This window comes from Entelurus aequoreus, linkage group LG02, assembly GCF_033978785.1.
Source record: "Entelurus aequoreus isolate RoL-2023_Sb linkage group LG02, RoL_Eaeq_v1.1, whole genome shotgun sequence".
NCBI classification, from domain to species: Eukaryota; Metazoa; Chordata; class Actinopteri; order Syngnathiformes; family Syngnathidae; genus Entelurus; species Entelurus aequoreus.
Window position 1 is genome coordinate 12,391,833 of NC_084732.1, and position 55,000 is coordinate 12,446,832.

The 55,000-nt window shown below is 37.5% G+C and overlaps 2 protein-coding genes across 3 annotated transcripts; one reads left to right on the forward strand and one right to left on the reverse strand.

The window, feature by feature from the left end:
* Positions 1–11,161: 11,161 nt before the first annotated feature.
* Positions 11,162–14,886, forward strand: LOC133630449 (golgin subfamily A member 6-like protein 4). 2 transcript variants are annotated; one of them, XM_062022045.1, is made up of 2 exons: positions 11,162–11,224; positions 13,678–14,886. In XM_062022045.1, the coding sequence occupies exon 2, from the start codon at positions 13,693–13,695 to the stop codon at positions 14,341–14,343; it is 651 nt and encodes a 216-aa protein (XP_061878029.1). In that variant the 5' UTR covers positions 11,162–11,224; positions 13,678–13,692; the 3' UTR covers positions 14,344–14,886. The 2 variants fall into 2 exon arrangements, with proteins under 2 accessions (XP_061878029.1, XP_061878034.1); XM_062022050.1 differs by lacking the exon at positions 11,162–11,224 and adding an exon at positions 12,988–13,023.
* A 2,610-nt stretch (positions 14,887–17,496) lies between these two features.
* On the reverse strand, positions 17,497–43,642 carry LOC133630233 (7-dehydrocholesterol reductase-like). Its single transcript, XM_062021701.1, has 8 exons — positions 43,511–43,642; positions 42,128–42,239; positions 40,051–40,273; positions 33,853–33,943; positions 33,580–33,793; positions 29,921–30,125; positions 20,897–21,028; positions 17,497–18,809 (listed from the first exon to the last, which is right to left on the reverse strand). The coding sequence occupies exons 2-8, from the start codon at positions 42,235–42,237 to the stop codon at positions 18,345–18,347; spliced, it is 1,440 nt and encodes a 479-aa protein (XP_061877685.1). The 5' UTR covers positions 42,238–42,239; positions 43,511–43,642; the 3' UTR covers positions 17,497–18,344.
* Between the last annotated feature and the right edge of the window lie 11,358 nt (positions 43,643–55,000).

Consider the following 55,000-nt stretch of genomic DNA (forward strand, 5'->3'; position numbering starts at 1 on the left):
TTTAAAATAGTTGAGCATGTTTTTAAAATACTTTTGTGTTTTTAAAATCGTTGAGTGGGTTTTAAAATAGTTGAGTGTGTTTTTAAAATAGTTGAGTGTGTTTTTAAAATAGTTTAGTTTTTTTAAAAATAGTTGAGCATGTTTTTAAAATACTTTTGTGTTTTTAAAATCGTTGAGTGGGTTTTAAAATAGTTTAGTGTGTTTTTAAAATAGTTTAGTATGTTTTTAAAATAGTTGTGTGTATTTTTAAAATAGTTCAGTGTGTTTTCAAAATAGTTTAGTGATTTTAAAATAGTAGAGTGTGTTTTAAATAAGTTGAGTGGGTTTTTAAAATAGTTTAGTATGTTTTTAAAATAGTTGCGTGTATTTTTTAAATAGTTGAGTGTGTTTTTAAAATAATTTAGTGTTTTTAAAATAGTAGAGTGTGTTTTAAATAAGTTGAGTGTGTTTTTAAAATCGTTGAGTGGGTTTTAAAATAGCGTAGTCTTTTTATAATAGTTGCGTGTATTTCTAAGATAGTTGAGTGTTTTTAAAATAGGAGAGTGTGTTTTAAAAACGTTGAGTGTGTTTTAAAAAAAAGTTGAGTGTTTTTAAAACATATTTAAGTGGGGTTTTTTTTATATTTTAGTGTTTTTAAAATAGTTTTGTGTGTTTTAAAAATAGTTGAGTGTGTTTTTGTGAAGTGTGTGTGTTGTGCTGACTGGTGTGTACTTCTGGTGTGTGCTGACTGGTGTGTACTTCTGGTGTGTGCTGACTGGTGTGTGCTGACTGGTGTGTACTTCTGGTGTGTGCTGACTGGTGTGTACTTTCCCTGCTGGCACAAACTCTCTCAGTCTCAGAAAAACATAAAAACATAAAAACTCCTTCAGCCCGCAGGGAAATCTCTCCCACGTTCACAAGTGTTGACGACACCAATAAACACACCCCACCTCACCTCACTCCCCCCACCCCCCTCCCACACACACACACACACCCATACACACACACACACACACACACACACACACACACACACACACACACACACACCCATACACACACACACACACACCCATACACACACACACACACACACACACACACACACACACACACACACACACACACACACACACACACACACACACACACACACACACACACACACACACACACACACACCCATACACACACACACACACACACACACCTGCAAACTCAACGATCTCCGTGTGTGTGCCAGTTTTTGTCCTTCCTGGCTGCCAAAATGCTTCATTAGGACGAGAAGAGGATCAATCAAGTCTCTGATCAGGAATCAATGAAGTCCAACAAAGAACTTATTGACACTTTCTTCTGGACTCAACAGGATAGGTCAGTTCCAACTTCAAACTGCGGCCGTCATAAAAAACCCCAAAAACAAAACACTTTTAAGAATCCTGCGGAAAAAAAGTCATTTTAAGGCACAATTTGACACACAATTACAACTTCAGAAGAAGATTGAAAACACATCAAATAAAAATAACAAGATTAAAAACATATCAAATAAATAAAACAAGATTAAAAACATATCAAATAAAAATAACAAGATTAAAAACATATCAAATAAAAATAACAAGATTAAAAACATATCAAATAAATAAAACAAGATTAAAAACATATCAAATAAAAATAACAAGATTAAAAACATATCAAATAAATAAAACAAGATTAAAAACATATCAAATAAAAATAACAAGATTAAAAACATATCAAATAAAGATGGCATGATATTAAAAATATATAAAATAAAAAATACACAATATTAAAAATATATAAAATAAAAAAACACAATATTAAAAACACATAAAAGAAAAATGACATAATATTAAAAATTAATCAAATAAAAAAACATGAGATTAAAAATACATAAAATTAAAATGACATAATATTGAAAATATATCAAATAAAAAAGACATAATATTGAAAATATATCAAATAAAAAAGACATAAGATTAAAAAGACATAAAATAAAAATGATAGAAAATTCAAACTTGATGACAAAATAAAAAAGACAATACAAATACACAATATTAAAAATATATAAAATAAAAAACACAATATTAAAAACACATATAAGAAAAATGACATATTAAAAATTAATCAAATAAAAAATACATGAGATTAAAAATACATAACATTAAAATGACATAATATTGAAAATATATCAAATAAAAAAGACATAAGATTAAAAAGACATAAAATAAAAATGATATAAAATTCAAACTTGATGACAAAATAAAAAAGACATAATAAAAATCAGTATGAAATAAAAGTAAATGAGGAAAGTGCGAGTGACAAATGAGTGTTGTTGTTGTTGTTGTTGTTCACGGACCTCAAATACTTGACACTGTACCTCGTTTTCTAATCAAGTAAATGATAAATGATAAATGGGTTATACTTGTATAGCGTTTTCTACCTTCAAGGTACTCAAAGCACTTTGACAGTAGTACATTTATTCAAAGTACCTTCATTCAAAGTACTTTGATAGTAGTCAACAGCAATATTGACTTAGTTGTTGTTCTGCTGCATACTTTGTGTTTCCTCGGCATTGTTGGACCACCAGCGCCCCCTGCTGGGCTGGCCAAAGCTGTAATACACTTTCCCACCACAGGGGGCAGCAACGACACATAACAGAAGACATTTCTCAAGAGCAAAAATGAGGACAATTATTGACAAAGAGTTCAAAAGTATTTCATATTTGATGTGTGATTTGTTTTAAACATGTGCTATTTGGATTTACACTCTATGAAACAACATTTGAAAAGGAATTTGACCTTTGCAACCTCATTATACTACCGGCTAAGTTTTATATTCATAAATGTAACTTTCTCAATACCCGACCTGTTTTTTGTGCCTTTAAAAAAGAATTAGAACTCTACATTAAAACACTTTCTACCTCTAACAAGCAAAAAGCTGTGAAAATGTGTTCCACATTTAAATTATTTACTGAAATTGAGTGAGCTTTGCACATTGATATATATATATATATATATATATATATATATATATATATATATATATATATATTACCCTGACACATAATCCTGACGCTTACTACCCAAATAAGGATGTATGAATAATTATATTTTACTTAGTGTACAACCTTGTCACGTGACATATATATATATATATATATATATATGTCACGTGACAAGGTTGTATATATATATATATATATATATGACATATATATATATATATATATATATATATATATGTCACGTGACAAGGTTGTACACTAAGTAAAATATAATTATTCATACATCCTTATTTGGGTAGTAAGCATCAGGATTATGTGTCAGGGTAATACATATATATATATATATATATATATATATATATATATATATATATATATATATATATATATATATATATATATATATGACCATGACCATGACCATGACCATGACCCAGACGGCCGTTATTACGACCCAGACGATTGTTTTTGGCAGCGTTTTCAGCATCCGCCTGGCAGAAGTTATGCGGAGGTGGCACGAGAACACCAAAGATCCCACTTTGGGGGCCAACCTTGCCCACGCTCCAACACACGCCACCATGATGGGGACGAACCACATGTGCGCCATTTTTGGAGCAGCGCGCGTCCAGCTCAACACAGCATGGGCTTTGCGCCTCAATTTTGTCATCTTCAGGCATATTTCATGCCTGAAAACTCACCACAAAGTCGTCCCCGCAATCTTCCTGCTTCCAGGAGGATTGACGTTGACAGCCTTTATGCAAATATTGACATGTATGAATACCTTCATCCATCTATTCAGCATGTCAAAAATGTCCTTTACAGGCCCGAAAAGGAGCTCACTGTTGTGTTTGACTAAAGGGAGATGACGGCAACAGACACCAGGTGGTCTGTAACGTTCAAGAATTTATTATATATATATAGTCAATATATATAATAATAATAATAATAATAATAATAAACAATACTAACTAATAAACTAAACTAAGGAAATGGAGTGTGTGCCAAAAACCCAGGAGTGTGTATGTGGGAGGTTATGTGTCAGGTTAACTGAAGTGTGTGTTGTCGAGAGCGAAGGAACAAGACAGTCCGAGAGGCAGGCAGATGATCCGGGGCAAGAGAGAAGAGGCTAAATCCGTGTTCAGGTGAGAGTCAGGAATCGAGGAAGGCAATCCAAAACACAGGGAAAACAACGGGAGATCTCGAAGGGGAAGACTCGGGAAGGCAGGTACACAAAGAGGTAACTAAGTTCCTGCCTGGATCCTTGGGTCCGCTGGTACTTTATCCAGCTCACCCTCATCAGTCCCAGGTGTGCAGATTGGCGATTGTCTGCAGGCTTATCGCTGCGTGGGCGTGCTGCGCTCAGCGTCAGCGGGGGGTGTGTCCGGGCGAGCAGCCAGAGGAGGAACTGCGACACCCAGTTGCAGGAGGGAAGCGGGTTCGAATCCGCGCTGTGACACTCTCGCAGCTCCTCCAAATTAATTTGAGGAGAAATGACCTTGAATTTGATGCTCATTCCTACCTCCAGGTGAAGGACACTGCTAAGGGCAAGATGTTTGGCAACATTTAAATAGCAGAGTGGGAGCAGCTCACACATTCTCCTACTTTGTAACGTATGTCGTACTCATTCAGTGAGCTTTGTGACCAGCGACTCGACTCACTTCAGCCAGTGACTCTAGTAAAGAAGAGCAGGCAGCAGCTCACACATTCTCCTACTTTGTAACGTATGTTGTACTCATTCAGTGAGCTTTGTGACCAGCGACTCGAGTGACTCGACTCACTTCAGCCAGTGACTCTTTGCTGCTGGAGTCAGACAAAAAGAATCAGGTGTACCATCACTCTGACAACTTGGCCAATGCTGCCACCCGCTGTCGTGAAGTGGAAGTGCACCTTGCTTAACACCATTTGATCACTGCAAGCCTTATAGGAAGTGCACATCATCATCATCATCGTCTTCATCAAAAGTCACAATTAGAAGACACCCTGACTACAAAATAGAGCTGATATCAATCAATTAATGATGTGTTGATATAGAAACCTGCCGACAATATTGATAATACAAGTATGACTTGTGCTGATATCAATCAGTCAATGATGTATCGACATAGCTCCGAGTCACAAGTGTCTCCAAGATTGTGCAATAGTCCACATTGATGTCAGTGTCAGACGGCTGATTGATACTGCTGTGATATCATCATCTAAACACTTGTATCGTCACAGTACATATGGAAGTCAATGTGAAGTGTGTGTGTGTGTGTGTGTGTGTGTGTGTGTGTGTGTGTGTAAACATGTACAGTAAATATGAATCCTAGATGATCACTTTGGAACTCATTTTTGGAGTTTTCAAGAAGATATCAAACACAATTCTTGATTGTAAAAACAATAATAATAATAATAAAATGAAATGTGCATCATACTGTTGGATATGTTGTGTATTTGCATTGTAATGCCTCCCTGTTCATGTTATGATCATTACTTGTAAGACAACAATTAGGGGCCAAAATGTGCTAGACATTTTTTGTGTTATTTACAAACCCCGTTTCCATATGAGTTGGTAAATGGTGTTAGATGTAAATATAAACAGAATACAATGATTTGCAAATCCTTTTCAAGCCATATTCAGTTGAATATGCTACAAAGACAACATATTTCATGTTCAAACTCATAAACTTTACTTTTTTGTGCAAATAATCATTAACTTTATAATTTGATGTCAGCAACACGTGACAAAGAAGTTGTGAAAGGTGGCAATAAATACTGATAAAGTTGAGGAATGCTCATCAAACACTTATTTGGAACATCCCACAGGTGTGCAGGCTAATTGGGAACAGGTGGGTGCCATGATTGGCTATAAAAGTAGATTCCATGAAATGCTCAGTCATTCACAAACAAGGATGGGGCGAGGGTCACCACTTTGTCAACAAATGCCTGAGCAAATTGTTGAACAGTTTAAGAACAACCTTTCTCAAGCAGCTATTGCAAGGAATTGAGGGATTTCACCATCTACGCTCCGTAATATCATCAAAGAGAATGTGGAGAAATCACTGCAGGTAAGCAGCTAAGCCCGTGACCTTCCATCCCTCAGGCTGTACTGCATCAACATCAGTGTGTAAAGGATATCACCACATGGAACACTTCAGAAAACCACTGTCAGTAACTACAGTCGGTCGCTACATCTGTAAGTGCAAGTTAAAACTCTCCTATGCAAGGTGAAAACCGTTTATCAACAACACCCAGAAACGCTGTCGGCTTCACTGGGCCTGAGCTCATCTAAGATGGACTGATGCAAAGTGGAAAAGTGTTCTGTGGTCTGACGAGTCCACATTTCTAATTGTTTTTGGAAACTGTGGACGTCGTGTCCTCCGGACCAAAGAGGAAAAGAACCATCCGGATTGTTCTAGGGTGAAAGTGTAAAAGGCAGCATGTGTGATGGTATGGGGGTGTATTAGTGGTCAAGACATGTTCTAGGGTGAAAGTGTAGTAGGCAGCATGTGTGATGGTATGGGGGTGTATTAGTGGTCAAGACATGTTCTAGGGTGAAAGTGTAAAAGGCAGCATGTGTGATGGTATGGGGGTGTATTAGTGGTCAAGACATGTTCTAGGGTGAAAGTGTAGTAGGCAGCATGTGTGATGGTATGGGGGTGTATTAGTGGTCAAGACATGTTCTAGGGTGAAAGTGTAGAAGGCAGCATGTGTGATGGTATGGGGGTGTATTAGTGGTCAAGACATGTTCTAGGGTGAAAGTGTAAGAGGCAGCATGTGTGATGGTATGGGGGTGTATTAGTGGTCAAGACATGTTCTAGGGTGAAAGTGTAAAAGGCAGCATGTGTGATGGTATGGGGGTGTATTAGTGGTCAAGACATGTTCTAGGGTGAAAGTGTAAAAGGCAGCATGTGTGATGGTATGGGGGTGTATTAGTGGTCAAGACATGTTCTAGGGTGAAAGTGTAAAAGGCAGCATGTGTGATGGTATGGGGGTGTATTAGTGGTCAAGACATGTTCTAGGGTGAAAGTGTAAAAGGCAGCATGTGTGATGGTATGGGGGTGTATTAGTGGTCAAGACATGTTCTAGGGTGAAAGTGTAAAAGGCAGCATGTGTGATGGTATGGGGGTGTATTAGTGGTCAAGACATGTTCTAGGGTGAAAGTGTAAAAGGCAGCATGTGTGATGGTATGGGGGTGTATTAGTGGTCAAGACATGTTCTAGGGTGAAAGTGTAGAAGGCAGCATGTGTGATGGTATGGGGGTGTATTAGTGGTCAAGACATGTTCTAGGGTGAAAGTGTAAGAGGCAGCATGTGTGATGGTATGGGGGTGTATTAGTGGTCAAGACATGTTCTAGGGTGAAAGTGTAAAAGGCAGCATGTGTGATGGTATGGGGGTGTATTAGTGCCCAAGACATGTTCTAGGGTGAAAGTGTAAGAGGCAGCATGTGTGATGGTATGGGGGTGTATTAGTGCCCAAGACATGTTCTAGGGTGAAAGTGTAAGAGGCAGCATGTGTGATGGTATGGGGGTGTATTAGTGGTCAAGACATGGGTAACTTACACATCTGTGAAGGCACCATTAATGCTGAAAGGTACATACAGCTTTTGGAGCAACATATGTTGTTACCATGGACGCCCCTGCTTATTTCAGCAAGACAATGCCAAGCCAGGTGTTACATCAACGTGGCTTCATAGTAAAAGAGTGCGGGTACTAGACTGGCCTGCCTGTAGTCCAGACATTGAAAATGTGTGGCACCTGCAATGTGAGAAGGGAGACTGTTGAACAACTTAAGCTGTACATCAAGCAAGAATGGGAAAGAATTCCACTTCAAAAATGTGTCTCCTCACTTACCAAACCAAAACTGAGTGTTGTTAAAAGGAAAGGCCATGTAACACACTGGTGAACATGCCCTTTCCCAACTACTTTGGCACGTGTTGCAGACATGAAATTATAAAGTTAATGATTATTTACAAAAAAAAATAAAGTTTATGAGTTAGAACATGAAATATGTTGTCTTTGTAGCATATTCAACTGAATATGGCTTGAAAAGGATTTGCAAATCATTGTATTCTGTTTATATTTACATCTAACACCATTTACCAACTCATATGGAAACGAGGTTTGTAGATTTCTTACATCCTGCATATATTTACTAAGTTAAATGAATGATTTCTTGTTGGATAAATACTCGGGTCTACTGCACTCCTGCTCTTTGGTGGTGGTCATTTTGGTTGTGGTAGCCATTGTTGTGTTGTGTATACTTCTCTAGTACTTGCATGTATTACTTCTCTAGTACTTGCATGTATTACTTCTCTAGTACTTGCATGTATTACTTCTCTAGTACTTGCATGTATTACTTCTCTAGTACTTGCATGTATTACTTCTCTAGTACTTGCATGTATTACTTCTCTAGTACTTGCATGTATTACTTCTCTAGTACTTGCATGTATTACTTCTCTAGTACTTGCATGTATTACTTCTCTAGTACTTGCATGTATTACTGCTCTAGTACTTGCATGTATTACTGCTCTAGTACTTGCATGTATTACTTCTCTAGTACTTGCATGTATTACTTCTCTAGTACTTGCATGTATTACTTCTCTAGTACTTGCATGTATTACTTCTCTAGTACTTGCATGTATTACTTCTCTAGTACTTGCATGTATTACTTCTCTAGTACTTGCATGTATTACTTCTCTAGTACTTGCATGTATTACTTCTCTAGTACTTGCATGTATTACTTCTCTAGTACTTGCATGTATTACTTCTCTAGTACTTGCATGTATTACTTCTCTAGTACTTGCATGTATTACTGCTCTAGTACTTGCATGTATTAACTTCAATTTGTTGGTTTGTCAATTGTCATGGAAATATGTTGCAAGTTCATTTATGGCATGAGAAAGCATCATTAACATTGTGTGTCATTAACATTGTGTGTCATTGACATTGTGTGTCATTGACATTGTGTGTCATGGACATTGTGTGTCATTGACATTGTGTGTCATGGACATTGTGTGTCATTGACATTGTGTGTCATGGACATTGTGTGTCATGGACATTGTTTTTCATTGATATTGTGTGTCATGGACATTGTGTGTCATGGACATTGTGTGTCATTAACATTGTGTGTCATTGATATTGTGTGTCATGGACATTGTGTGTCATGGACATTGTGTGTCATGGACATTGTGTGTCATTGACATTGTGTGTCATTGACAGTGTGTGTCATTGACATTGTGTGTCATTGACATTGTGTGTCATGGACATTGTGTGTCATGGACATTGTGTGTCATTAACATTGTGTGTCATTGATATTGTGTGTCATGGACATTGTGTGTCATGGACATTGTGTGTCATGGACATTGTGTGTCATTGACATTGTGTGTCATTGACAGTGTGTGTCATTGACATTGTGTGTCATTGATATTGTGTGTCATGGACATTGTGTGTCATGGACATTGTGTGTCATGGACATTGTGTGTCATTGACATTGTGTGTCATGGACATTGTGTGTCATGGACATTGTGTGTCATTGACAGTGTGTGTCATTGACATTGTGTGTCATTAACATTGTGTGTCATTGACATTGTGTGTGATTTCCAGCAGCTAGCACATAGGGCCACACAGGTGGAATTGATTGGACAAATGTGGAGTTGAGAGACTGGCGGGCGGTGAAAACAGTTTTTGAGCACCTCTTACGCAACACTTGATCCTTAGGCATCTCCCAGCAAAGCTTCAGCGTAGACATTCAACAACGAGGGTGCTAAACAACACCCCTGTCAATCAATCCCAGCAGGATCTGTCATACTAGCCTTCAGCCTGACTCTGTTCCTTATAGTGCTGCAATCAACCTTCCATCACACCAATCCACACCAACGCTCTGAAGGATCTCCAGGAAATGAAACCAATCTACTCCGTCAAAGGCGTTCCAGTAATGCACAGATCACACGTGTATGTCCTGCTTGGGGTTGATACATCTCTGCTTAGTAGTCTTTGAAGACTATGATACCAATGAGGGTTGATACATCTCTGCTTAGTAGTCTTTGAAGACTATGATACCAATGAGGGTTGATACATCTCTGCTTAGTAGTCTTTGAAGACTATGATACCAATGAGGGTTGATACATCTCTGCTTAGTAGTCTTTGAAGACTATGATAGCAATGAGGGTTGATACATCTCTGCTTAGTAGTCTTTGAAGACTATGATACCAATGAGGGTTGATACATCTCTGCTTAGTAGTCTTTGAAGACTATGATACCAATGAGGGTTGATACATCTCTGCTTAGTAGTCTTTGAAGACTATGATAGCAATGAGGGTTGATACATCTCTGCTTAGTAGTCTTTGAAGACTATGATAGCAATGAGGGTTGATACATCTCTGCTTAGTAGTCTTTGAAGACTATGATAGCAATGAGGGTTGATACATCTCTGCTTAGTAGTCTTTGAAGACTATGATAGCAATGAGGGTTGATACATCTCTGCTTAGTAGTCTTTGAAGACTATGATACCAATGAGGGTTGATACATCTCTGCTTAGTAGTCTTTGAAGACTATGATAGCAATGAGGGTTGATACATCTCTGCTTAGTAGTCTTTGAAGACTATGATACCAATGAGGGTTGATACATCTCTGCTTAGTAGTCTTTGAAGACTATGATACCAATGAGGGTTGATACATCTCTGCTTAGTAGTCTTTGAAGACTATGATACCAATGAGGGTTGATACATCTCTGCTTAGTAGTCTTTGAAGACTATGATAGCAATGAGGGTTGATACATCTCTGCTTAGTAGTCTTTGAAGACTATGATAGCAATGAGGGTTGATACATCTCTGCTTAGTAGTCTTTGAAGACTATGATAGCAATGAGGGTTGATACATCTCTGCTTAGTAGTCTTTGAAGACTATGATAGCAATGAGGGTTGATACATCTCTGCTTAGTAGTCTTTGAAGACTATGATAGCAATGAGGGTTGATACATCTCTGCTTAGTAGTCTTTGAAGACTATGATACCAATGAGGGTTGATACATCTCTGCTTAGTAGTCTTTGAAGACTATGATAGCAATGATATCATGAACATCTTTCAGCAATCTACGTGACTTGACGTCCTAATGCAAGTAGGACATGTTTGATGTCCTTCATGCTAATATGACGTCACATGACATGCATAAGCTATAAGGAAGGGAGTTGTCCTTCACTCCATGGAACACAACTACAGCAATGAAAGTGTAAAGCGAGAAGGACACAGGTATGTCATTTCTACATCTGAGACACTTCTATGTAAATATGATATGTATATTTGTTGTTGTGTCCTACGCATTAAAGTCTGGTGCAAGTACGATAAGCCATTCTTTGGTTCAATGTTAGCAAGCTATCGTGTAATAGATGTGCTGTGAAATAACAGCAGGACAAGCTACTGGACTTCATTTGATAACGTGTCCTTTACCGCATTCTCAGACATTTCAAGTGCAGGCGCACAAAAGTCCTAAAAGTAGTTGACAGTACAACAAAAGTCCCAAATAAGTGGACTGTAAGACAAAAAGTGGACATTGTGCAGAGTACAGGACACATGGCATAAGAAGAGTGATTGACAATGGTCTACAGTCTCTTAGCCAATCAGGACGCAGAACACAATCATGTGCTGTAAGAAAAATTAAACAAAGCGTAAAAAAACACACAAAAAAGATGGGTGTAACAGCGAGGCCGTGTGAAGTGAAGCGTGTTGTAGCGAGGGAACACTGCATTAATGTCACCTTGTAGCGAGGGAACACTGTATTAGTGTCACCTTGTAGCGAGGGAACACTACATTAGTGTCACCTTGTAGCGAGGGAACACTGCATTAGTGTCACCTTGTAGCAAGGGAACACTGTATTAGTGTCACCTTGTAGCGAGGGAACACTGCATTAGTGTCACCTTGTAGTGAGGGAACACTGCATTAGTGTCACCTTGTAGCGAGGGAACACTGTATTAGTGTCACCTTGTAGCGAGGGAACACTGCATTAGTGTCACCTTGTAGCGAGGGAACACTGCATTAGTGTCACCTTGTAGCGAGGGAACACTGCATTAGTGTCACCTTGTAGCGAGGGAACACTGCATTAGTGTCACCTTGTAGCGAGGGAACACTGTATTAGTGTCACCTTGTAGCGAGGGAACACTGTATTAGTGTCACCTTGTAGCGAGGGAACACTGTATTAGTGTCACCTTGTAGTGAGGGAACACTGTATTAGTGTCACCTTGTAAATATCATTGCTGGAATACAAAAACCTTCATTTATGTCCAGTTATATTCTTCCAAATTGAGAAGATTACAAAATGCTCAAAGTCTGCACATTTGACAATAAATATGAAAAGTAAAGTGTAAAACAATCTAAAGACCAAGTCAGGAATGTTCTCACTATTTGCCTACTCAGCAAATGTTTGACTTCCAGCTGCTGGATCTTTACAACTACACTCCAAATCAACTTGGCTTTTCATTCTAACAACTCCTAATAATAATATCAATCAATCAATATTTATATAGCCCTAAATCACAAGTGTCTCAAAGGGCTGCACAAGCCACAACGACATCCTCGGTTCAGAGCCCACATACGGGCAAGGAAAAACTCACAACCCAGTGGGATGTCAATGTGAATGTCTATGAGAAACCTTGGAGAGGACCGCAGATGTGGGTAACCCCCCCCCCCCCCCTCTAGGGGAGACCAGATGCAATGGACATCGAGTGGGTCTGACATAAAATTGTGAAAGTCCAGTCCATAGTGGATCTAACATAATAGTGAGAGTCCAGTCCATAGTGGATCTAACATAATAGTGAGAGTCCAGTCCATAGTGGATCTAACATGTTATTGTTGAACTACATACGTAGATGTAGTGTTATTGTTGAACTACATACATAGATGTAGTGTTGACGCTCGCTAGTTTAGCTTGTGACAATTCTCCGGAGATAACTTCCTTCCCTGTAGCTTAGCTACGTTTCACGGAGACTAACTTGCAGCTTACATGTTCCAGGTATCGTAACCCATCACTTGGAGTTTGCTGAGCGTCTGAGGAGGTGTGTGTGTGTGTGTGTGTGTGTGTGTGTGTGTGTGTGTGTGTGTGTGTGTGTGTGTGTGTGTGTGTGTGTGTGTGTGCTAGCAATGCTTACTTAATGGGGACATGGTTCTGTTTACACAGTCATCTATAGGGGACCTTTGACAGTATGGGGACAAAACAACAGGTGCCCTAAAGGGAAACCTTTTTAAATGATAAGTCAGATCCATTCTGAAGATGCCTAAGTGATTTTTAAGCTATGGCCCATAAAACATGTAGGGTTAGGGTTAGGGTGAACCTTAACCCTAACCCTAACACGTACACATTTGTGTGAATTATGCAAAATTATTAAAATTTGGTCCCCATGAACCATAAGAACTGTTTTTCCCCAGGGCCCCCAGTAAGAATGATCAGCACATGACTTCATCAATCCAGAGATTTAAAGACGTGAATGAGCTAACTGGCCAGTGGACTTTTGACACACTTTTATTATGCATCCACAACCTGTAGAAAGGCTGCTCCCCACAAGTCTTGAGCAAAAACTTGCTCCCCATTCCAAATGATAACCTGTGTGTGTGTGTGTGTGTGTGTGTGTGTGTGTGTGTGTGTGTGTGTGTGTGTGTGTGTGTGTGTGTGTGTGTGTGTGTGTGTGTGTGTGTGTGTGTGCGTTGAACAGGACGTTCGGCAGGTCATGGAGCAGTTCGATCCACACCAAAGGGAGAAGATGAAGGCCTCAATGAGTACGTTGGAGTACGAGACGAAAGAGGCAGAACTCCTCATTATGAAGGAGACTTACAGCATAAAAGAGGAGACTCAAGACATAAAAGAGGACACTCACGACTTAAAAGAGGACACTCACAACTTAAAAGAGGCCTTAGAGCATAACAAAAAGGCCTTGAAGAAGAAGGAAGAGGCCTTGAAGGAGAAGGAAGAGGCCAGACTCCTCATTATGAAGGAGGCTGACAGCGAAAGAGAGGAGACTCACGACTTAAAAGAGGCCTTGAAGGAGAAGGAAGAGGCCTTGAAGGAGAAGGAAGAGGCCTTGAAGGAGAAGGAAGAGGCCTTGAAGGAGAAGGAAAATGCCTTACACCTCATTATGAAGGAGAAACAAAAGGCCTTACTCCTCTTATTGAAGGAGACTGACAGCATAAGAGAGGAGACTCGCGACATAAAAGAGGAGACTCACGACTTAAAAGAGGTCTTGAAAGAGAAGAAAGTGGCCTTGAAGGAGAAGAAAGTGGCCTTGAAGGAGAAGAAAGTGGCCTTGAAGAAGAAGAAAGAGGCCTTGAAGGAGAAGGAAGAGGCCTTACACCTCATTAAGAAGGAGACTGACACGACATAAAAGAGAATCATGCCATTTATTTTGGCCGTACACGCTCTTTCAGCTCAGTGATCAGATGAATGCTTAGTCAGTAGAAAAATGATGGCTGGCAAATCCACTTCCACAATACACCCCTGAAGAATTGTACATCCAACTGTTATGTGCAAATACTGTAAATGACATGGATTTAAAGAGAAACTTTCCTGGATGACATTCTCAGAATAAAAGTGTATCTGTGTAAGCTAACTTCCATTTTGCAAGAGAGTAATCACCTGTGATTAATCAGATTTGTTTTTAAATCATTTGACAGCTCTACGAAAAACATTGACATGCAAATCCAACTTTCCTCTGCTGACGGTGGGCCCTGAAGGCATCCTTGGTGCAGCCAGCGCCATCCAACATCACACTGATTGTGAAAGACAAAGAATCTTGAGTTTTAAGGAGAATGCATACATGTTTAAGAGTTCTTTCTTTAACAATAGTCATGTTTAAAGCAGCTAGTATTTTTCCATTTATACACTGTATACTTGTCTCTCTTTGTCTGCAGACGTCTGTGTAGTGTCTTGAGGGGTTGGAATGTGGGAGTTGGAGTACCCCCTTTTTGTCTTATCTATTAGAACAATGAGGCTGTATTCCTTTCTGGACAGGGTGGGTGCTGTTTTCCTATTCAATAAGTTGTCTCTTCCTGTTAGAATGTTAGACCATTTCGAGATGCCGGTATGACCGCATTGGTGTGGGCTGGTCTCCTAAAGCTTTAGTAAAACTTGATAATATTCCTATTCTGTCTAGATGGACCTTCTTACTCAGCATATATGTCATCTAAAGAACTTGGGATTGACCAGTGACTTTAATTCCCTGAGAGGGAAGACTGGTCGGACGCAACAGTTTCCATACACCCTACATTGTTGTTGTTGTATTATTTCACTTCATGTCAAGTCAATGAAACAATAATACATCAGGGAAACAACAATACATCAGGGTTCCATTTTAGATGGAAAGAAGCCAATTCCCGTACTAAACACCCAGCCAAAACTAAGCCACTGCTGAGCACCATCACTTTCATGAAAGAGGGTCATAGACCAGTAGTCCAAGGCCAAGCCAAGCAAAACCTCCTGCAGTTGGCCCAGGGATGGGAGATGAAGGTCGGCCTGGGGAGGAAGCTCCTCTTCCCAGAGGCGGTACTGTCCACCACTCTAAGACCAGACATAGTTATGTGGTTACTACATCAGGGAAACACTAATACAGCAGGGTTCCATTTTAGATGGAAAGAAGCCAATTCCCGTACTAAACACCCAGCCAAAACTAAGCCACTGCTGAGCACCATCACCTTTGTGAAAGAGGGTCATAGACCAGTAGTCCAAGGCCAAGCAAAACCACCTGCAGTTGGCCCAGGGATGGGAGATGAAGGTCGAGCTCCTCTTCCCAGAAGCGGTACTGTCCACCACTAAGACCAGACATAGTTATGTGGTCCCCAGAGGGAAAGAAAATCATCCTGGTGGAACTTACTGTCCCGTGGGAGGAGGGATGTGAGGAAGCGGCAGAGAGGAAGAATACAAAGTACCAACAACTTGTCCAGGACTGCCGGGACAAGGGGTGGATGGCATGGCTGATGACAGTGGAAGTTGGATGTCGAGGATTCCCTGCTCAATCTGTGTGGAATTTGATGACAAAGGTCGGATTGAGAGGTCACCTGAGGAAAACAGCCGTTTGTAGGCTGGGAGAAGCGGCAGAGAGCCTCCTGTTGGCTCTGGCATAAGAGAGGACAATAGCTGGAAGTCTGGAGGAGAGGGGCAGTGATCTGGCCAATCACTGCTGACCCACCAACCGCAGAGTGTTGTGGTTAAGGGTCGAAACACTCGGTGAACGTTGGGGACCACCTGATGACCTCTTGTCCAGGCCAAAGCTTTATCCATTAGAAATGGATTATAAAAGCGTCTTTGATGTATTTGCAAACTGATTAGATGGAAAGAAGCCAATTCCCGTACTGTACGAGTCATGCTGGCCACAAAAGTGACATTTGTCTGTCAGGTGATGGATTGCAAATGAAGAAAAGTTGAACTTGATAGTATTTACCAGGACTAACACTTCTACTGGATCTTAGTGAAATAGCCAAATATCTCCTAGCAGTCTCCAGGAGAAGAGTCTGGCCAAATATCTCCTAGCAGTCTCCAGGAGAAGAGTCTAGCCAAATATCTCCTAGCAGTCTCCAGGAGAAGAGTCTGGCCAAATATCTCCTAGCAGTCTCCAGGAGAAGAGTCTAGCCAAATATCTCCTAGCAGTCTCCAGGAGAAGAGTCTAGCCAAATATCTCCTAGCAGTCTCCAGGAGAAGAGTCTAGCCAAATATCTCCTAGCAGTCTCCAGGAGAAGAGTCTAGCCAAATATCTCCTAGCAGTCTCCAGGAGAAGAGTCTCAGCCTCTTGTCTGTTTATCACAGCTTTTGTGTCAGGAAGACAAAACTGAAAAAGACATTTTAACACAAGCGTAAGCTCCGCCTCGTAGTGACGTTACGCAATATTCTCATGTAGCGTTTCTCATCTGATGATTGCAGTGTTGCACAAAAAGTGTCAAGATGGGTAAAAAAATGAGAATATTATGCAAAGATGATGTAGTGTCAATCTGCTACACTACCACATGTCCACTGTTTCGTCTGACCAGTCTTCCCTCTCAGGGAATTAGTCACTGGTCACTGGACTATTAACGTGTTGTAACACTGTCGAGCTTCTGGGAAATGTAGTTCAGCTACGTAGTTTCCATTTTTAAGTTCAGCATTGTTTAATGAAAGCCGTAGTTTTTAACCACTGGATTTGATTGATTGATTTGAGACTTTTATTAGTAGATTGCACAGCACAGTACATATTCCGTACAATTGACCACTAAATGGTAACACCCCAAAAGTTTTTACACTTGTTAAAGTCGGGGTCCACGTAATGAATTGATGGTAAAAACACACCAACGTGGGACTCGTACCCACGACTCTGAGATTAAGAGTCTTTTGCTCTACCGACCGAGCTAGCCGGGCCCAGAGATTAAAGTGTGTACTCGTTAGGGAAAAAGCGGAGTTGTTGGCAGGTATGGCAAACACAGTGGAGCCCTGAGCCCGTCTGTAGTGGAAATGTTGAGGTGAAACAGGTGAAGAAGCCACGATTGAGTCCCAAGAATCCTCAAAACGTGAATAATATTTCATAAAAAGTGACTTTATTGTTGTAGAAATGGTACAAGAGGAACGTATCAAAATGGAAGCCTGTGATGTGATGTCCTGCCCTCTGCTGCCCTCCAGTGTCGACCAGGTGTGTTGCAGCCTCACGCCTGTTAGACTGGACGACTGATTGATTGATTGATGACTGATTGATGACTGATTGATTGATTGATTGATGACTGGAAGACTGATTGATTGATTGATGACTGATTGATTGATGACTGGAAGACACTCTGCTTTGCTGGGAAAATGACGTCTTTATGTACTGCAAGCAGCTGATTGGTGGGGAAGGGGTTCCCCACCAATCTGGAAAAGTACTAAAAGATGTCACATGACCCATCTGGAAAAGTACTAAAAGACATCACATGACCCTTCTGGAAAAGTACTAAAAGATGTCACATGACCCATGAGGACAAGTACTAAAAGATGTCACATGACCCATCTGGAAAAGTACTAAACGACGTCACATGACCCATGAGGACAAGTACTAAAAGATGTCCCATGACCCATCTGGAAAAGTACTAAACGACGTCACATGACCCTTCTGGAAAAGTACTAAAAGATGTCACATGACCCATGTGGAAAAGTACTAAAAGAGGTCACATGATGCATGTGGAAAAGTACTAAAAGAGGTCACATGATGCATGTGGAAAAGTGCTGATGAAGCTTTTCTAGTATTGCAAGCAGCTGATTGGTGTGGAAGTGGTGACAAATGACAAGAGCTGTCTAGAATATTCCGGGCAGCAGGCGGTGGGGCACGGTGCGGGTGTAGCGGTGCCAGTCGGCTCAGTACTTGCTGCTGATTGGTGTGGAAGCGGCCACTCTCTAGAAGATTCCGGGCAGCAGGCGGTGGGGCACGGTGCGGGTGTAGCGGTGCCAGTCGGCTCCGTACTTGCTGCTGCAGCGGTGCTCGTCCCTCAGACAGCGGTGCACCAGCAGCACGCTCATGTAGATCAGGTAGAAGTAGGGCAGAAGGTGCTGGAAGCCACAGGCGGCGCAGTACGCCAGCGAGCCCATCAGGTCACCCGTGTAGTTGAAGTGGCGTGCCACGCCCCAGAAGCCCGAGGTCAGCAGTTTGCTTTGGTGCACGGCGCCGTCGGCCGAGCGGTACGAGCACTGGATGAAGGCGGGCTGCCCCCCCCAGATGGTGCAGGCGCCCTGGGTGCGGCGGAACAGGTCCTTCTGGTGGTTGGTGGCACGGAAGATGTAGTAGCCCACCAGACCCAGGAGCAGGACCAGCAGGAAGTGGGTCTGGGACAGCTGCACCGGGTGGTAGACCAGGTAGAGACCCTGGAACACGTGGAGGACACCAGAGACCTGAGAACACTTCCTGTCTGATGCTTGACTCCGCCCCTCTCCTTGTCCTTAAATATATGTCTATTTCTATTACTTATATTATATTACTCATTATTATTTATTTCTATTACTTATATTACTCATTATTATTTATCTCTATTACTTAATATTATATTACTTATTTCTATTACTTCAGTGTTTCCCACACATTCATTTATTTGTGGCGGCCCGCCACGAAAGAATTCGTCCGCCACAAATAAAATTAAAAAAAAAAAATATATATATATATATTTTTTTTTTGTCCTGTCCAGCTTCTCAGGCAAATCATATAGTTGATGTAGATGCCCATATAGGCTGTTCACATTTACTTCACAAAAGAGAAGTGTAGGATACTTCTCTTGTTGCCTTATTTGTATTTGACCACTACTGTTTTCTGTTTATTTGTTACTGACTGTGGTAGGACACCTCTGCCTCTGTTTCACTTTATGTTGCTGGTAAATAATATGGTTGTAGTAGTAGGCTAAAGTTAAATGATTTAGTATGCACTAATTAAAGGGGCAGAGCTTTAAGAGACATTTTAGCTTTTATATTTTATAAGATATATTTTTTATAAGAACCACAATTAATAAATATATTTCAGTGAATAACTTATTGTTCAAATCTGTATATAAATATGTACATAAAGTGTTGTAATTATATTGTAAAATGGATGGATGGATGGACGTTTAAAACAAAACTGTTATTAATTAGTAAGTATACATTTTTTGAGCCTTTTTAGAGAAAATCATATTGTAGTAAATTATGCAAATTACTCGATGATGTCCTGGTGACCACGCCCATAGCCACGCCCCCACCGCCACAGGTATCTTGGCAGTTTATGGGAAACACTGTACTTATATTACTCATTATTATTTATTTGTATTACTTATATTATAATACACATTATTATTTATCTCTATTACTTACAGTATATTATATTACTCATTATTATTTATCTCTATTACTTATATTATACTACTTATTTCTATTACTTATATTACTCATTATTATTTATTTCTATTACTTATATTACTAGTTATTATTTATCTCTATTACTTATATTATATTAGTCATTATTTATTTCTATTACTTATATTACTCATTATTATTTATTTCTATTACTTATATTGCTCGTTATTATTTATTTCTATTACTTATATTACTAGTTATTATTTATCTCTATTACTTATATTATATAACTAGTTATTATTTAATTATATTACTTATATTATATTACTCATAATTTATTTCTATTACTTATATTACTCATTATTATTTATTTCTATTACTTATATTATATTAGTAGTTATTATTTATCTCTATTAGTTATATTATATTACTAGCTATTATTTATTTATATTACTTATATTATATTAATCATTATTTATCTCTTACTTATATTATATTACTAGTTATTATTTATTTTATTCTTTTAATTAGATATTAATAATTATTATAATCATTATTTATTTCATTCTTTTAATTAGATATTAATAATTATTATTTATCTCTAGTCTTTTATTAGTTATTATAAATTATTGTTTAGCTCTAGTCATTTATTTGATATTACTAATAATTATTTATTTCTAGTATTTTATTAGATATAAATTATTATTTATTTCTAGTCTTTCTACTTTTTGAGAATGTTGATCACATTTATAAATACTGATATAATCATTGTGATCATTGTGATGATGAATGTTGATAGTGTGTACTCACATGTAGTGTGTACATGTTGATAGTATGACAGAGTGTGTACAAGTACTCACATGTAGCGTGTACATGTTGATAGTATGACAGAGTGTGTACAAGTACTCACATGTAGCGTGTACATGTTGATAGTATGACAGAGTGTGTACAAGTACTCACATGTAGTGTGTACATGTTGATAGTATGACAGAGTGTGTACAAGTACTCACATGTAGCGTGTACAAGTACTCACATGTAGCGTGTACATGTTGATAGTATGACAGTGTGTGTACAAGTACTCACCTGTAGCGTGTACATGTTGATAGTATGACAGTGTGTGTACAAGTACTCACCTGTAGCGTGTACAGGTATGGCAGCCACACACAGTCTCCCCAGCCCAGGTACCAACCAAAGTGGTCGTGGCAGATGTCTATGGTCTTCAGGTACCACGCCTCGTTCCAGAAGAAGTCCAGCACATAAATACCCTGACAGAGGATTCAACACAATGGATTAGTCATCTATATTACATCTATATTATATATATATATAAATATATATATATATATAATGTGTGTACATATTAGGGTTGTACAGTGTACTGGTACTAATAAAGACATTTTATGGTCACCACTGATATTTCTACTACATTGGTTAGTTCCCCAACAATACTGTAGTACTGATATTTCTACTTCATTGGTTAGTTCCCCAACAATACTGTAGTACTGATATTTCTACTACATTGGTTAGTTCCCCAACAATACTGTAGTACTGATATTTCTACTACATTGGTTAGTTCCCCAACAATACTGTAGTACTGATATTTCTACTTCATTGGTTAGTTCTGACTCAGAGATAGAAGTAGAAAACTTTTCGGTTATCAGAAAGGACAGGAATAAACACGGTGGGGGTGTTTGTATGTATATTCACCAGGATATCAAATACATAACTCGCACTGATCTCAACCACAATGCCCTTGAATCTGTGTGGGCTGAAATCAAATATAAAAACGCGAAGCCAGTACTGATAGGGACGGTATATAGACCCCCTAATCAGAGTGATTTCTATGAGGCTCTCGAGGAGTGCTTGGCTGGGGTAGACAACGTGGAGAAAATTACAACTGGAGATCTGAACACAGATATTCAACGCAGAGATGCACCTGTCTTCAGATCCTACAGCAAGCTTTGTAATCTACACAGTCTTTCCCAGCTAATAACACTACTTACAAGGGTGTGTGATTCCACCCAATCAACCATAGATCTCATTCTCACTTCGGACTGGCCTTAAATAAAAAATAGTGGGGTCATGATCTGTGGTCTTAGCGACCACTATCTAACCTTCTGCACCCGCAAAATAGCTAAACTCAAAGCCAACGGCCACATAACAGCCCAATTCAGATCCCTTAAAAAATACTCCAGTGATAATTTAAACCTAAAATTAGGTGAGTGGGACTGGTCCCCTGTGCTCGCGAGCAACCTGGTCGATGTCGCTTGGGATCGCTTCAAAACGGCGTTCCTAAAGATACTAAATGACATGGCTCCCGTGAAAACAGTCAGGATCAAAGCCCGCTCTGAACCATGGATGAATCCAGACCTATTAGCTGCCATAAAAGACAGAGACAGAAAATACTCAGAATACCAAAAGTGCAAAACCGAAGTAAATAAACAACCCAATAATAACAACAACCTCAAATCACTCCTTTCAACACTCAAAAAGCAATGCAATAAATTAAGAAATAAGTCAACCAACCTGACTAAATCCTTAAAAAAAAATTACATTACCGACAAAATAGAGGAAAACACAAATAAGCCACGTGAGCTCTGAAAAATCCTCAACAACCAGCTTCCTGGTTGCAGCCAAAAACTTAAAACCAGACTAACAAACATCAACATCAAGGAGGGTGACTCCCTCATTACAGACAAAATGGAGGTAGCAGACTTAATGCCTTTTTCATCAGCATAGCCGCAACTCTTGTCAACAAGCTGTCCCACCACTCTGGTCGCTTTGGTGTAGAACACATTAAAGCCTTCTACAGAAAGCTAGGAGTATCCAACGATGATTTCAAATTAGAAATGGTCACAGCTGATGAGGTGCTTAAAAAATTGGGCTCGCTCCACCCAAACAAGGCCACCGGCCTTGACAATATCCCCTCCAGATTCCTCAGGGACTCTGCCTCCATCATTGCCCCGATCATCACGCACATAATAAACCTCTCAATTACACAAGGCCAAGTACCAAAAGATTTTAAGATAGCAAGAATAACTCCCCTCTTTAAAAAAGGAAGCAAATTGGAACCTGACAACTACCGACCTGTTTCTATTCTCAGTTCCATTTCCAAAGTAATGGAGAAAATAGTTTATGAACAGGTGGATAGTTACCTTGCCACTAATAAACTCATGTACACATTCCAATCCGGCTTCAGAACTAACCACTCCACTGACACATGCCTTCTCTATCTGAGCGACCACATCAAACATGAGGTGGACGCGGGCAAATACTGCGACATGGTCATGCTGGACCTTCAGAAGGCCTTTGACACCGTTAACCACGCTATACTGTTGGATAAGCTCAAGGCAATCGGATTTAACAAAACCTCTTGGAGCTGGATGCAATCTTACTTGGAGGGGAGGGAGCAGGTGGTAGAGGTGAACGGCACCGTGTCCCCCCCCCTCTCGGTGAGCTGTGGAGTCCCCCAAGGCAGTATATTGGGACCTTTACTGTTCCTAATATACATAAACCACATGTCATCGGCATGCGACTGTGAATTGTTTTTGTTTGCGGATGACTCTGCCCTGCTGGTATCAGACAAGGACAAGTCACAGGTGGAGAAAATCCTCAGTGCTGAGCTCTGTAGAACTTGCACCTGGCTCGCTGACAACAAGCTATCCATACACTTGGGTAAAACTGAATCCATCCTGTTTGGGTCCCACATCAACCTTAAGAAAGTCAATGACTTCACTATAAAAGTGGGTGACATTGTTATCACCAGGAAAGATGAGGTCACCTACCTAGGTTCCATTCTAGAGGCTAATCTTTCCTGTGATAAAATGGCAACCAAGGTAATCAAAAAGGTCAACCAACGAACGAGATTTCTCTACAGAATCTCCTCTCTGGTCAACAAAAGCACCTTGAGGATTCTAGCGGGAACTCTCGTTCAACCCTTTTTCGACTACGCATGCACCTCCTGGTACCCTAGCACCTCCAAAACCCTTAAATCTAGACTCCAAACATCCCAGAACAAGCTAGTCAGGTTACTTCTAGACCTCCACCCCAGATCCCACCTCACTCCTACCCACTTCTCCAAAGTGGGCTGGCTCAAGGTGGAGGACAGAGTTAAACAACTTGCACTGAGCCTAGTCTATAAAATCCGCTACACCTCCCTGATACCGAAGTACATGTCAAACTACTTCCTTAACGTAAATGACCGCCATAACCACAACACCAGGGGGAGCTCCACTAACCACGTTAAACCCAGATTCCGATCTAACAAAGGTCTTAACTCATTCTCCTTCTACGCCACATCAATGTGGAATGCACTCCCAACAGGTGTAAAAGAAAGGGCATCTCTATCCTCCTTCAAAACCGCACTAAAAGAACACCTCCAGGCAGCTACAACCCTAAACTAACACCCTCCCTTCCACATAATACCTCTTCGGATTGTAAATAATCAAATGTAGACACTTTTTCTTATAATTTCTGATCTTTCTCTCTATGTCCACTACTTGTTGTACATATCCTACCAAATCAGTCCTACACTGTTTCAATGTCCATTTCTCTGATGATGCAATTGTTGATGTTGATTGTTGATGACTGAAGTGTTGATACCAACCAAACCTAACCCCCCCTCCCCATATCCCACACCTCGGATTGTAAATAATGTAAATAATTAACTGTATATACTCTGATGATTATCTTGTGTGATGACTGTATTATGATGATAGTATATATGATAGTATATATCTGTATCATGAATCAATTTAAGTGGACCCCGACTTAAACAAGTTGAAAAACTTATTGGGGTGTTACCATTTAGTGGTCAATTGTACGGAATATGTACTTCACTGTGCAACCTACTAATAAAAGTCTCAATCAATCAATCAATCAAGTTCCCCAACAATACTGTAGTACTGATATTTCTACTACATTGGTTAGTTCCCCAACAATACTGTAGTACTGATATTTCTACTTCATTGGTTAGTTCCCCAACAATACTGTAGTAGATATTTGTACTTCATTGGTTAGTTCCCCAACAATACTGTAGTACTGATATTTCTACTACATTGGTTAGTTCCCCAACAATACTGTAGTACTGATATTTCTACTTCATTGGTTAGTTCCCCAACAATACTGTAGTAGATATTTGTACTTCATTGGTTAGTTCCCCAACAATACTGTAGTACTGATATTTCTACTACATTGGTTAGTTCCCCAACAATACTGTAGTACTGATATTTCTACTTCATTGGTTAGTTCCCCAACAATACTGTAGTAGATATTTGTACTTCATTGGTTAGTTCCCCAACAATACTGTAGTACTGATATTTCTACTACATTGGTTAGTTCCCCAACAATACTGTAGTACTGATATTTCTACTTCATTGGTTAGTTCCCCAACAATACTGTAGTACTGATATTTCTACTACATTGGTTAGTTCCCCAACAATACTGTAGTACTGATATTTCTACTACATTGGTTAGTTCCCCAACAATACTGTAGTACTGATATTTCTACTACATTGGTTAGTTCCCCAACAATACTGTAGTACTGATATTTCTACTACATTGGTTAGTTCCCCAACAATACTGTAGTAGATATTTGTACTTCATTGGTTAGTTCCCCAACAATACTGTAGTACTGATATTTCTACTACATTGGTTAGTTCCCCAACAATACTGTAGTAGATATTTGTACTTCATTGGTTAGTTCCCCAACAATACTGTAGTATTGATATTTCTACTACATTGGTTAGTTCCCCAACAATACTGTAGTACTGATATTTCTACTACATTGGTTAGTTCCCCAACAATACTGTAGTATTGATATTTCTACTACATTGGTTAGTTCCCCAACAATACTGTAGTATTGATATTTCTACTACATTGGTTAGTTCCCCAACAATACTGTAGTACTGATATTTCTACTACATTGGTTAGTTCCCCAACAATACTGTAGTACTGATATTTCTACTACATTGGTTAGTTCCCCAACAATACTGTAGTACTGATATTTCTACTACATTGGTTAGTTCCCCAACAATACTGTAGTACTGATATTTCTACTACATTGGTTAGTTCCCCAACAATACTGTAGTACTGATATTTCTACTACATTGGTTAGTTCCCCAACAATACTGTAGTACTGATATTTCTACTTCATTGGTTAGTTCCCCAACAATACTGTAGTACTGATATTTCTACTACATTGGTTAGTTCCCCAACAATACTGTAGTACTGATATTTCTACTACATTGGTTAGTTCCCCAACAATACTGTAGTACTGATATTTCTACTACATTGGTTAGTTCCCCAACAATACTGTAGTACTGATATTTCTACTTCATTGGTTAGTTCCCCAACAATACTGTAGTACTGATATTTCTACTACATTGGTTAGTTCCCCAACAATACTGTAGTACTGATATTTCTACTACATTGCTTAGTTCCCCAAAAATACTGTAGTAGATATTTGTACTTCATTGGTTAGTTCCCCAACAATACTGTAGTATTGATATTTCTACTACATTGGTTAGTTCCCCAACAATACTGTAGTACTGATATTTCTACTACATTGGTTAGTTCCCCAACAATACTGTAGTATTGATATTTCTACTACATTGGTTCGTTCCCCAACAATACTGTAGTACTGATATTTCTACTACATTGGTTAGTTCCCCAACAATACTGTAGTATTGATATTTCTACTACATTGGTTAGTTCCCCAACAATACTGTAGTACTGATATTTCTACTTCATTGGTTAGTTCCCCAACAATACTGTAGTACTGATATTTCTACTACATTGGTTAGTTCCCCAACAATACTGTAGTACTGATATTTCTACTTCATTGGTTAGTTCCCCAACAATACTGTAGTAGATATTTGTACTTCATTGGTTAGTTCCCCAACAATACTGTAGTACTGATATTTCTACTACATTGGTTAGTTCCCCAACAATACTGTAGTACTGATATTTCTACTACATTGGTTAGTTCCCCAACAATACTGTAGTACTGATATTTCTACTACATTGGTTAGTTCCCCAACAATACTGTAGTAGATATTTGTACTTCATTGGTTAGTTCCCCAACAATACTGTAGTACTGATATTTCTACTACATTGGTTAGTTCCCCAACAATACTGTAGTACTGATATTTCTACTTCATTGGTTAGTTCCCCAACAATACTGTAGTAGATATTTGTACTTCATTGGTTAGTTCCCCAACAATACTGTAGTACTGATATTTCTACTACATTGGTTAGTTCCCCAACAATACTGTAGTACTGATATTTCTACTTCATTGGTTAGTTCCCCAACAATACTGTAGTACTGATATTTCTACTACATTGGTTAGTTCCCCAACAATACTGTAGTACTGATATTTCTACTACATTGGTTAGTTCCCCAACAATACTGTAGTACTGATATTTCTACTACATTGGTTAGTTCCCCAACAATACTGTAGTAGATATTTGTACTTCATTGGTTAGTTCCCCAACAATACTGTAGTACTGATATTTCTACTACATTGGTTAGTTCCCCAACAATACTGTAGTAGATATTTGTACTTCATTGGTTAGTTCCCCAACAATACTGTAGTATTGATATTTCTACTACATTGGTTAGTTCCCCAACAATACTGTAGTACTGATATTTCTACTACATTGGTTAGTTCCCCAACAATACTGTAGTATTGATATTTCTACTACATTGGTTAGTTCCCCAACAATACTGTAGTATTGATATTTCTACTACATTGGTTAGTTCCCCAACAATACTGTAGTACTGATATTTCTACTACATTGGTTAGTTCCCCAACAATACTGTAGTACTGATATTTCTACTACATTGGTTAGTTCCCCAACAATACTGTAGTACTGATATTTCTACTACATTGGTTAGTTCCCCAACAATACTGTAGTACTGATATTTCTACTACATTGGTTAGTTCCCCAACAATACTGTAGTACTGATATTTCTACTACATTGGTTAGTTCCCCAACAATACTGTAGTACTGATATTTCTACTTCATTGGTTAGTTCCCCAACAATACTGTAGTACTGATATTTCTACTACATTGGTTAGTTCCCCAACAATACTGTAGTACTGATATTTCTACTACATTGGTTAGTTCCCCAACAATACTGTAGTACTGATATTTCTACTACATTGGTTAGTTCCCCAACAATACTGTAGTACTGATATTTCTACTTCATTGGTTAGTTCCCCAACAATACTGTAGTACTGATATTTCTACTACATTGGTTAGTTCCCCAACAATACTGTAGTACTGATATTTCTACTACATTGGTTAGTTCCCCAACAATACTGTAGTACTGATATTTCTACTACATTGGTTAGTTCCCCAACAATACTGTAGTACTGATATTTCTACTACATTGGTTAGTTCCCCAACAATACTGTAGTAGATATTTGTACTTCATTGGTTAGTTCCCCAACAATACTGTAGTACTGATATTTCTACTACATTGGTTAGTTCCCCAACAATACTGTAGTACTGATATTTCTACTACATTGGTTAGTTCCCCAACAATACTGTAGTACTGATATTTCTACTACATTGGTTAGTTCCCCAACAATACTGTAGTACTGATATTTCTACTACATTGGTTAGTTCCCCAACAATACTGTAGTACTGATATTTCTACTACATTGGTTAGTTCCCCAACAATACTGTAGTAGATATTTGTACTTCATTGGTTAGTTCCCCAACAATACTGTAGTACTGATATTTCTACTACATTGGTTAGTTCCCCAACAATACTGTAGTACTGATATTTCTACTACATTGGTTAGTTCCCCAACAATACTGTAGTACTGATATTTCTACTACATTGGTTAGTTCCCCAACAATACTGTAGTACTGATATTTCTACTACATTGGTTAGTTCCCCAACAATACTGTAGTAGATATTTGTACTTCATTGGTTAGTTCCCCAACAATACTGTAGTACTGATATTTCTACTACATTGGTTAGTTCCCCAACAATACTGTAGTACTGATATTTCTACTTCATTGGTTAGTTCCCCAACAATACTGTAGTACTGATATTTCTACTACATTGGTTAGTTCCCCAACAATACTGTAGTACTGATATTTCTACTACATTGGTTAGTTCCCCAACAATACTGTAGTACTGATATTTCTACTACATTGGTTAGTTCCCCAACAATACTGTAGTACTGATATTTCTACTTCATTGGTTAGTTCCCCAACAATACTGTAGTACTGATATTTCTACTACATTGGTTAGTTCCCCAACAATACTGTAGTACTGATATTTCTACTACATTGGTTAGTTCCCCAACAATACTGTAGTACTGATATTTCTACTACATTGGTTAGTTCCCCAACAATACTGTAGTACTGATATTTCTACTACATTGGTTAGTTCCCCAACAATACTGTAGTACTGATATTTCTACTACATTGGTTAGTTCCCCAACAATACTGTAGTACTGATATTTCTACTTCATTGGTTAGTTCCCCAACAATACTGTAGTACTGATATTTCTACTACATTGGTTAGTTCCCCAACAATACTGTAGTACTGATATTTCTACTACATTGGTTAGTTCCCCAACAATACTGTAGTACTGATATTTCTACTTCATTGGTTAGTTCCCCAACAATACTGTAGTACTGATATTTCTACTACATTGGTTAGTTCCCCAACAATACTGTAGTAGATATTTGTACTTCATTGGTTAGTTCCCCAACAATACTGTAGTACTGATATTTCTACTACATTGGTTAGTTCCCCAACAATACTGTAGTACTGATATTTCTACTACATTCGACCATGTTTATGCTGGAAAATGCTTAATTCAGGGCAGCAATATTGTAGGATATATACTTGAAATGTTTACTTTAATCAGCAATGTGGTGACATTGGAAGCAGAATCCAATTGTAAGAAAAGAAATACAAATGATTGAACTTCATTCCACAATCTAGTATTCATTTAGTGTAAACATAAACAGTCTAGTATTCATTTAGTGTGAACATAAACAGTCTGGTATTCATTTAGTGTAAACATAAACAGTCTAGTATTCATTTAGTGTGAACATAAACATTAGAGGAGTGATGTATGTTTATCACAGATGTTGTGGATCAAAGCACACCTGAGTTGTGTGCTCACCTGCAGCAGGTTGACCAGCACCATGGAGTTAGTCACATGACCATAGACTTCCTGCTGCTTGGCCATGTAGGACAGGTTGATGAGGGTCCACGCCACGATGCCAGGGCGCCCGTTGAAGAACAACTTGAAGTCGAACCATCGACCCACACGGGGGTTGAACTCTATTCCCATCATGTAGTTGTACAACATGTTGCCTGTGAACTTGCTGTTACACACACACACACCATGTGTTACACACACATGTTACACACACATCATGTAGTTGTACAACATGTTGCCTGTGAACTTGCTGTTACACACACACATCATGTTACACACACACATGTTACACACACATCATGTAGTTGTACAACATGTTGCCTGTGAACTTGCTGTTACACACACACATCATGTTACACACACACATGTTACACACACATCATGTAGTTGTACAACATGTTGCCTGTGAACTTGCTGTTACACACACACACCATGTGTTACACACACACATGTTACACACACATCATGTAGTTGTACAACATGTTGCCTGTGAACTTGCTGTTACACACACACACATCATGTTACACACACACATGTTACACACACATCATGTAGTTGTACAACATGTTGCCTGTGAACTTGCTGTTACACACACACATCATGTTACACACACACATGTTACACACACATCATGTAGTTGTACAACATGTTGCCTGTGAACTTGCTGTTACACACACACATCATGTTACACACACACATGTTACACACACATCATGTAGTTGTACAACATGTTGCCTGTGAACTTGCTGTTACACACACACACCATGTGTTACACACACATGTTACACACACATGTTACACACACATCATGTAGTTGTACAACATGTTGCCTGTGAACTTGCTGTTACACACACACACCATGTGTTACACACACACATGTTACACACACATCATGTAGTTGTACAACATGTTGCCTGTGAACTTGCTGTTACACACACACACATCATGTTACACACACACATGTTACACACACATCATGTAGTTGTACAACATGTTGCCTGTGAACTTGCTGTTACACACACACATCATGTTACACACACACATGTTACACACACATCATGTAGTTGTACAACATGTTGCCTGTGAACTTGCTGTTACACACACACATCATGTTACACACACACATGTTACACACACATCATGTAGTTGTACAACATGTTGCCTGTGAACTTGCTGTTACACACACACACCATGTGTTACACACACATGTTACACACACATGTTACACACACATCATGTAGTTGTACAACATGTTGCCTGTGAACTTGCTGTTACACACACACACCATGTGTTACACACACACATGTTACACACACATCATGTAGTTGTACAACATGTTGCCTGTGAACTTGCTGTTACACACACACACATCATGTTACACACACACATGTTACACACACATCATGTAGTTGTACAACATGTTGCCTGTGAACTTGCTGTTACACACACACATCATGTTACACACACACATGTTACACACACATCATGTAGTTGTACAACATGTTGCCTGTGAACTTGCTGTTACACACACACGTCATGTTACACACACACATGTTACACACACATCATGTAGTTGTACAACATGTTGCCTGTGAACTTGCTGTTACACACACACATCATGTTACACACACACATGTTACACACACATCATGTAGTTGTACAACATGTTGCCTGTGAACTTGCTGTTACACACACACACCATGTGTTACACACACATGTTACACACACATGTTACACACACATCATGTAGTTGTACAACATGTTGCCTGTGAACTTGCTGTTACACACACACACCATGTGTTACACACACACATGTTACACACACATCATGTAGTTGTACAACATGTTGCCTGTGAACTTGCTGTTACACACACACACATCATGTTACACACACACATGTTACACACACATCATGTAGTTGTACAACATGTTGCCTGTGAACTTGCTGTTACACACACACATCATGTTACACACACACATGTTACACACACATCATGTAGTTGTACAACATGTTGCCTGTGAACTTGCTGTTACACACACACATCATGTTACACACACACATGTTACACACACATCATGTAGTTGTACAACATGTTGCCTGTGAACTTGCTGTTACACACACACACCATGTGTTACACACACATGTTACACACACATGTTACACACACATCATGTAGTTGTACAACATGTTGCCTGTGAACTTGCTGTTACACACACACACCATGTGTTACACACACACATGTTACACACACATCATGTAGTTGTACAACATGTTGCCTGTGAACTTGCTGTTACACACACACATCATGTTACACACACACATGTTACACACACATCATGTAGTTGTACAACATGTTGCCTGTGAACTTGCTGTTACACACACACATCATGTTACACACACACATGTTACACACACATCATGTAGTTGTACAACATGTTGCCTGTGAACTTGCTGTTACACACACACACACCATGTGTTACACACACACATGTTACACACACATCATGTAGTTGTACAACATGTTGCCTGTGAACTTGCTGTTACACACACACACACCATGTGTTACACACACACATGTTACACACACATCATGTAGTTGTACAACATGTTGCCTGTGAACTTGCTGTTACACACACACATCATGTTACACACACAAACACATGTTACACACACATCATGTAGTTGTACAACATGTTGCCTGTGAACTTGCTGTTACACACACACATCATGTTACACACACACACGTTACACACACATCATGTAGTTGTACAACATGTTGCCTGTGAACTTGCTGCCACACACACACACCATGTGTTACACACACCACGTGTTACACACAAAGTGTGTAACAAACAGGAAGTGTTACACACAGGACGCGTAACAAACAGGAAGTGTTATACACAAGACGCGTAACACACAGGAAGTGTTATACACAAGACGCGTAACACACAGGAAGTGTTATACACAAGACGCGTAACACACAGGAAGTGTTATACACAAGACGCGTAACACACAGGAAGTGTTACATTCAGAAAGTACTAGAGACAGGAAGTGTCACATACAGGTATTAATAGAAACATGAAGTGTTAAGAGAGAGGAAGTGTTAAGAGAGAGGAAGTGTTAAGAGACAGGAAGTGTTAAGAGAGAGGAAGTGTTAAGAGACAGGAAGTGTTAAGAGAGAGGAAGTGTTAAGAGAGAGGAAGTGTTAAGAGAGAGGAAGTGTTAAGAGACAGGAAGTGTTAAGAGAGAGGAAGTGTTAAGAGACAGGAAGTGTTAAGAGACAGGAAGTGTTAAGAGACAGGAAGTGTTAAGAGAGAGGAAGTGTTAAGAGAGAGGAAGTGTTAAGAGAGAGGAAGTGTTAAGAGACAGGAAGTGTTAAGAGACAGGAAGTGTTAAGAGAGAGGAAGTGTTAAGAGACAGGAAGTGTTAAGAGAGAGGAAGTGTTAAGAGACAGGAAGTGTTAAGAGAGAGGAAGTGTTAAGAGAGAGGAAGTGTTAAGAGACAGGAAGTGTTAAGAGAGAGGAAGTGTTAAGAGACAGGAAGTGTTAAGAGAGAGGAAGTGTTAAGAGAGAGGAAGTGTTAAGAGAGAGGAAGTGTTAAGAGAGAGGAAGTGACTCACCAGTCGTGTGGGTTGGTGGGGAAGAGGTATGCTTTAAAGAAGGCAAAGGTGGAGACGGTGTAGCCCAGCAGGTTAGCACACCACATGAGGGGCATCCAGTGGTCAAAGATGGTGGTGGCAGAGAAGAAGTGCCAGTAGTGAGTGTTGAGCAGCCACAGGAAGTGAGTGAGCAGCCAGCACTGCAGCCCGTTGATCTGGTACTTGTTGATCACACCTGGAAGACACACACCTGCTCCAGGTAACTGCTCACCTGCTGATTGTGTGGCTCCTTACCTGCGGGCGTTCTGGCACCTTCTTGGACTCCCCCGACGTAACCAGGAAGGACTTTGTGCAGGACGTCAGGGATGCACATGTACAACAACACCTGTACACAACAACACCTGATCACCATGCATACATGTATACCTACACATGTACAACAACACCTGTACACATGTACAACAACACCTGTACACATGTACAACACCTGTTCACCATGCATACATGTATACCTACACATGTACAACACCTGTTCACCATGCATACATGTATACCTACACATGTACAACACCTGTACACATGTACAACAACACCTGTACACATGTACAACACCTGATCACCATGTATACATGTATACCTACACATGTACAACACCTGTTCACCATGCATACATGTATACCTACACATGTACAACACCTGTACACATGTACAACAACACCTGTACACATGTACAACAACACCTGTACACATGTACAACACCTGATCACCATGTATACATGTATACCTACACATGTACAACACCTGTTCACCATGCATACATGTATACCTACACATGTACAACACCTGTACACATGTACAACAACACCTGTACACATGTACAACACCTGATCACCATGTATACATGTATACCTACACATGTACAACACCTGTTCACCATGCATACATGTATACCTACACATGTACAACACCTGTACACATGTACAACAACACCTGTACACATGTACAACACCTGATCACCATGTATACATGTATACCTACACATGTACAACACCTGTTCACCATGCATACATGTATACCTACACATGTACAACACCTGTACACATGTACAACAACACCTGTACACATGTACAACACCTGATCACCATGTATACATGTATACCTACACATGTACAACACCTGTACACATGTACAACACCTGATCACCATGTATACATGTATACCTACACATGTACAACACCTGTACACATGTACAACAACACCTGTACACATGTACAACACCTGATCACCATGTATACCTACACATTACACATGTACAACACCTGTACACATGTACAACACCTGTTCACCATGCATACATGTATACCTACACATGTACAACACCTGTTCACCATGCATACATGTATACCTACACATGTACAACACCTGTACACATGTACAACAACACCTGTACACATGTACAACACCTGATCACCATGTATACATGTATACCTACACATGTACAACACCTGTACACATGTACAACACCTGATCACCATGTATACATGTATACCTACACATGTACAACACCTGTACACATGTACAACAACACCTGTACACATGTACAACACCTGATCACCATGTATACCTACACATTACACATGTACAACACCTGTACACATGTACAACACCTGTTCACCATGCATACATGTATACCTACACATGTACAACACCTGTTCACCATGCATACATGTATACCTACACATGTACAACACCTGTACACATGTACAACACCTGTTCACCATGCATACATGTATACCTACACATGTACAACACCTGTACACATGTACAACACCTGTACACATGTACAACACCTGTTCACCATGCATACATGTATACCTACACATGTACAACAACACTTGTACACATGTACAACACCTGATCACCATGTATACCTGCACATTGCACATGTACAACAACACCTGTACACATGTACAACACCTGCACACATGTACAACACCTGTTCACCATGCATACCTATACATGTACAACACCTGTACACATGTACAACACCTGTACACATGTACAACACCTGTTCACCATGCATACATGTATACCTACACATGTACAACACCTGTACACATGTACAACACCTGTTCACCATGCATACCTACACATTACACATGTACAACAACACCTGTACACATGTACAACACCTGATCACCATGCATACATGTATACCTACACATGTACAACAACACTTGTACACATGTACAACACCTGATCACCATGTATACCTGCACATTGCACATGTACAACAACACCTGTACACATGTACAACACCTGCACACATGTACAACACCTGTTCACCATGCATACCTACACATGTACAACACCTGTACACATGTACAACACCTGTTCACCATGCATACCTACACATTACACATGTACAACAACACCTGTACAACACCTGTTCACCATGCATGCCTACACATTACACATGTACAACAACACCTGTACACATGTACAACACCTGTTCACCATGTATACCTACACATTACACATGTACAACACCTGTACACATGTACAACACCTGTTCACCATGTATACCTACACATTACACATGTACAACAACACCTGTACACAACACCTGTTCACCATGTATACCTACACGTACACCTATGTATACCTATAGATAAACAGTAAATAAACATGTATACCTATAGATAAATATTAAATATACATGTATACCTATAGATAAATATTAAATATACATGTATATTTATAGATAAATATTAAATATACATGTGTACCTATAGATAAATATTAAATATACATGTATACCTATAGATAAATATAAATATACATGTATATTTATAGATAAATATTAAATATACATGTGTACCTATAGATACATATTAAATATACATGTATACCTATAGATAAATATTAAATATACATGTATACCTATAGATAAATATTAAATATACATGTATACCTATAGATAAATATTAAATGTACATATATACCTATAGATAAATATTAAATATACATGTGTACCTATAGATACATATTAAATATACATGTATATTTATAGATAAATATTAAATATACATGTATATTTATACATAAATATTAAATATACATATATACCTATAGATAAATATTAAATATACATGTATACCTATAAATAAATATTAAATATACATGTGTACCTATAGATACATATTAAATATACATATATACCTATAGATGAATATTAAATATACATATATACCTATAGATAAATATTAAAAATACATGTGTACCCATAGATTAATTTTAAATTTACATATATACCTATCTGATACATATTACATATATATGTGTACCTATAGATAAATATTAAATATACATGTATATTTATAGATAAATATTAAAAATACATATATACCTATAGATAAATATTAAATATACATGTATACCTATAGATAAATATTAAATATACATGTGGACCTATAGATAAATATTAAATATACATATATACCTATAGGTAAATATTAAATATGTATGTGTACCTATAGATAAATATTAAATTTACATATATACCTATAGATAAATATTAAATATACATGTATACCTATAGATAAATATTAAATGTACATATATACCTATAGATAAATATTAAATATACATGTGTACCTATAGATACATATTAAATATACATGTATATTTATAGATAAATATTAAATATACATGTATATTTATACATAAATATTAAATATACATATATACCTATAGATAAATATTAAATATACATGTATACCTATAAATAAATATTAAATATACATGTGTACCTATAGATACATATTAAATATACATATATACCTATAGATGAATATTAAATATACATATATACCTATAGATAAATATTAAAAATACATGTGTACCCATAGATTAATTTTAAATTTACATATATACCTATCTGATACATATTACATATATATGTGTACCTATAGATAAATATTAAATATACATGTATATTTATAGATAAATATTAAAAATACATATATACCTATAGATAAATATTAAATATACATGTATACCTATAGATAAATATTAAATATACATGTGGACCTATAGATAAATATTAAATATACATATATACCTATAGGTAAATATTAAATATGTATGTGTACCTATAGATAAATATTAAATTTACATATATACCTATAGATAAATATTAAATATACATGTGTACCTATAGATAAATATTAAATATACATGTATATTTATAGATAAATATTAAATATACATGTATATTTATAGATAAATATTAAATATACATATATACCTATAGATAAATATTAAATATACATGTATACCTATAGATAAATATTCAATATACATGTGTACCTATAGATAAATATTAAATATACATATATACCTATAGGTAAATATTAAATATGTATGTGTACCTATAGATAAATATTAAATTTACATATATACCTATAGATAAATATTAAATATACATGTATATTTATAGATAAATATTAAATATACATGTATATTTATAGATAAATATTAAAAATACATATATACCTATAGATAAATATTAAATATACATGTATACCTATAGATAAATATTAAATATACATGTGGACCTATAGATAAATATTAAATATACATATATACCTATAGGTAAATATTAAATATGTATGTGTACCTATAGATAAATATTAAATTTACATATATACCTATAGATAAATATTAAATATACATGTGTACCTATAGATAAATATTAAATATACATGTATATTTATAGATAAATATTAAATATACATGTATATTTATAGATAAATATTAAATATACATATATACCTATAGATAAATATTAAATATACATGTATACCTATAGATAAATATTAAATATACATGTGTACCTATAGATAAATATTAAATATACATATATACCTATAGGTAAATATTAAATATGTATGTGTACCTATAGATAAATATTAAATTTACATATATACCTATAGATAAATATTAAATATACATGCGTTCCTATAGATAAATATTAAATATACATGTATATTTATAGATATATATTAAATATACATATATACCTATAGATAAATATTAAATATACATGTATACCTATAAATCAATATTAAATATGCACATACACCTATAAATATTAAATATACATGTGTACCTATAGATACATATTAAATATACATATATACCTATAGATGAATATTAAATATACATATATACCTATAGATAAATATTAAATATACATGTGTACCTACAGATGAATATTAAATATACATGTATACCTATAGATAAATATTAAATATACATGTGTACGTATAGATAAATATTAAATATACATACATACCTATAGATAAATATTAAATATACATGTATACCTATAGATACATTTACATGTATACCTATAGATAAACATAAAATATACAATTATCTATCCATCCATCTTCTTCTGCTTATCAGAGGTCAGGTGGCGGGGGCAGCAGCCACATACAGTATTTCTATCTATGTACTTTTATCTATCTATGTACTTGAACTTAATTCATATATAGATAGACATACTGTATACATACAGGCATACAAATAAAAATAGATGGACGGTATAGATAAATAGATGTAGTTACATTAAGAGAATGATAGAAAATAGCTAGATGTATAGATATATATAGATAATGATATAGATATATAGTTAGATATATGTTTAATTAAATGTATATAGATAGATATCTCTATAGATATATTTTATTAGTTTGTAAACGTGGTTATTGTTCATAAAAAGAACATCTGGCTTTGAAGATGATTATATTTATGTAATAATAATAATAATAGTGTGTAATGTGACTGTAGTCCCCCCAGCAGACAGGAAGTAGTACCTGGAAGAGCACCCAGGCAGTGTAGATCTACATTTGGCTTTGAAGATGATTATATTTATGTAATAATAATAATAATAGTGTGTAATGTGACTGTAGTCCCCCCAGCAGACAGGAAGTAGTACCTGGAAGAGCACCCAGGCAGTGTAGATCTACATTTGGCTTAGAAGATTATTATATTTATATAATAATAATAATAATAATAGTGTGTAATGTGACTGTAGTCCCCCCAGCAGACAGGAAGTAGTACCTGGAAGAGCACCCAGGCAGTGTAGATCTTGGCAGCCATCCATTTATGTAATAATAATAATAATAATAGTGTGTAATGTGACTGTAGTCCCCCCAGCAGACAGGAAGTAGTACCTGGAAGAGCACCCAGGCAGTGTAGATCTACATTTGGCTTTGAAGATGATTATATTTATGTAATAATAATAATAATAATAGTGTGTAATGTGACTGTAGTCCCCCCAGCAGACGGGAAGTAGTACCTGGAAGAGCACCCAGGCAGTGTAGATCTACATTTGGCTTAGAAGATTATTATATTTATATAATAATAATAATAATAATAGTGTGTAATGTGACTGTAGACCCCCCAGCAGACAGGAAGTAGTACCTGGAAGAGCACCCAGGCAGTGTAGATCTTGGCAGCCATCCAGGTGGGCGAGGGTACGCGGGCCCAGATGGAGAGCAGGGTGCTCCTGCCCTGGTACACGTCCAGCACAGGCTGGGATATGGAACACTGGTACTGGTCACACACCATCACCAGGAACAAGACCAGGACCGGGGCCAGGAGGAGCAAGGCCACCACGCTGACCAGGGAGAACCAGTCCACCTCCCTGAGGAACACCTAGTGTTTACCTTCTCTTACTTGTCAACAAACACAGCTGGATGTCATACTTCCTCTTTACCTATTGTTTACCTTCTCTTACTTGTCAACAAACACAGGTGGATGTCATACTTCCTCTTTACCTATTGTTTACCTTCTCTTACTTGTCAACAAACACAGGTGGATGTCATACTTCCTCTTTACCTATTGTTTACATTCTCTTACTTGTCAACAAACACAGGTGGATGTCATACTTCCTCTTTACCTATTGTTTACCTTCTCTTACTTGTCAACAAACACAGGTGGATGTCATACTTCCTCTTTACCTATTGTTTACCTTCTCTTATTTGTCAACAAACACAGCTGAATGTCATACTTCCTCTTTATTTATTGTTTACCTTCTCTTATTTGTCAACAAACACAGCTGGATGTAATACTTCCTCTTTATTTATTGTTTACCTTCTCTTATTTGTCAACAAACACATTTAACTAGCACAGGTGGTTGTAATACTTCCTGTTTACTTCGATTACCTCTTGTTTACCTTCTCTTTTTTGTCAACAAACACATTTAACTAGCACAGGTGGATGTAACACTTCCTGTTTACCTTGATTATTTCATTGTTTACCTTCTCTTATTTGTCAACAAACACTTTTAACTAGCACAGGTGGATGTAATACTTCCTGTTTACCTTGATTACCTTCTCTTATTTGTCAACAAACACATTTAACTAGCACAGGTGGATGTAATACTTCCTCTTTACCCATTGTTTACCTTCTCTTATTTGTCAACAAACACAGGTGGATGTCATACTTCCTCTTTACCCATTGTTTACCTTCTCTTATTTGTCAACAAACACATTTAACTAGCACAGGTGGTTGTAATACTTCCTGTTTACTTCAACTACCTCTTGTTTACCTTCTCTTTTTTGTCAACAAACACATTTAACTAGCACAGGTGGATGTAACACTTCCTGTTTACCTTGATTATCTCATTGTTTACCTTCTCTTATTTGTCAACAAACACTTTTAACTAGCACAGGTGGATGTAATACTTCCTGTTTACCTTGATTACCTTCTCTTATTTGTCAACAAACACATTTAACTAGCACAGGTGGATGTAATACTTCCTCTTTACCCATTGTTTACCTTCTCTTATTTGTCAACAAACACAGGTGGATGTCATACTTCCTCTTTACCTATTGTTTACCTTCTCTTATTTGTCAACAAACACAGGTGGATGTCATACTTCCTCTTTACCTATTGTTTACCTTCTCTTATTTGTCAACAAACACAGGTGGATGTCATACTTCCTCTTTACCTATTGTTTACCTTCTCTTACTTGTCAACAAACACAGGTGGATGTCATACTTCCTCTTTACTTAGTGTTTACCTTCTCTTATTTGTCAACAAACACAGCTGGATGTCATACTTCCTTTTTACCCACTGGTTACCTTCTCTTACTTGTCAACAAACACAGGTGGATGTCATACTTCCTCTTTACCCATTGTTTACCTTCTCTTATTTGTCAACAAACACATTTAACTAGCACAGGTGGTTGTAATACTTCCTGTTTACTTCGATTACCTCTTGTTTACCTTCTCTTTTTTGTCAACAAACACATTTAACTAGCACAGGTGGATGTAATACTTCCTGTTTACCTTGATTACCTCATTGTTTACCTTCTCTTATTTGTCAACAAACACTTGTAACTAGCACAGGTGGATGTAATACTTCCTGTTTACCTTGATTACCTCATTGTTTACCTTCTCCTGAGCCTATTCCCACACTGCCTTCTCCGGGGCTTGCTATGATATGCTGTGATTTGTTTATTTGTTTACGTGTGTCAGCGTGCAGGACGACTCACCAGGCTCTCCCCCACTGCGCGGACTCATTCTCGCTCTTCTCCCCCGCCGACCCGTTGGCGCCGTTCTGGACCCGCCTCCTGGTGACATCGCTGGACGCCGCGTTGCTCATGTCTGGCCAAAGGGTCATGTGACAATGTTCATGTCTGGCCAAAGGGTCATGTGACAATGCTCATGTCTGGCCAAAGGGTCATGTGACAATGTTCATGTCTGGCCAAAGGGTCATGTGACAATGCTAATACCTGCTATGGCAAATCTAATGTAAAATAGCATCGAGTAAGTAGCTTTATGTGTTATGTTGCGCCCTACAAAGTGGTTACACTGTAGGTATTGCACTTATCACACACCAGATGTTTGGTTAGTTGTGGAGGTGACAAAATCGCCATGTAAAATTGCTAATGCTAATACCTGCTATGGCAAATCTAATGTAAAATAGCATCGAGCTAGCACATTGTTAGTAGTTTTATGTGTTATGTTGCGCCCTACAAAGTGGTTACACTGTAGGTATTGTACTTATCACACACCAGATGTTTAGTTAGTTGTGGAGGTGACAAAATTGCCGTGTAAAATTGCTAATGCTAATAGTGGCCGGTCTATGGCCAATCTAATGTAAAATAGCATCGAGCTAGCACATTTGAAAAGAATGAAGCGTCACGTTGCATTTGAGCGTCATCTAGCACGAACACTTGCACTGAAAACAACAACTTTACTTCCAGGGAGTTTGTCTCGAGTCCGCTCTCGGTGCTGCTTGAGTGATTGCTTTACATGAGCCGCTGTTTAGTTTTTCAAAAGTCAAAATAAAAACGTGCCCAGTAAATCATCTCCTATTCGTGGTTTACCATTTGATAATGTCCTGTTTTATTTTGAAATGTCCTACTTCAATGGTAAATAATTCACGTGAGTAGAGGGTAGTTTACTGTCGCCACCTGCTGGGGGGAAAGTGCAACAGCAGCCCCATGAATAAGAAGACAGCAGCTGCCTGCCACTCTCTGCAGTTGAGTACACAGAGCTCTTGTAAAATAGAGAGTATATTGTCATATTATTATTATTGCTTCACTTCATCACAACCTTCTAGCTCACGCACAGGTGTGACGTCATCTAGCCACGCACAGGTGTGACGTCATCACGCCCGTGAAGTCAAAGGTCACTGTCGGCCAGGTGAAAAATATTCATTGATATTATTGTGCGTTAGGGCGACTATTAATCGACATGTAAACACAAAGGAGATCGATTGAAATAATAATAATAATAATTATTAATTTAAAGAAATGACAGAAATGTGTTAGTTAGCTTGTTAGCTAGCGGGAGTTCACACACTCGTCTTCAGCACCCGCGCGCGTATTTCAACCCAAAATGAGGTTTAGTTGTGTCAAATGTCTTCTTACCGGACGCTTCTTCCCCCCACCAGCCGCTGGAACAACCGTGACGAGACACCGGGAAGACTCGCTCTCTCCTGGCCGCTCAGGGCGTCTTGTCCTCGGCACAGCTGGATCGTGAGGCCCCGTTATGGAACACGCCCCGCCCCTAATAGGCGGGGCTTCGTGACAGCGGCCAATGGGTTGCCCGCAAAGGTGAACGGGCGGAACTCATTTGGCGTCCTGTCCTGTGATTGGCTAAGACTCGCTGAAGCCACCAGCGCCTGACAGCTGCGCTTCAGCTTGAATGGCTCAAAACATGAAGAGACTGCAACTAACTCTGAATAAACATCATTTCATCAGCTGGAAATAAGACTTTATATCATTATACTCTTCTAATAATGTTAAACATCATTTCATCAGCTGGAAATAAGACTTTATATCATTATACTCTTCTAATAATGTTAAACATCATTTCATCAGCTGGAAATAAGACTTTATATCATTATACTCTTCTAATAATGTTAAACATCATTTCATCAGCTGGAAATAAGACTTTATATCATTATATTCTTCTAATAACAGCAACAATAATGTTAAACATCATTTCATCAGCTGGAAATAAGACTTTATATCATTATACTCTCCTAATAACAGCCACAATAATGTTAAACATCATTTCATCAGCTGGAAATAAGACTTTATATCATTATACTCTTCTAATAATGTTAAACATCATTTCATCAGCTGGAAATAAGACTTTATATCATTATACTCTTCTAATTACAGCCACAATAACAATGCAAACAATGTTAAAGCAAGTATTTATACCATTATACTCTCTTATTACCAGCAAAATACTTACTGTACAATACTTTATATCATCATTCATCATCATCATTTATTTGTATTCCTTTCATGAAAATGCATATTTACAATCCATATACAGTTGACACTTTCATTGTTTTTTTGTTTCTTATACATTTCCATGATCATCATTATTATTTTACTTATTTTTTGTCTGGTTTTGTATTAGTTGTGTATCATCCTGTGAGGTGTATATTACTTTTTTGTTCGGTTTGTACTTCATGAAGTTTTGCACTTGTTGTTTTTGTGTTTTTGGTTTGTTTTCATGATATTTGAAATGTTCAAATGTTCCGTTTTGACTGTACTTAAATGAAAAATGGACTGTATTTATATTATTCACATGTGAATAATGCTGTATAATAGACTGTATTTATATTATTCACATGTGAATAATGCTGTATAATAGACTGTATTTATATTATTCACATGTGAATAATGCTGTATAATAGACTGTATTTATATTATTCACATGTGAATAATGCTGTATAATAGACTGTATTTATATTATTCACATGTGAATAATGCTGTATAATAGACTGTATTTATATTATTCACATGTGAATAATGCTGTATAATAGACTGTATTTATATTATTCACATGTGAATAATGCTGTATAATAGACTGTATTTATGTTATTCACATGTGAATAATGCTGTATAATAGACTGTATTTATGCTATTCACATGTGAATAATGCTGTATAATAGACTGTATTTATATTATTCACATGTGAATAATGCTGTATAATAGACTGTATTTATATTATTCACATGTGAATAATGCTGTATAATAGACTGTATTTATATTATTCACATGTAAATAATGCTGTATAATAGACTGTATTTATATTATTCACATGTGAATAATGCTGTATAATAGACTGTATTTATATTATTCACATGTGAATAATGCTGTATAATAGACTGTATTTATATTATTCACATGTGAATAATGCTGTATAATAGACTGTATTTATATTATTCACATGTGAATAATGCTGTATAATAGACTCTATTTATATTATTCACATGTGAATAATGCTGTATAATAGACTGTATTTATGTTATTCACATGTGAATAATGCTGTATAATAGACTGTATTTATGCTATTCACATGTGAATAATGCTGTATAATAGACTGTATTTATATTATTCACATGTGAATAATGCTGTATAATAGACTGTATTTATATTATTCACATGTGAATAATGCTGTATAATAGACTGTATTTATGTTATTCACATGTGAATAATGCTGTATAATAGTCTGTATTTATATTATTCATATGTGAATAACGCTGTATAATAGACTGTATTTATATTATTCACATGTGAATAATGCTGTATAATAGACTGTATTTATACTATTCACATGTAAAAAATACCAAAGTGTTTATTGTGAGCGAACTGTGGTGCTGAATTTCCCCCAGGGATCAATAAAGTACTTTCTATTCTATTCTATATAATATTTGGATGTATTTGTTTGGTTTGCATGCGTGTGAATGTGTGCTATCCATGAAGTAAGACTGCTTATTATGTTGAAAGGGGCAGGAAATATAAGATTTTCTTCATCCTGTTCCTTCTCGAGCATAGGTGTGTAAATGTGTGTTTAGTTGCCAAAGTTTAGTTGTCTATTGATAAAAAAAAAAAGCCCATCAATGAAGGAGATAAATAAAAAATGAATGAATGAAATGAATGAATCCTACTCTTCTATTAACAGCAAAGCAGTAAAATGAATATAGTAGGGTCAGTGTGATGAACTAATACTTTATAACACAAAAACATGTACATACTAATACACATTACTATGGACTAAAATTGATTATAAAATGCACTAAATGTATTCCGTATTTTTTAAGCTTTTTTTCAATTTTAGGGATTACAAAAACCCAACAACTTTGATTATAAATATCTTAATTCCCTAAACATAAATTACACACACAAAACAAATCCACACCGAACTAGAAGAGCAAAACAAGAACCTTTGTATAGCTCATTTTAATTACAGTTGAACAATTCCATATAAAAGTAATGTTTTTTATTCTTGCTTTGGAGTTGTTAAAAGTGCATGTACACAATGCATCCACGAGAGGGCAGTAGAGTTGTGCAGAACAGGCATTGTTATTGCGTCTTTTTCAATAATTGATGCAAACTGTCAGTTTGTGTGATGAAAGGCACTGCAGAGTTGTGATGTTGTTCTCAGCAGAGGTCCTGAGTTGAGGTTCTGACATGAAATGTAATTGTGCTCCACACCAAATAGACCAGTAGTTCATATTTCAGGGCTCAAAAAAAAAGAGTTGTTTTATAAACCTCAGAAGAAGACAGACAACTTTTTAACAAATATATTTTAAAAAGTGTGTTCGTGTTTTTTTTTTTGGTCATATTTTCATTTATTTTATTTTTCATTGATTTCAGAGCATTAAAGAAAGCAGATCTTCAACTGGACCAAATACATTAGTGCATCATAACGCCTCATATTGTACCATAATGTATAATAATGCCTCATATTGCATCATATTGTACCATAATGCATAATAATGCCTCATAGTGCATCATATTGTACCATAATGCATAATAACGCCTCATATTGCATCATATTGTACCATAATGCATAATAATGCTTCATATTGCGTCATAATAATGCATCATGACGCCTCATATTGCATCATATTGTACCATAATGCATAATAATGCCTCATATTGCGTCATAATAATGCATCATGACGCCTCATATTGCATCATATTGTACCATAATGCATAATAATGCCTCATATTGCGTCATAATAATGCATCATGACGCCTCATATTGCATCATATTGTACCATAATGCATAATAATGCCTCATATTGCGTCATAATAATGCATCATGACGCCTCATATTGCATCATATTGTACCATAATGCATAATAATGCTTCATATTGCGTCATAATAATGCATCATGACGCCTCATATTGCATCATATTGTACCATAATGCATAATAATGCCTCATATTGCATCATAATAATGCATCATGACGCCTCATATTGCATCATATTGTACCATAATGCATAATAATGCCTCATATTGCATCATAATAATGCATCATAATGCCTCATAGTGCATCATATTGTACCATAATGCATAATAACGCCTCATATTGCATCATATTGTACCATAATGCATAATAATGCCTCATATTGCGTCATAATAATGCATCATAACGCCTCATAATACATCATATTGTACCATAATGCATAATAATGCCTCATATTGCGTCATAATAATGCATCATGACGCCTCATATTGCATCATATTGTACCATAATGCATAATAATGCCTCATATTGTGTCATAATAATGCATCATGACGCCTCACAGTGCATCATATTGTACCATAGTGTATAATAATGCATAATGATGCCTCATGTTGCATCATATTAATGTGTCATAAAGCATCATATTGCATCATAATGTCTCATAATGCATAATAATGCGTCATAATATATAATAATGTATCATAATACATAATAATGCATCATAATAATGCATTATAATGCATCTTAATGCATAATAATGCATAATAATACATCATAATGCATCATAATGCATCATAATGCATCATAATGAATCAATACATAATAATGCATCATAATACATAATAATGCATCATAATGCATAATAATGCGTCATAATATATAATAATGCATCATAATACATAATAATGCGTCATAATGAATCAATACATAATAATGCATCATAATACATAATAATGCATCACAATACATAATAATGTATCATAATGCATAATAATGCATAATAATGCATCATAAGACATCATAACACATAATAGTGCATCATAATGCATAATAATGCATCATAATGCATACTAATGCATAACAATGCATCATAATGCATAATAATGAATCATAAGACATCATAATACATAACAATGCATCATAATGCATACTAATGCATCATAATGCATCATAATACATAATAATGCATCATAAGACATCATAATACATAACAATGCATCATAATGCATCATAATGCATCATAATACATAACAATGCATCATAATGCATACTAATGCATCATAATGCATCATAATACATAATAATGCATCATAAGACATCATAATACATAACAATGCATCATAATGCATCATAATGCATAATAATGCATCATAATACATCATAATACATAACAATGCATCATAATGCATCATAATGCATCATAATGCATCATAATACATCATAATACATAACAATGCATCATAATGCATCATAATGCATAATAATGCATCATAATACATCATAATACATAACAATGCATCATAATGCATCATAATGCATAACAATGCATCATAATGCATAATAATGCATCATAATACATAACAATGCATCATAATACATCATAATGCATCATAAGACATCATAATACATAACAATGCATCATAATGCATCATAATGCATCATAATGCATCATAAGACATCATTATACATAACAATGCATCATAATGCATCATAATGCATCATAATACATAACAATGCATCATAATGCATCATAATGCATCATAATACATAACAATGCATCATAATGCATCATAATGCATCATAATGCATCATAAGACATCATAATACATAACAATGCATCATAATGCATACTAATGCATCATAATGCATCATAATGCATCATAATGCATCATAATGCATCATAAGACATCATTATACATAACAATGCATCATAATGCATCATAATGCATCATAATGCATCATAATACATAACAATGCATCATAATGCATCATAATGCATCATAAGACATCATAATACATAACAATGCATCATAATGCATACTAATGCATCATAATGCATCATAATGCATCATAATGCATCATAAGACATCATAATACATAACAATGCATCATAATGCATCATAATACATAACAATGCATCATAATGCATCATAATGCATCATAATGCATCATAAGACATCATAATACATAACAATGCATCATAATGCATCACAATACATCATAATTCATCATAATACATAACAATGCATCATAATGCATACTAATGCATCATAATGCATCATAATGCATAATAATGCATCATAATGCATCATAATGCATCATAATGCATAACAATGCATCATAATACATCATAATACATAACAATGCATCATAATGCATCATAATGCATAATAATGCATCATAATACATCATAATACATAACAATGCATCATAATGCATCATAATGCATCATAATGCATCATAATACATAACAATGCATCATAATACATCATAATACATAACAATGCATCATAATGCATACTAATGCATCATAATGCATCACAATACATAACAATGCATCATAATGCATCATAATGCATCATAATACATCATAATACATAACAATGCATCATAATGCATCATAATGCATCATAATGCATCATAATACATAACAATGCATCATAATGCATAACAATGCATCATAATACATCATAATACATAACAATGCATCATAATGCATCATAATGCATAATAATGCATCATAATACATCATAATACATAACAATGCATCATAATGCATAACAATGCATCATAATACATCATAATACATAACAATGCATCATAATACATCATAATACATAACAATGCATCATAATGCATCATAATGCATCATAATGCATCATATTGCATAACAATGCATCATAATACATCATAATACATAACAATGCATCATAATGCATCATAATACATCATAATACATCATAATACATAACAATGCATCATAATGCATACTAATGCATCATAATGCATCATAATGCATAATAATGCATCATAATACATCATAATACATAACAATGCATCATAATGCATCATAATGCATCATAATACATCATAATACATAACAATGCATCATAATGCATCATAATGCATCATAATACATCATAATACATAACAATGCATCATAATGCATCATAATACATAACAATGCATCATAATGCATACTAATGCATCATAATGCATCATAATGCATAATAATGCATCATAATACATAACAATGCATCATAATGCATCATAATACATCATAATACATAACAATGCATCATAATGCATACTAATGCATCATAATGCATACTAATGCATCATAATGCATCATAATGCATAATAATGCATCATAATGCATCATAATGCATCATAATGCATCATAATGCATCATAATACATCATAATACATAACAATGCATAATAATGCATCATAATACATAACAATGCATCATAATGCATACTAATGCATCATAATGCATACTAATGCATCATAATGCATCATAATGCATAATAATGCATCATAATACATCATAATACATAACAATGCATCATAATGCATATTAATGCATCATAATGCATCATAATGCATAATAATGCATCATAATACATAACAATGCATCATAATGCATCATAATACATCGTAATACATAACAATGCATCATAATGCATACTAATGCATCATAATGCATCATAATGCATAATAATGCATCATAATACATAACAATGCATCATAATGCATCATAATACATCATAATACATAACAATGCATCATAATGCATACTAATGCATCATAATGCATCATAATGCATAATATGCATCATAATGCATCATAATGCATCATAATGCATAACAATGCATCATAATACATCATAATACATAACAATGCATCATAATGCATCATAATGCATAATAATGCATAATATTGCATCATAATACATAACAATGCATCATAATGCATCATAATACATCATAATACATAACAATGCATCATAATGCATACTAATGCATCATAATGCATCATAATGCATAATAATGCATCATAATACATCATAATACATAACAATGCATCATAATGCATCATAATGCATCATAATGCATCATAATACATCATAATACATAACAATGCATCATAATGCATACTAATGCATCATAATGCATCATAATGCATAATAATGCATCATAATACATCATAATACATAACAATGCATCATAATGCATCATAATGCATCATAATGCATCATAATGCATAATAATACATCATAATACATAACAATGCATAATAATACATCAAACATTTTGCAGCACAAACGACTGAGACAAGAAAACAAAGAACATATGTGAAGTGTCTACAGCCATCCAAGCGCTCATTTTTGTTGCTAAATGAGAGTGGAGGAGGGATTATCATCACACTTCAACATCTCTAACATGTAGATGCTGCATGGCTCTTTGCTAGCTCAGCGTTGCAAAGCAAATCTTCATGGTTTCCACCTGGATAAATACTGTATGTGTTGAATACATATATACACTACATGTTTACATACTACATTACCCAGAAGGCTTAGCGCTGTGGACTAAAACAGGAAGTGGTTGATCCTGTGGTTTGATGGATACAGAGTTGGTATATTTTCTACACGTTGTTGTGGTCTACAAACACAAGTTGACGGGCGCCATCCGAGGTATTCCATCCTCTTGGTAGAATAGGAAGACGAGTGAAAAGGGAACTGCTCGCCACACTGCTCAACTTAACTTTCAGTTTCCATTCCTGCTCATCTTAACTTTCAGTTTCCATTCCTGCTCATCTTAACTTTCAGTTTCCATTCCTGCCAACCAAGGAGAAGCAGTGCCATAACGTGAGTATGACTTCCTGTTCTTTGTGCACCGTTCTCATGGTTAGGTTGACCCTACTCGTGGACCGTGTCCGCCAGTCAGAGCAGAGTCATTTCCTAACGTTTGCTAGCGTTAGCAAGCTAGCCAGCCCAGTTTGCAGCAGCCCTCAGCGGCCTACGAACTAATAGTTTTAGCCCTTTAGCTAGTCCTACACCCCAGTCTACTGCACACCGCACCTTAGTCATAGGGGAATCCATCACCTTAGCAAACCAGCCGTCATTAAGTGTATTCCCGGCGCCAGAGCACCTGACATTGAAGCTAATCCTCGGGAGCTAACTCGCAACCGGCCTAATAAACACATAAGACAGGCTAATCGCACCACGAGCTACGCTAACATAGTTGTACGCGTCGGCTCCAATGACACTAGTATGAGACAGTCAGGCAAACCGGCGCTATCACTCTATCTAGGAATATAGATCACTGGTTGAGTCACACTTGATGAACTAGACCAGAGCAAGCTGGGACACAGGCAAGTGAGGAGTCAGTTAAGTTAGAACTAACCAGCGCCAGGCTGTAACGTTATTAATATCACTACTACGGACACCAATAACCGCCCACTACCTATAAGATGGGCTTTTTAAACATCAGATCTTTGTCTCCCAAAACCTAATTAGTTATTGAGTTCATTAGAGACAACAATCTTAACATCATTGGTCTCAGTCAGACCAATTACAAGTTTTTCCGCTTAACCAGGCATCTCCTCCTAACTATACGAGTGCACATATTGCCCGTCACCTTAAGAAGGGGTGGAGGGGTTGCACTATATGTAGGGTTTTAAGGGGAGGCATGACAGGGGGATGAAGATGCCTCTATGGGGCTCCAGTCCTCCTGACTTGTCCCCTGCTCGTCCATCCCTCAATTTTAACTGCATGTTAGACACTTAGGGTTTGGGAGGTTTGGCATGTCCCTGATTTCCCCCAATTTGAATCGCATCATTAGTCTCCACCCACATACAACTCCCCACTCTGGGGTCCTTATACACTCCCACATCACAGGTACCAGTGGGATGGGGCCTGGGGTGCGGAGCCTCCTCGACCGACAGAGGCTCCTTGAGCTGCGGTCTGGTGGCCTGCCAATCCCGTGCCGGGACCTTGGGGATGGTGTGTGGGCGAGGCGTGCTCTGTCTGTGAGCAGAGTTTTACACCTGGGTGAGGGCACGGCCGGGGGGAGTGGTTTGGGTAGTGTCTCTGTTGGGGTGGGGATGGGGGACCCTCAATAACACGTGGCCGGTGCGATGGGTGAAGTGGCTTGATGGAGTTTTCGTGGTTGTCATTGTTGTTTGGTGTACTCAGGGTGTTGTTGTGCACAAGTCGGGGTCTTTGGTTGGGGGCTTTGTGTTTTATTCATACTTTTTAATTCTTTTTTTGATTACCAACAGAGGCTCCTTGGGCTGCGGTCTGGTGGCCTGCCAATCCCGTGCCGGGACCTTGGGGATGGTGTGCGGGCGGGGCATGCTCTGTCTTTGGGCAGAGTTTTGCGCCTGGGTGAGGGCACGGCCGGGGGCAGTGGGGTGGGTTGTGTCTCTGTTGGGGAGAGGATGGGGGACCCTCAATAACACGTGGCCGGTGCGATGGGTGGAGTGGCATGATGGAGTTTTCGTGGTTGTCATTGTTGTTTGGCGTACTCAGGGTGTTGTTGTGCACAAGTCGGGGTCTTTGGTTGGGGGCTTTGTGTTTTATTCATACTTTTTAATTCTTTTTTTGATTACCAACAGAGGCTCCTTGGGCTGCGGTCTGGTGGCCTGCCAATCCCGTGCCGGGATCTTGGGGATGGTGTGCGGGCAAGGCGTGCTCTGTCTGTGGGCAGAGTTTTGCGCCTGGGTGAGGGCACGGCCGGGGGCAGTGGGGTGGGTTGTGTCTCTGCTGGGGAGGGGATGGGGGACCCTCAATAACACGTGGCCGGTGCGATGGGTGGAGTGGCTTGATGGAGTTTTCGCGGTTGTCATTGTTGTTTGGCGTACTCAGGGTGTTGTTGTGCACAAGTCGGGGTCTTTGGTTGGGGGATTTGTGTTTTATTCATATTTTTTAAATTCTTTTTTTGATGACTGGGTTGGGAGGCTGCCCGCTAGGCTTTCTTGGCAGAGGGATCATCTGGTTTTGTTCTGGTTTCAATGGGACTGTGGTGTTTTTGTTCGTGTTTGGATTTGTTTGTCATCTTCCGTTTTGGTTTTTGAAGTGTTTTCTTTTCTGATTGGTGTGGATTGGGTGGTCGGTTGCTTTCCTTCCGGTTTGTGTGGCCTTGCGTGAGTTTGTTTCCTGTTTGGTGGCATCCGTGTCCGACCGTTTCCGGCTTCGCGCTATAGGGGTTGTATTGAAGGCAGCCCTTTTGTTTGGTGTGGGTGCTGGGGCTCGGTTGTTTGGGCGTTGGTGTGGTTGATTGGGGAAGGGAGTTTCTTGGTGGGGTAGAGGGCGGTGATGGTGATGTCTCTTGTTTACAAGTTGGCGTTTGGGATGGCTAGCGAACTGGTGCCGGTTGGTCTCCATGGATTTGTCGGCGTGTGGTTGTCGGTCGCGGTTTTTCGGTCGTTTAGATTTGGTGTGGTGCTGCTGGCCGTCTGGGGTTTTGCAGCGGTTGTTTTGTTGCCGTGTGTCTGTGGTGAGCTGGGGTGGCCACTATTGTGGTCCACTGCGGCGCATGATCGTGCTGGCGAACTTGCGGCTTCGTTTTTGTTTATCGTATGTTGGTTGACCCTGGCCTACCTTCGCAGTCTCTGGGCACCTCGGGAAGGGCGTCCCGCCTTTGTGCCCGCATGGGGTGTGGTCTCTCGCTGGCTTGAGGACCAATTGTCTCCTGCTTCTCCCGTGCCTTGTCCTCGGCCAGGTGCGTCTGTCTACGGCCGCCCCTGGCCTGCTCGGTGGGGCCGTTCTTTGGCTCCCGCACATACTGGGAGGCAAATACATGCAAAAATACATACACACGTACACTCATACTTAGAAACATGCGTACATTC

Coding starts and splice junctions, on each gene's coding strand:
- LOC133630449 (XM_062022045.1), top strand. CDS start 13,693: ATGGAGCAGTTCGATCCACACCAAAGGGAGAAGATGAAGGCCTCAATG.
- LOC133630233 (XM_062021701.1), bottom strand. CDS start 42,237: ATGAGCAACGCGGCGTCCAGCGATGTCACCAGGAGGCGGGTCCAGAAC. Junction 33,944..40,050: donor CTGCCTGGGTGCTCTTCCAG/GTACTACTTCCT, acceptor TGTTGTGTACAG/GTGTTGTTGTACATGTGCAT. Junction 33,794..33,852: donor AGGTGCCAGAACGCCCGCAG/GTAAGGAGCCAC, acceptor TGTGTCTTCCAG/GTGTGATCAACAAGTACCAG.